Genomic DNA, 71123 nt, shown 5'->3' on the forward strand with positions numbered 1-71123 from the left:
TGTGGAAGTGGGGAGACTTACCATCTGGATAGGATGGATAGATAGAGAAAGAGGAGGAGGAGGAGGAGAAAAGAGAAGGAGGAGGAGGAGGAGGAGGAGGAGAGAGAAATCATGCAACTGGCTATCATTTATTCCAAAGTCCAACAAAGAATTCCCCAACCTCATCCCCCACTGAATATATTTAGAAGCAATGGTAGGAGATTAAGTGAAATTGCCTCATGATTCCACCCAATGACTCATGCTTGCTCCACACACCAGCTCCATATGCTTTTCCCCAAAGTGTCTTTAAGAAATACCAGGCCCATAGCGTAATGGAGCTGGATTGCACAGATGGGTCAAGAGTAAGGTCTCGGGGCCGGGATGGCTGCAGGGGGCCTCCAGACTCGTCTCTGATCAAACAATGTCTCCAAAGGGGGATGGGTCAATGTCCGTGATTGTGCATTCCTCATCCGCAACAGCATGGGAGTGACTCTCTGCCATCCTCACCATCCTTTTTGGTTTTCTAAGTTCTATTCTCTGGGCCATGGCTGCATCTCTGCTTCCCAAACACACACCACCCCAGGCTCTGAGGGTGGAGCATTACCCATGTGTTCAAGATGTGTGCAAAGGGAAGGTCTCCCAGTTGCAGGAAAGACGGTGGAACATTTGGGGTGTTGATCAAGGTAGCTCTAGGGGGGCTATGTGCTACTCTGAAGATCAAGAACGCTTTGCTGGTAACATGGACCTTGCTCTCTATGTTCTGGATTATGGGAATTGGGCGAGGAGATGAAGGGCAGCTGATAGTACAGATTAACTGAGCTCATTTGGAGCAGAGAATGGGTCTGGTGCTCCCATTGTCTGACCATGAGGGTGAAGGACACCAGGGAGCTAAGCCTTGACTGGAAGTAGCCATACGTGCGCCATTTTGAATCTCTGAGATTAACATAAAGCATTCACTCTTAACCCAAATGTGCTTCTCTGTCTGAGCTTGCAGGTCAAAGGGCTCTGTCATGGTAGGATGGATGGTTGGTTTAGTGGCTGGCTTGTGTGCCTGTCTCTCTGCGCCCTCACGCAGGCAGTGAGTTTTGGGATGAGGATTCCAAAGTCGTGAACGATGGTGCTCATGTTCTAAAACATGGGTGGGCTGACCCCTCTGCTGGCCTTGGCTTTGCCTTTGGGACTCTCAGCAACTGCGGACCCCACAACTATGTAAATGAGCTTCCAGTCCCAACCTGTGGCTCTCCATGGCTCCTCTGCATTCCTACACTTTGCTGACGCTCCCTGATTCTTCGTTTTTCCCTTCTCACTTACCAGCTGGGTGACCTCTGGCTAGACGGGACCGTCCGGGTGGTTCTTTCCTGAGGGCCTGCCTTCAGTGGAGATGACTTTATAGGAAGTTGTTTAGACAATTCCATAAATGAGTCCCTTTGAAGAACAGCCAATGCTAATAACCCTGATATGAAACTCTGCCGTGCTGTAGGGAGGTGATCATTAAAAAGACCACTTGTGTTGGAACTGTAGGGGGGAGAGAGGAAATACCCCACAGAGACACAGCAAAGACCCTTTGGCCCATTTTTTATCTTGAAGGAGATATTTCATTTGCATAATGTGGCTCTTTCCCTGATCCAAGGCTAGCCGAGGGGTGGTCGCTGGCCACCAGAAGATGGACCACCATTACTTTGGGGACCATCTGTGCTTTGGGTTAATCCATCTGTGTGCATATACATATGTGAGTGTGTGTGTGTGTGCCTGTGTGTGTGTGTGCATTATTATTATTATTTTTTTTGCATGTAAAGAAAGGATAGTGGAAGATACAGACTGCAAGGTTTTTGGTAGAAAACCATTTTATTTTATTGAACAATGAGATGGTGAAGAGATAGCGTTGCAAAACATGACATTAGAGCTTTCTGAAGGTCTAGGATATTTTGTCATTCTGGGCCACACTCAGGTGACTGGGTTCCTTCTCCCCCCAGTTCAGGGCTTAATCATTTCTTTATGTAGGTTGTGTTTGCACAGGAACAAAATGGACAGATACGTCATTCCCTCCCCTAATCCCTGAGGGTTCAGGGTACCATATTGGAAGTCTTCCTTGTGAGGTGCAATCCCACAACTGGCACAGTTTTCACCCATAAAAATATCCATCAAATAGAGGCAAAAACTAAGTTAGATGCAAACACACGTGGGCAGGAGACAGAGTGAAGGCTTTGGGCTTGCATTGCTTTGCTTGGGGGGGGGTCACTGGGTCATTCCCAGCTGCCCTCTCTGCTTGGTGTGTGGTCAATACGTTCAACCGCCTTGTACAGCTATTGCCCCATGAGCTTCAGTCAAAGACCGAGGTACATGTGACGGGGCTTCTGTCATCCTGGTGGAAATTAGACCAATTTCAGCTTGGAGAGGAACATCTGGTTCCTGGGAGCCTGCTCTTTGTCATGCAAAGAGAGAGGTTCTATGTAATGAGCTTGAAAATCCTCAGGATCTTTGATCAGCCCTAGAGTGTGTGACGCCAGGTGCTTGGTACCATGTGGTGAGAGAGCATTTCTGAGTCCCTCGGCAGCCCTCATGCACACTCAAGCTTGATTTAGATGTGCTCGTCACACGAAATTAAAGTCAGAGATGTCATTTTAAAATTTTTTTCTTTTTCATAAAGGGGTAGGATCTCACCTTGGGTTGCTTTGAAGATGGCAGATGTACCAAAGGCTCTTGAGGACATTTACGAACGTCAATCTGATCAAAGGCAAAGCGGGGAGACAATTCAAATCTCAATTTTGAGAAATTAGATGAAAATGGACATACGTTTTTTTTTAAGACTGGTAAAAGAACTCAGTGACCATGAGGACAATAGTACCTAACCAAGAGAGATGTCACCCCTTAAGGAGACTAACGCCTGAAGGTGTTATTAGCTGTAACCACTGCGTGGGGCTGCTCCTAACACCTGGTGTGTGGGGCCCAGAGAGGCTGCTCCACCTCCTGCAGCGCACAGCACAGCCCACCCCAGAGCACCCCCAGCCCCAGAGGCCCCCAGGGCAGAGGAGACCTGCAGGACAGAGTCTCTGTCCATCATCCATCCACTCAGCTGGCACCTGTGCATCTCTATCACCTATCTGTCTACCATCTATTCATCCTCCATCTATCTTCCCTGTGTGTTTTTCTATCCATTTATCCATCAGTCTCTTTCCTCTATCTATTCATCCATCCGTGTCTACCAAGACCTAGTTCCTCTCTAGTTTCTTTGTCTACAATGAGATGAGCTAGACCCACTCTGCCCCTAAGGAAACCAGAGGGTTATCAACACAACAGGAATCCATAATACCCCAGCCCTAGGAGCAGAAGGCTGGACCAGGTCCCAGGCGGAGCTCCCTCCAGGGCTCCAGGGGGGGGCTCCTCCTGCCTCTCCAGCTCCTGGGCTCCAGGTGGCCCTAGGCGGGTGGCCCCTCACTGCAGTCTCTGCCTCCGTCCCCACGGGGCTCCTCCTCTGGTCTGTGTCCCCTCCTCTGTCTCTGGGGAGGACACGGCCATGGCCTGAGGGCCCCCTGACCCAGGAGGAGCCCATCTCAGGACCTTTCACTAATGACCTCTGCAGAGACCCTGTTTCCAAGTAGGGTCTCAGCCATGGTTTATATGTGTCCCCCCCAAATTCATGTGTTGGAAACTTATTTCCCACCAGTCTGGACTAATCATGTTTGTAGGTGGAGCACTTGGGGAGTAATTAGGGTTAGATGAGTTCATGAGGGTGGGTCTCACGGTGGCATTAGTAGCTGTATAAGAGTCCCCAGCTGCCGTGCCTGCACTGTCTTACCATATTGACACCCTGTGCCATGTTAGAATGGAGCCCAAGGCAAGCACCGGATGCCAGCACCATGCTCTTAGATGTCTAGTATTCAGATATATGAGAGAGATAAAAAAAAAAAAAAACCAAAACTCTACTGCTTTTTTTTTTTAACCAATCACCTGGTCTCAGACATTTTGTTATAGTAACAGGAAATGATCAGGACATATATACAGACAGGTACGTGCTGTTAAAATGGGGACCCATATTTATTTACTTATTTTGGGGGGAAACTCTTGAGCTCTCTGCAGTATGAATCCCCCTAACTGATGTGGACAGAGGGTGCTTCCCAGTGGATACCAGCCATCCTGGACTCTGAGAGGCTCTTGGCTTTAGGATATAAAATTTGAAGAACTGTGAGATATATATGAAATTCACTGAGATGATCTACATATTTAAAAGTCAAGAAGTCACAGAATTATTGACCAAAATCCCTCTTTTTTTTCTCTTCTTCTAGGACATGTCTAAATTGGGTTATTCCCATTTCCCTTTATGACATCACCCTGGGAAGCCGACTAATTCTCTGTTTATTCACCAAGGTGCATTTCCAGGGTTACCACATTTGATTACATCACCTATAACCCCAGCTTTGTTTCCTACAAATGTTCTTGTATGAAAACTGAACCAAAATGGCGCCCCCCAGTATCTTGAAAACGCCCACTAGGTACCAACATCATTCATTTATTGGCTACAAAAAGACTGGGGGAGTCAGTGGGCGGGTGGGAGTTTTGGATAAAGATTGTCACATTGGTTTGACCAGTGATGGGCTCTAGGTACTCTGTAGGTCAAATAGGAGTCCATGAATGTTAATTTCCAGGCTGGGTGCTTGCCCCACAGAACAGGCAAATGTCACATCATGTGTGCAGCCATCGATGACCCCTTCTCAATAACTATTCTGGTTTGGATACGGATCAAGCATCCCCCAAGGGTTCGTGTGTGGTGACCTAACTCAAATGTGGTGCTGAGAGATGGGGGATGGGGAGGTGATTAAGATTTGAAATGGACATCAGGGTGTGTTGAGGGCCACAGTCCAAGCAGCGCCAGCAAACTTCCAGCTGATTGGCTCACCAGAGCCCCAGCAAACTTCCAGGTGATTGGCTCACCAGAGCCCCAGCAAACTTCCAGGTGATTGGCTCACCACGGCCCCAGCAAACTTCCAGGTGATTGGCTCACCACGGCCCCAGCAAACTTCCAGCTGATTGGCTCCTCGGTGGTGATGTTCATTGGGCTGTTTCCCCTCCCTTTCAGACCACAGAGGTGCTCATTGGGGGACTCTTTGGCTCTGCCCATGTGACCCAGCCAATTGGCTTCAAGTGCGGGAGGAGTGGGGGTTGAGAGGCTCCCCGGAAGAGCCAGTGGTGGCAGTTGGGCTCTGAGGGAATTCCTGGAGAGCTAGAGTGGTTAGGGTTAGGGTTAAGGTTAGGGTTAGGCATGTTCTAAAAATAAAGTTCGTTCCTGCTTGACAAGTGGCGCCTGAATTGTGCCCAGCCAGACTGCAGCAAGGGTGGATCCCCCTTGATTGAATTCTGGTGGCTTTATAAGAAGAGAGACAGACAGACAGACAACAGGACACACATGCATGCTCCCAGTGTCTTTCCATGAGATGTCCTGTGCCAGTCATCACCTACTGCAGTAAGAAGGCCATCATCAGACGTGGTGCCTTGACATTGTACCTCAAGAACCCTGAGATCAAACAAACCTCTTTTCTTTATGAAAGTGCCCAGCCTCAGGTACTGTGTTGCAGTAATGGAAAATGAACGGATATAGGAGCAATTCTGCCCTCATCCTTTTCCAGGAGGACCTATAACAAACAAATGCACATTCCTCTGTGCAGCATGATGTCAAGTCTTGGTCACGGTGAGCATGGAGCTTGTACTTCCTACTTATCTGCGCCTGTGAATGAACTCATCTAACTTTGGAGGAGCATAGAAGTAAGACTTGGTAATCCTATAGGTGTTTTTACAGCATCTGTGCCACTGTCACCCAATTCTCGGGACCCGCTGGGAGAGGAGCACGGAGAAGCTCAGATCAATCCACTTTACGTCACTTTGGCAGGCTACGGTGTGAGGTCCTCTCTAGTCTGAAGTGCCACCTGAGCGTGACCCATTGTTCTCCTAAAATCCTGTGATCCTGTGCTGTGGGACTTGGTGAGTTAGGTGGTAGTCCTCCCTCTAAAACACACACTCATGCTGTTTAAGGCAGCCTTTGCCCTGCTGTGACCAAAAGACCTGACAAGAACAATTTTAGGGAAGGAAAAGTCTATTTGGGCTCATGACTTCAGAGGTCCATTCCATGGTTGGCCAATTCCATGGCTCTGGCCCAAGGGGAGCAGAACAAAATGGCAGCAGAGCCTGGAGGAGGAGAGCAGCTCAGGACAGGGCACCAGGGAGCAGAGAGAGCTCTGCTCTCCAGGGACAGGACAGAGACCCCAAAGGCACACCCCAGGGACCCCCTCCTCCAGCCTCACCCCACCTGCTGCAGTCACCACCCAGTGAGTCCATCCAAGTGGATTAATCCACTATTATTCTACACCCAGTGAGTCCATCCAAGTGGATTAATCCACTATTAGTCTACACCCAGTGAGTCCATCCAAGTGGATTAACCCACTGATGAGATTATACCTCTCATAATCTAACCATTTCACCTCTGAATAAATACAGCTTAACAACCATTCATATGATATTCACATTGCATTAAGTATTCTAAGCCATCTGCAGATGGTTTAAAGTATACAACAGACTGTGAATAGGGTCTCTGCAATCACTATGCCATTATGTCATAAGGGACTTGAGCCCCTGCAGATCTGGATATCCATGGGGCATCTTGGCACCCACAATGTTGTAGTCACTTTTCTTGTTGTTGCTGTGATCAAAAAACCTGACAAGAGCAATAATAGAGGAGGAAAAGTTTATTTGTGTTCAAGGTTTCCGAGGTTCAGTCCGTGGTTGGCCGACTCCATGGCTCTGGCCCAAGGGGAGGCAGAACAAAATGGCAGCAGGGCCTGGAGGAGGAGAGCAGCTCAGCTCATGGCAGTGGGGAAGCCGAGACAGAGAGATAGAAGAAGGGGTCAGGGGCCAGATCTATTCTGCAAGACCATGTCCACATTGACCTACTTCCTCATTGACCATGCTGCAATTGTGTACAGCCTCCACCATTTCCCAATAGTGCCTTCAGCTCTCAATGGATTAATCCACTGATAAGATCAGGGTCTTCGTGATGGAATCATTTTCCAAAAGCCTGACCACTGGACAGTGCCAAGCCTTCCACACAGGAAGATTAGGGGTATCCGTTCCTAACAATGACTCATCAATTTTATGGCTCCATGAATTTTCTTATGCTGGAAATTACATGGAACTGAACCCACACAACACCTCCTTTCTCTATCTGGCTCCTTCCTCTCAGCCTAATGTTCTCAAAATTCATCTTTGTTGTGACATGAATCATCACTGTATTTATCTTCCTGGCTCCATACTATTCCATTGCATGGATATACCATTGTTGTTTATTTATTCTCCCCAGTGGATGGACATTTGGGTTAGTTCCATCGTTCAGCTTTTTGAATAATGCTATGACAAACACAGATTTGTTTAAATACTTCCTTTTTCCATTTTTGATCCTGTCTTGTGGGTTCTACTTCCAGGAATCATCAAATCGTTCTTTCCTTTAAGGTATTTGGCTCCATCTTAGCTGAAATATCACCCCTTTACAGATATCCTGCCATTGGACCTGCTATCGTTTGGTTCTGGAGTGTCCCCCAAGGGTTCTGTGCTGAAGGCTTGGTCCCCAGTGCAGCAATGTGTAGAAGTGACTGGATCAGGAGGTCTCTGACCTCATCAATGGATTAATCCATTGGTGGATTCATAGCGGAATGGTCTATTGGGAGGGTGTGGAGACTACAGGAGGTCTCTGACTGGTAGGAGAGAGTGTGTACTTGGGGACCTTCCCTTGAGGACTATACCCTGTCCCTGGCCCCTTCGTCTTCCTCGGCTTCCTGATTATCATGCATGAATCCAGAAGCTTCCTTTCACCACATCCTTCCGCCATGACACTTTGCTCACCTCTGACCTAGGACAATGGAGCCCTTTGACCATGGACTGAATCTCTGAAACTATGAGCCAAAATAATCTTTTCCTCCTCTAAGATGTTCTTGTTGAGTATTTTGTCACAGTAACAAAAAACTGATTAACACAGGAATCCACCCATGCGGCACCTACATGGTACTTTCTGATTCCCACCTGATTTATTTTATATCTCCCACACATCTCTGCCTTTCTATACAGTTTTTTATTAACTCTCTGCCTCTGTGTGAGAGATGATTAGCTTCAACAAGTCAGGTTTATAGTCCTCATCTTCCAACCTTTGTACCTTGCCTGAACTTAATAGAGGCTCAATAAATATTTGAGAAATGAATAATTAACTCATAGTGACCTTGATGCCAACAATTCTGTCTGCGCTCTGGAATCTCTCCTCCAAACTCACGTTGGCAGATAGGGCAGACATCAATTAAGCTGATTTCTGGAGGAATAAAACACTCATCGATGAGCTCTTATGGCCCCTTGAGGTGTTGGAGAGACCCCGGCGGCAAATCCCAGCCTGGACTCTGACACGTGCAGTTGTTGCACAGATCGTTTGGGAGACCCAAAGCACAGATGGAGAGGAGCAAAGTGCCATACTCAGAGGTCCAGAAGAGAAAGGTGGAACAGCTCGTTTAACGACTTCACTATCCCGTCCAAATTGGACCGTTCCTCCGGGTGCTGTGCCTTTCCCTCTAAATTGGACTTGGCAGAGGGAAACGGGTTTCGAGCCTGGCAGGGCTGATGGTTGGATCAGAGTCTGTGGTTTCTGAGCTCATGTTCAGTCCCTGCAAGTCCAGGCAGACAGACCAGCTCGAGGGCTCTGTGTTGACGGCCCCAAAAGTAGAGAGATGGGATCATCCACTGAGGGGCCTCGTTTCCCACCCACGAATCCTACAGAGAGTCACAAAGCTGGACGTCGCCATCGCAAATACGTCTGTCGTTGCACCCTAATCATAAAGAAGGTCCACCAGAGCTGCCTCTTCCCACGTGGCTCTGCCCGGGGGGCCATGCCAACCGTGCAAGAGGCATTTGGCTTTCACCCTCCGGATCTTTGCTTCGCGCCAGAATGATTGACTTATGGTGGCCGTCGGGCACGATTGCATTTGGCATTGCACCATGTTCCAAAGTTGGGGGGGGGTTAGGTCTGCTGCTCAGAGCCTGCCGGAGTAACACAGTAAACCCTGAGATGAGTGACAGTCCTGACAGCCTGCGTCCTCGTCACGCTCTGGTCCTGAGGAATGCGGGTGGCTGGCCGTGCCAGCGCAGGGGGCCCGGAGATGTCCTCGCCTTGATCTATCTGCTTCTGCGTCCAGCTTTTTCGCCACGCTCTGGGCCCTGTCTTTAATTGATTGTCACTCTGGGCTTGGCAAAGGGAGCACCCATCTGCCAGTCTGCAGGATGATGCCTGGCCAAGGCTTGAAGCATTTCCAAGTGACTTCCCGGCAAGATCTTGGAGGGGCTGAGGAGAGAGGCACAAAAGACAGATTGCACTCACTTCAGCCAACCCCCTGCATCTGCCCACGGCCCTTCTCAATTCCAGGTCACTTGGCAGGGCTTTGTAGGGGCGATTGCTCCTCCAAGGTGGTCTTGCACCCTCCAGCCGTCTCCAGAGCAGCCGTGAGTCACTGCGTCTCCCTAAACAGGGTCGGGCTCTGAGCTGACTTGTCAGGGCCGTTGCAGGTCCCAGCCTGCAATCCTCACCACCCTCTGAAGGAGGCTGGTGTTTACATGTCAACTGGACGGACGACTTCATTCCTGGAGGCTGCAGATAAATCATGGGGGGCGGCCACACATGTGGGAACTAGCATCTCATCCTGCTACCCTCCGGGGGGACCAAGGTGACCCCGGGGAAGAGAGCAGAAGACGGAGTGTCCACAAGAAAAGTCTGTCTGGGGCTCTGGGGTGACCCGTCATGGAAGAAACCAAAGCGAAATGGCGTGTGGCTTCTCCCCTGTCCGCTTGTTCCAATGGAATACCTCCAAGGTGACTTGGCTTCCGCACCAGGTGAGGTTTTCTTTGGCCACACACACAGATGCTTTTGCATTTTGAGCTCGTGAGCCAAAATCAACTCCCCCAGTTCCACCTCCAAGAAGTCAAAGAACAAAGATCATTTAAGAATATTGGGTAAGGCTGGGGACCTTGGAGACCATGAAACGCCATCCAAGATGGCGGAACGCCTTGATTCCACAAAGCCCAGCGCTGCCCGAGGAAGAGTCCCCCCCTGTTAATACTGAAGGATTTGCTTTCCTGGGCACAGGACTCGATTCGGGACTCCCTTCCAGATACTGGAAAGATGGTAAAGATTTTCAGCACCCTGTTGGGGGATGCTAAGGGTGAGATCCCTCGGTGACAGGAGTGGCTGGCTACTGGACGGTGGTGACATGTGCTGGAGGAACATCCTAGGATCCAGGGACACTTGGAATCCCAAGCAGCTGGATGGGGCGGGTCCCTTGGTCCCTTGGGACTTCTAGGCTTGCTGGATGGGAACCAATGTTGGAGTGGGCGATTCTCTGCTCATCTGGAGTGCAGACAGCTCCCTCCCCTCCCTCTGTTGATATTAATTAAAGGCCAATTAAGCATCACGTGCGCCTCTTACAGAGAGGTTCCCAAAGAGCTCTCAAGCTTCTCTTCACGATTTCTACTCAAAGTTCAGTAGCCAAGTTGGGCACCTGTCAAATCCATCATGAAAAGAAAAGGAAAAGGACACTTGATAGGCAGGTACCCGGAGTCCGTTGACATGGACCCTTATCGTCCCCAATTTCATATATCGAAACACTAACGCTCAGTGGATGGTACCTTGGGATAAATGTTCATGGCGACCTCAAATCAGTATATGGGCACCCCATGCCTCACTGTAATGGTATTAGGAGTGGGGTCATTGGAAGTGATGAGGTCACAGGGTGCAGCCCATGAAGGGGAACAGGGTCCTCATAAAAGAGACCCTGAGAGCCCCCCTGCCCTTCCACCATGGAGGACCCAGGAGAAGGCACCCTCTGTGAACAGGAAGCAGCCTCAGCAGACCTGGCCTCGGCCCCACCTGGACCTCGGGCTGCAGCCTCCAGGGCTGTAGGGAAGGACTCGTTTTGGGGCCACCCAGTCTAATGACATCATTGCTATAGCCACCTGAGCTGACTAAGGCCACGGGATACTATCTGGGTCCTTACCATGAAGAAGTGTCCGAAAATTCAGTGGTTTAAGTGACACTTGGAAGTAAACAATGAAGTGTGTGACTGAGGATAGAAGAATGTGATTTTTCATGTGGTTTTGGGAAACAGCAAGCATTTCCCAGGGCTGCGAGTGTGGCCAGTTGGGTGAGAACAAGGGGTCCCCAGTTTCCACCGCCCATGTTCCAACCCAGTGGTTCTCAAAGCAGGGTTCCTCGGCCAGCCACATGGGCATCTCTAGGACATCTCTGCAGACAAGATGAATCCAAAACGTTGGTGGAGAAGGAAACCCAGGGGTTAGCAATTGGTGCTTTTTTATTTTTTATATTATTATAACAAACTTTCAAGAATTTCACAATAAGCCAGGTGCAATGGTGCACACCTGTGAGCCCAGTGGTTTGGGAGGCTGAGGCAGGAGGATGGGGAGGTCCAAGCCAGCTTCTACCAAAGTGAGGCTCTAAGCACCTCAGTGAGACCCTGTCTCTAAATAAAATGCAAAATAGGGCTGGGGACAAGGTGAACCTTTTCCCCATATCCTCACGAATGCTCAGTATTATTTGTGTTCTTGATAGTGGCCATTCTGACTGGAGTGAGACGGAATCTCAGCGTAGTTGTGACTTGCATTTCCCTGATTGCTAGAGACGGGGCACATTTTTTCACCTCTTGTTTGTTGATCGATTGTATTTCTTCTTCTTCTGTGAAGTGTTGGTTCAGTTCCTTAGCCCATGGATGGATTGGGTTATTTGTTTTTTTTTTTTTAGTGTTAAGTTTTTTTGAGGTGCAGGTGTGCACCTGTAATACACTCTGAACATCCCAGGAAGTCATTCAGTGGGGACTGAGAACCGCTGAAGTCGGTTAGTTTGGAAATCCCCCTCTACCACGAGGCCATATCTTCTGTGCGAGCTCTGCACACAGCACTTCTCTGCCTCTCTGCATCTGATTTCATTATATTTTTTTTTCTTTATGATTGACCATGTTCATGTGGGAGCACAAAAAAAGAGTCGGTGGTTCTCTTGGGGTGACCTGGGAAGCCCAACCTTGCCATTTATGAAAGCATCTATTATGTTCAAATATGATCCATTTCTTATAGTGCCAGTGTGAACCAAATAGAATATTTAAAATTATCTGCCCCTGGGTGCTTCTTACCAGTGGATTTTATTAAAGTTTTATAAAGGAAGTGCTCTGAAACCTTCCCCAGAAAATTCCACCCAGAGGATTCCCAGTTCCCTGCCCTGGGTCTTTCCATGGTCCGCCATTTTGTTTACAAGATCCTCGCTTTAGTGGGTGACAGAAACCACTTGGTTCTAATTTACAGGCACATGTTATTACTTGGGGTTTTGCTGAGTGGAGACAGACACAGTTGAGCAACAAGAACTTTGGGTAAGTTAAAAGAAAAGGGGAAACAGAGACGGGATTCATGGCCACCAGCGGTTTCTCATCAACCAGCCAAGCGACATTTTGTTCAACAATGAGACTGCAGCGACAGTAGGGGTCCTTTAGAGACTGCATTCCCTGCTGATCCTTTGGCCATTTTAATTTATCTAAGGATACTCTGAGGTTTGCAAAATCAAGAAGTTGCCTCACAATGCTCTTCCCAGAATCTACCCCTGCTATTGAGCAACACCGGACCACCACTGGATTTTGCCTTAGTCATAACCTGAGCCTGATCTTTCCATGTTGTTAGATTTTATTAAAGCCTGGTGCAAAGTTTTATCTTTGCACCTTGCTCATACCCGGGCTGTCCCTTTCTAGATTCTACCCATTCCACAGATGAAGCCCGGGAGCCTGGGTACACACAGAAGGAAAGACCAGGGGGGGTGCAGGAATGATTGACAGCCTTGCTTAGTGCTCGGATCACAGGGTGAATGGGATTTGGTGGGAGACCTTGCAATCCTGACCATGTTGCCTGAATATTGGATTCCCCTAAGAATCTGTCAAACGCAGGCGTCTGGGAACCACCTGTTTCTCATTCAGTGGGCCTGGGGAGGAAGTGTGCATTTCTAGCAAGTTCTCAGGAGACTGATCATGGTAGCCCAGAGTCCCCACTTTCTTTTCCTTGGGGGAGGGGTACCAGGGGTTGAACTCAGGGGCACTGGACCTCTGAGTCCCCTCCCCAGCCCTATTTTGTATTTTATTTAGAGACAGGGTCTCCCTGAGTTGCTTAGAGCCTCCCTTTGGCTGAGGCTGGCTTTAAACGTGATCCTCCTGCCTCAGCCTCCCAAGGCTCTGGGATGACAGGCATGGGACACCAAGCCATCCTGCCTGATTTTTTATAAGGAGGTTGAATGGTCCTTGGATTTGGCGTTCTCAGGGTCTGGCTCCTATCCCCTGGGGAACTACAGACCCCCCCTTAACTAGATAAAGGACTTCTCTGTGCTCTTTTCCAATCTCCACCCCTCTACACACTCGGGTTACCTTTCATCTTATCACTCTAGCCATTTTCCAATGAGCAATAGTACAAACTATTCCATTCACCATGCAACATAAAACGGGGTTCCTGCAGCACCCGTAGAATTGGCAAAATCATGTGTTACACCGTTATTACACATCATATAAATCTCCCTGTAAAACCCGGGAAGAATTCCGGGGGGCTTTCTAAAACTCATGCAAGTACTTCTTGTTCTGCTTGACCCCCAACTTTTCTTTTTTTTTTTTTTTGCTCCCATGGTTACGGTTGCTGGAATAATAAAATAGACTACGAGGGCTCTCCTCCAGGTCTTGTGTTCCCTGGGATCCCGCCTCCTGTGTGATTCATCGCTCAGGAATCTGCAGGGCCCTTTAGACAGAGCTCTTGGAGCTGCCCAGGCTTTTGTGAACTCCACCCTGAGCATGGAAACCATCCTCCTCCGAGCCCCAACAGGCCCCTGCTCGCTCCCTTGCTCATTTATTCTGGCCTTTTGCATGACAGACGCCAGTTGCTCCATGCACCATGAGGACACCCGTCCAACGTTCAGGATCACCACTGTCTCATGCACCGGGAACCCCCCTGGGCGTCCCTCTCCTTTGACCCGTTCTTGAGTTTTGCAAAATAAATATGGGATTTTTTTTTCCTCCCCAGTTCAGCGTTCCGCTCGCCGGTTTCCGTGGTTGACAGAATGTCTGAGTCATTCCCAGTTGCTCACAGTGAATTTCTCTTCATGCTTTTGCAAAAAAAAAAAAAAAAAAAAATTCTGGGTCTCGCCTTGGGCTGGACCCTGGGATTGCTGGGTCCATGCACGTGTAGAAGAAGTTGACCCGGGTCCTTAAGGGTCACCAACCGGGTTTGGTAGGTGTGTAGGGACTTTGCCCCTGGACAAGGGTTCTCTGAGCGGATTTTAGTGGGTTGCAGAGAAAGAGGCGGTTTTTCTCATTGAGCTTGATCGCCATATCTTGGACCGAGTCATGAAATTTTCATAGGAAACTCATTAAACCTTTCACCAGTGTGCAGTCAGAACAAGCTTGGGGTTAACCTAGGAGGCTTAAATCCAAACAAAAATTCTCAATTTTGCCTTATCTCTCTCTGTTCTCTGGGTGCCCAGCTGCAGTTTGAATTTTGCCCTAATAATCTAACCTTTTTTCTCTTTATCACGTTTGTTTCCCGCATCCTGGTTAATGCGTAACAGTCCATACAGCTAATGTTTGAAATAATGGGAGGGACGATTAAGTTTTTTTGATGGACTCATTCCCGAGCCGGATACTGAATGCACATCTGGAATGGTTATTTCTCACTATTGGCCTTGATAGCTGCTGTCCAACATCTAACAACGGGGCTCTGTCTCTTGGCCTCTCCATTTGGGTGTAATGAGACACCTTGCTAAGTCACTCAGGTTCAAACGTGACTTGACACTGCTATTTCCCCTCAGGCATCCAACAGTCACCCAAAATGCCACACTGCATTTTATCTTTCCACCTGGAACCCCAGGCAGCCATTTCGAGCTAAATTGACCTCTTCCTGGATTCCCCAAATCTCGTAAGATCTTCACCCTCTGCTTGCCTGAGCCAATTATCCACCCGCCATTTGCAAACAACAATGCTTGAGTGACCGTGCAAGCCAGTTGTCCGCCATATGCAAACCACATCAACAATTGTGTGACCTTCTCTCTGGACCCAGTTTCGAATCCAATCTTGTTCTCTCCTTACGGGTCTCCTAATTTCCTCTGCTAAGGAGCCCACTGTGTGCATCCCACCATGCCAAAAGTTCTCTGTCCCATGTCTTTCAGCAAAGGGCAAGTCATTTCCCCTGGTAGATATTCACCAACGATGAGAAGGTCCAAACGAATGAAACCGGAATATCAGTAATGGACATTGATTTATCTACTCTGTGCGCCATCTTGAATATAGTCACCCTGTGGCATCTGCAGGTTCAATGGAGGCTGGTGGAAGATTTTTGGAAGAAACCATTGCAACTGTACTCAATATTTGCAGCTTTTGTTTGTTATCATCCCCTGAGCAATTGCAAGAGCAAGACATTCTCATTGCAGTAGCTGTCGTTGATAATCTAGAGAGGATTTAAAGCATATGGAGAATGTGAGTCCGCCGGACACAAAGAGCGTGCCATCTGAGATAAGGGACTAGAACATCTGCCGATTTTGAGATCCTGGTGGGTTTCCTGGAACCCGTCCCAAGTGGACAGCAATGGCTGCCGCTTCGAATCCAAGTTCCCTAAAAATGCTGGCTTCACATTTCATCAGCTGCTGCGTGAATGGTGAACACCCCTGCCCAAAGCTTACGTCAACAACACTTGGTAAAGGAAGGCTGGTTCCTATCGGGTCCTCCTGCTGACCAGCCCAAAGCCCTAAATGCACACAGAAGAAACAAAATTCCAAGAAGCTTAGCACATGGGCCCGGGTGGGAAGTCAGAGGGTGAATTCTTCCAGCCTCGGCTTTTTCTTTCGTTTCTTTTCAAACCATGAGAAAACCATTCATTTTCTTTTTCCGTGGGAGTCCCTCAGCCACACAGAGAGAATCATGTATCTGGAAACCAAACGAGCAGTGCTGGGGACCGTTTTTGGGGGGAACTGGGGACGTCTTGAGAGAAGAGAGTCCTTTGGAAGATTCTCTGCAATCCTGGCACAAATTCCCAATTCCACGCCCAATGCTGCGTCCCAGTCTCTCCGTCACAAATCTCCCCCAAGGGACTGAGTCTGATGATCGGAGGTACCCAATGGAATGGGCTCCACCGATTCCGGTAAGTTGTTCAAAAATACATAAAACACAGCTTCTCGGAACTGGATACAGGCAAATCCAGGCAGGAAACAACCATTTTTGTGTGTGTGTATATATATATATATATATATATATATATATATATATATATATATATATATATATATATGGAAGATTGAATGTCCTGCAAAGTCACAGGATCCAAGGTGACATTTCATTCAGTTATTGTAATAATTAGGACCATTAAAAAAAAAAAAAGCAAATTGCACCTTTACCTCCCAGGGTGTGTTCCAGAGAGTTCCAAAGAGTCAACGTTTCAGTACGCCAAAAATGAAAAAAAAAATTATTAAAAACTGTCCAAGTTTTATGTTCATTAAAGACCTGCTAATACCGCGCTATATTTTTTTTTGGGGGGGGGTTGGTACCGGAGCTTGAACTCAGGGACACTGGACCCCTGAGCCCCATCCCCAGCCCTATTTTGCATTTTATTTAGAGACAGGGTCTCCCTGAGTTGCTTACAGCCTCACTTTGGCTGAGGCTGGCTTGGAACTCCCCATCCTCCTGCCTCAGCCTCCCAAAGATACTGTGGTGGGGTATCAAGGTGGGATTTGCTTCAGTGATCACAGTTTTGGGGGGGGGAGATGTTGTATCAACTTTCCTAAACCAGTATGCTACCTGTCAATCAAAAAGTATTATTATTATTATTATTATTATTATTATTATTATTATTATTTGCAGGGCTTTGGAAATGTGTTTGCACGAGCATTTGCTAGGGTCACGGGCTGCATTGCAATCATTGGACATCCCAAGATTTTCACAGATAAGATGAAGGGTTAAATTCTTCATCCCCCTCCACGCTGGACTGATAAACAAAATATGGAGAAGAAAATGAGCCCCAAGTCGGAGGGTTTGATGGATGAACCACGCTAAAACGACAGCGGTCCTCACACCCTGTGTCAAGCTGAGTACCTTGGGAACATTCGCGCTCAGCAAAGGGATTGCAAATCAGTTTCTAAACTCCCCCCCCCCCTCTATTTCTGTATCTTGATATTTATGGGCGTTGTAATAGGAAAGGAAGGCTTGTTACGGAACCCTGGTCGGGTTGCAATGTGAATGCATTGCAAATGGGCTCTTGCTTCCAAGAGGAGGCTTATCTGAGAGAGTCCGCTCCTCTCTGCCCCTCTGGCCACCTGGTCTCCTGATGGGTGGCCTTTGGGCCCCCCATCTGGATTCGTGCAGGAAACACTTCAAGAAAGATCATCCTATTTGGAAATATCCCCCATTGCAAAATCTTCTGTAGGAAAATAAATACCAGGGGTGATTTTTTTTTTCCCTCTTTCTATGAGTTTAACTCTGGACTTGAGTAAAGTCTTAGTTTCCAATATCAACAATAAAGAAACCCAACAGAGGATTTTTCCGGTGACCCTCGGAAAGACATTTCATTTCTCTTCCTTTAGCTGTTTAAAACAGCCCTGGACCTGCTATTGTTATGCAAAGAGAAATGCACAGAAAAGGATTCACACTAACCTCAGAGGCACATTTTTTGGGGAGAGCTACCAATTCCCACCGCCGAAAAATGAAATTATTGCATTATGTTCATGGGTTTCGGGAACGCTCCCATAACATCAAATAATAATAAAAATAATAATAAAGAACAGCTTGAGCTTTCGCGGCGGACAAGGAATCTCCTGGGGTTTTTAACCTTCTTGCATTTCATTATCATCTTAAAAAATTCACGTTTCTGGACGCGAATGAAAAATAACCTTGGGTTTCCCATCCAAGAGCCACAGGTCCACATTTATTTTATTTCCCATGACAGAAAGTTGAATTCAGTTTCCCATAACAATGCATCATTTTCTATTTTTTTCCAGACCTCTTAAAAAAATTTTAAATAGACTTTTAAAAAACAGTCTCTTAAATGACAAAGAGGACCTACACGTTTGCAGACGGTGAGGAGGGCTTGGTAGAAAATTTTAGTGCTTTATTATGATTAATTATCTAGCAAAAATATGTCAGGGACGGATGCCGGGACGGCAGACGGTGTTTCTCTGTGGCCACTGAAGGGGAGGGCTGGGGCTGGCCTCATAGTCCCCTGAGCCCTGGACCTCTCATTGAGAATAAGGATATTTTGCCAAAGATTCTGTCATACAGTTGGAAAAGGAGTTCAAGTGCTTTCCAAAGCCAAAGTGCAATGCATAAAATTGAATGACAGCATCATTGCATCAGGAAAGTAATAATAATTTTAGCAGCAATAAGAGCTGATGCACTCATCTGCCCTAATCCCCTGGGGAGACCCCCTTTGGCTGCCTAAAAACCCTGGACAGGACTGACCCTTAAATGTGGTGCCTTTTCCCACATACACATCCCTAAGATGAAGCTGAATTTATGAATTGGACACGGTGGGAGATTAATAATAATAACTGATGGTTAAAAAAAAATGGATCAAGGGCCACAGTAGGTGAATAAAAGTTATGAGGGGCTTCCCATTGGTAGATATTTACCACGTGGCCCAACTTGGTTGCAAGGGATCCTGGGAAATGTAGTCCCTTCAACATTCTGCAATATGGCGGAGGTGCAGGGTGTTGCTTGTGCGTCTCAATGCAAATAAGGTGTCGGACGAAAGAATAAGAAAAAACTATTGATACCGTTATTTTGTAGGGTTTTTTTTGCAATTATATTTCTTGTTCCAGAAAATTAAAATTAATATTTTTCTAAAATTCATATCTAGGATTTGTAATTTTTTCCCAAGTTTTATATATATCTCTATTATCTACCTATACGTGTGTGTGTGTGTGTGTATCACGTTTAAAAGTCTTTTATATTTTTTGGAGATTATGTAATAACAGAGAGAAGAGGTGGCATTCCAAGTGTAGGCATGGACAACCAGAAGGATGCTGTGGAAGAGAGAAAATATAACTTGGAGCCGGGTGCGGTGGTGCACGCCTGTAATCCCAGCGCTTTAGGAGGCTGAGGCAGGAGGATTGCGAGTTTGGAGGCCAGCCTCAGCAACAGCAAGGTGCTAAGTAGTTTTAAGTTAGGACTTCTTCAGATTTGGGAAGATTTGCACAACATAAAGAGATCTCCTGGGGATGGGTCCCAAGCCTGGACGTGAGGTTCATTTATGTCTCATGCATACCTCGTCCACATAGCTCTAAGGCATAGTATATGCTAATTTTTTTGTGCCTGTGTTTGGATAGTAACCCATCACATGAAGCCAGGTGAAGAGTTTTAAACTTGTTGACACCCTGTTGACTTTGAAAACGTTTTGGATTTTGGAGTTGTTTGAAATTTGGATTTTTAGATTAAGGAATGCTCAGACTGAATATACTAATATATGCATACATACTATATTTATATATGCTGTAAATGAGCATGCATATTGTATAATATCATACTATGTTATTTTATATTAATTTATATATAGTTATATATATGTCCATCATCTATGTATCATTTATCCATTATCTATGTACATCTATTTATCTAGCATCTGTTTCCTATCATTTCTCATTTATCTTGTCCAAGACTAATAATGACAAAACAGTTGTTCCAATACCATTTATATTCTGTGTTTTTTTTTCTTTTTTATGGAGGAATGATACTATTTATAACACTGTGCTACCGTGCCAAAGAATTCCATTGAACAAGAAAGCTATTCATTTTTTGCAGAGGAGGGGACCCAAAACATCAGCAATTCTTTGTGACTTTGCACAGGGCGGGTGAGTCCCAGGGTGTGGGCAGGAGAGAGGAGCCCAGATATTGGATTTATTTCCTTTTTTCAGGTAATTTCGGTGCCACGGGCAGCCAGTGGGAAGTACCAGAGGTTAGGAGATTTCCTGGAACATGGCACAGCTATTAAGATGAGATAAAAGAGTCCTGTTGGCCCCTTATCCCCATCCTGTGGGTGAGTGAGTTACCTTATCTTATTTGCTTCATCTCAACAAGCCTCAGATTCCCAATATCCCCAGCGGGTCTATGACCTTGCTCCAGGGTGCCTTTGAGAATCAAATGCAAAAATGTATCAATCGGGATTCAGACTCAGCACCTTGTCACCCGTTATTAACATTTTAAAAATTCAAATTAAATTTAATTTTCAATGAAGGAGCGCACATACATGTCGGAACTCATTATGATGGTTGCACTGAACTTTAATCCTTTATTTATTATTTTTTTCCCAAGGGATAGATGTCCAAAAACATAATATGGATTTCAGCAGTTCCTCTTCATGGTATATTTGTGGATCAAAGTGATCATAGGTCATCTGGGATAATTAAGGGTTAATTATTTCCAGCAGGGGTCAGCCATGGGGCAAGCAGGAGTGTGGAGGAGACATGGAACAAGGGACATGGGAGCCTCCTTGGATTTGACCTTGAGCTGCAGCATCTGAGCTCTGGCTGAGACACCAGCTCACTTCCTGAGTGCCCACATCCCTAGTAAGGAGCCTCATGTATTTTTTTCTCTTTGCATACCACCCCCTACAGAAATCCCCTTCCACTGAAGACAACTTTAGTGCTCATCCTTGGATGTCTTTGCTTTTACATAATCAAAAAAACATCATAGAGCCGGGCATGGTGGTACCTGCCTGTCACCCCAGTGGCTCGGGAGGCTGAGGCAAGAGGATCGCGAGTTCAAATCCAGCCTCTGCCAAAGTGAGGCCCCGAGCAACTCAGTGAGACCTTATCTCTAAATAAAATGCAAAATAGGGCTGGGGAGGGGGCTCAGGGGTCAAGGGTCCCTGAGTTCAAGCCCTAGTACCAAAAAAAAAAATAGAAATTAAAAGAAATACCAACCTCCGTGGTTGTGTGTGAGCCCCCGAGTGCAGGAACACATGCACACTCAGTACATCCCCCCGCACCCCTCGCTGTAGGCTGACGACTCCCTTCCATGCAACTGGCCATTGGCTGACCATCACCCTGGGGTATAACGGGACCTGCCACACTCCATCGGTTTCCCCAATCATCCTGTCAGGACGGTGGCACCAACCGCACTCGACAGATGGGAAACGGAGCCTGGGTGGCCCTCCTGTGTCTGCAGCTACTCAGTGGCTTGCAGTTCCACCTTGTCCTCCAAAGCCGGGCACATGGATGGTGCTGATCCTGGGGAAGTCTTTCATCTGCACGGAACATGTGCACATTTTCCTTTTGTGCCGTGATTCCCCAGACAGCCGAGTCCAGCGAGGGCTTGCGTAGCAATTATACTGCGTTAGGTAGCACAAGTCACCCACAAAGGGTTTAATTTAAATCAAGTCCACGGAGAGGGGGGTGGTTCCGTTCCTGGGCCATTTTGGAGGGGAGACTTGAGCACCTGTGGATGTTGATATTTGCAGGGTCCTGCAAGCAAAGAGACTGAGAGATGACCGCTTGGAGTGGGACCCAGGCATCCCGGGTGAGCACCACATTCTCTGTTGGCATGGTGACTCCCTGGCTTACCAATCCCATAGCAGAAGCGCCGAGATGCAATGAATGCATGCCCAAGCTTGCAATTTCTGCACGGGAAGGTGAGCACTGTCTCTAATATGGCGGAAGGTGGCCCTTGAGATTCCCCCAGGAAAGGACACCCACCATCTACTCATCTGTCACTCAGAAACATGGCTGGCGTAGCAGGTAGGATTGCATCCCCCCCCCAAATATGTCTGTGTCCCAACGCAACACCCTGAATCCACACCCTGTCAACTTATTTGGGTGACCTGCAATCACGGGATGGCTCTCCAGAAGAGGTTGTTCTGCACATCTAAGTGACAGATGTCCTCGGAATAGAAAAGATGTGTGGGAGGCCACTGGATGTGTACCAAACACCAGCGGTCAGGCCGGCCATTAATCACGGTGGCTGAGCGCCCGTTAATCCTGGGACGCTCTGCAAGCCAGTCAGCGATGAAGTGGAAACCAATTAAGTTGTCTCCCGAAGCCGTCACGTTCCATCATGGCCGGGAGCTCTCAGAAGGCGCTGTGGTTCTGGGACCCGCCCCAATATGCAACTGGCGTTTGGGACATTTTGCTTTCTTCTTGGTCTCGCTTTGGTTTGCTCCAATGAGCTACTGAACTGAATGGGATTTTCCTTTTAGCAAGAGACACAACAGGAGGCAGAGACTGCAGTGAGGGGCCACCAGCCCAGGGCCACCTGGAGCCCCAGGAGCTGGAGAGGCTGGAGGAGCCTCCCTGTAGCCCATGGAGGGAGCTGGACACCATGGTAAGAGGTGGGTCCTGTCCACATTTGCACCCCAGAACCTGTGAGTGGGACCTGGTGTGGGAACAGGGTCTCTGCAGAGGTTGTCAGTGGAGGGTCCTGAGATGGGCTCCTCCTGGGTCAGGGGGCCCTCATGCAATGGCTGTGTCCTCCCAAGACACAGAGGAGGGGACACAGACCCAGAGAAGGAGCCCCGTGGAGACTGGAGTGAGGGGCCACCAGTCCAGGGCCACCTGGAGCCCAGGAGCTGGAGAGGCAGGAGGAGCCCCCCTGGAGCCCATGGACAGCTGGATCTCATATTTGGGCCATTGGAGCCGAGAGATAATAAATTTCAATTAATTTGGAGGCTTTGAGTGTATGGTGACCTATTACCGCAGCCCCAGGAACACGGCACGATATGAGGGACCTTCCGTCTCTGCAGGTGACCAGCAGAAGGGGAACCCACAGGAAGCCCCGATGATCCATGTCCTAACAACATTCAGGGAGAGAAGTCCCTTTAAGAAAGGAGGCTAGAGCCAGCCCCTGGGGTGGCCGAAGTCCACCTGTGGGCTTTGCTCCACCTGGTGTGAGGTGCTACTTGCCAGTCCAGCAAGTCAGGACCCCAACCTGCCAGGGCCATGTTGAGCCGGTGATGAGATCACCACGCCCAGGAGACTTGAGCCTGCAGACAGGAGTGCAGGAAGTCTCTCGTGGCTGAGGGCCCTGCGCATTGCATTGGGTTGCGGGGTGGGGAGCTCCCTCCCCGGGTCCAGTGTCCACTCCGTCCACCCCACAACCCTGAACAATAGCTGCATCAGCCATTGCAAGCTGGGTTGCAGAGCCTGGTTGCAATTTGGCTTTCCAGTGAGGATCTGGGAGCCATAAATAGTGGCGATGGAGTGTGAGCTCAGGATTCTGCTTGTGCACACAGATTTTACAAGCTCCAACACCGGATGGTAGAAGTTAGCCCTTTAGAGGGAGGAAAGGACACATTTCTTTCAGTTAGGATTTTTTTTGGGGAAAAAATATATATGTATAAATATATATGGTGCATGCTTAAGTGATTGCATTGGGTGAGCAGCTCAGAGCTCCCGCGTCCTTATTCTGGGAAAACTGGTTCCGATGCTTTTTGATGTGGCTGAGTCACGAGCCGCCCAGTGCCTCTCATGTAACCAGCTCCACCGCGGATTGTTAAGTATCTGGGTTTGTTCGCTGTAGCTACGTGCACCCAGACTAGCTCAGAGAATGGGAGTTCATCACAGAGTAGGAACTCTATCCTCTATCTGTTCAGCAAGCCTCTGTCTGTCTGTCATCTGCAAATGTGTAGGTGACTGTTCCAGCCTGGGTAGGGCTGCTCCTGGCACCTGGTGGGTGGAGCCCAGAGAGGCTGCTCCACACCCTGCACCGCACAGCACAGCCCACCCCAGAGCACCCCCAGCCCCAGAGTCCTCTCTTGGGAGCACCAATCCTTCAGACAGGATCCGCTTCCTCCCCAGGTGCCTGTCCTGTTCCATGCCCCTCTTAACTCTTCAACCAAACCCACATATTAATGAATAAAGGAGAGATACCTCTGTGCTCCCCACAGACTCGTGAAGGAGAAGCAAGCATTCTTTCCATGCAGGGATGGGAACGGTTCAGCATTTGGCAGACGTGAGCTTGCCAAAATGCCGACGTCCCCCCCCCCCCCCCCCGTACCTTCTTCCCGAGGATTTATCTTAAGTTTGCTGTTTTTCTGCCTCCCAGAGAATTCCAAAGAATGAGAGTCTCTCCGGAGAAGCAAAGGAATGAGAGATTTTCCTACTTCAGGAATGCCGGGACATGTAGACGTGTCTTTGAGAGAAAGAAGAATAACTTTTTGCAAACAAAGCAAGAATTCCAGTCTCCTTCTCTGTCTCAAAACTTACAGAGAATAGCTGAAATGCAGTGCGTAAAAGTAGTTTTTTTTTTTTTTTCCCAAAAGCTCTGGTTGAGCCCCCGATTCATTGGCTCTTGCAAAACTCACAGCCCAGGTCTTTGGAAAATATCACTTTATTATCAAATGTACAGCATATGGACCTTAAAAATACAATAAAGCAGTCATGGGAATAGCAGCTCTCCTGACCTTCCTCAGTGCCTCCTGACCTTGTGGGGGGGCAGATGGTTGGACTTGATTGACAGGTAACGCACTGCAGAAAAGTCTGGTGGCTTTTTAAATTTTACTATTTATTTTTAGAAGACTCTGCATGCCCTTCTATGGGGGCCTGGATTCCTCTTTTCCTTTGGCTCCTGTTTACATCACCCAAGGACAGTTTTCAAGATGAATTTTATGTGCAACAAAATTTAATATCCCAGCCTCCCCCCATACACACCACCACCCCCACCCACCACCAATGTAGGGTTCCGGAAGGCGGCCGGGGAGAAATTTGTGTTGAATGGCATTTCCATGCCTGCTCTAATGTACCCGAGTCTTGTAAAGACCAATAATTTATTATTTTTTAATGAGCTAGAAAGTCTCTCTCTTTCTACTCTCATCGTCTGAAGGGGGAAGAAAACAATTTTTTTTTAATATTTATATTTATAACAGTATAGATATTTCCAGAGGAAAGTCTTTACATCTGACATGGTGTGCATATGAAACCGGAGATTTAAAAACAAAAGCACTGACCCCCTCTGACTCTGAGCCCTTTAAGGGAATTCTGAAGCAACAGAGGAAGTTGCCAGAAATTTCTAGAATGTTCCATCCTGTGGAAAAAAAAAAAAAAAAAAAAAAAAAACCACGGCTGAGAATTCACCAGGTGATCCTATTTCACAGGGATAGCAAGACAATCCGGGTCCTCCTTGCTGGGGGTATCAGCGCTTCTTTTGGCCAAGGATGCTAGGTCAAGGTCAGCCTGACCTTGAACCCCACGGGGGAGCAAAGTGCCCTAGTGCGACTCCTTTCCGAGCTCCCATCCTCAAGCCCTGAATTTCCCTACAAATGACCTCACTGGGTCTCACCTCCCAGTGAGCAGCGGCCACCCACGAGCGTCCTGCGGAGGTGGTCAGTAGACATGGACGTACGTGGTTTTGGAGTCCGTTCCCAGGATGTTCCTGGCGGTGCACTTGTAGAAGCCGGCGTCCCTCTGGGTGGCGTGCTGAATGGACAGCGATCCCTGGGGATGAAGGTACCTGTTCCCGTACAGACGGGCCTGGGCCCCGGCAGTCAGCTGCGACTTGTCCGGCAGCTCCCACGTGATCTCAGCCTTGGGAATCCCCATGGCCAAGCAGTTCATCTTCACGGTGTTCCCTGGGCGGGTGTAGACCACGGGCACGGGCTCGCTGGTGATGCGCGGCGGGTAGGCGATCACGATGACCGGGGTGCTGACCACCAACGAGCCATACGGGGTCTCCACCCTGCACACGTAGGTGCCCCTGTCGAACACCGAGGCCTCACGCACCGTGAGGCTGCCGTTTTCCGAGACGGAGACGCGTCCCAGGTCTTGGGGACCGTCCAGAGCCATTCCATTGGGGAGGGTCCACGAGAAGCGCCCCCGGCCGGCCCCAGGAGGGGCGCAGGGGAGCTGCAGGTTCTCTCCGTTGATGATGCTCACCAGGTTGTGGTACTGCTTGCTCGGTTCGGGTTTCAGCCCCACCTTGAGCGACACCAGCCTCTCCGAGTGGCCGGCGGCGTTGCGCGCCACGCAGCGGTAAGCCCCGGCGTCCACCGAGGACAGGCCGCTGATGTGCAGCATGCCGTCGCGCTTGTGGTAGAATCGCTGCAGCTGCTGGCCGCTCGGGAGCTCCGTGCCGTTGGGCAGGACCCACAGCAGCGTGGGCGGCGGGGTCCCCGAGGCCGAGCAGTTGAGGCTGATGGTGTGGCCGGCCATGGCCGTGATCTTCTCGCTGACCGGGTCGTGGAAGACGGGCTTCTCCAGGGGCTCCAGGACCATGAGCTGCACCATGAGCCTGGCTTCTCCGCCCTCGTTGCGCGCGATGCACACGAGCTGCACCGAGTCGGTCTTCCTCACGCTCCTGATGTCCAGGGAGCCATTGCGGTGCACGGTGACCCTGTTTCCATAGTAGGGCGCGGGCAGGATGACGCCCTCTGGGAAGGCCCACAGCACCCTGGGCGACGGGATGCCCTGGGCTTGGCAGTCCAGCAGTTTCCGGCTGCCCGCGGTGGCCACCTCCCGGACCGTGGTGAGGGTGCCGGGGTGACCGTTGATCCTGGGGGGCTGCACGTGAACCTGGACCCACACCGTTTTCCTGTCCTCGCCTGCGCTGTTCCGGACCAGACAGGTGTAGTTCCCGCTGTCGGAGCGCTGCGCCTTGTGGATGAGGAGTGTCCCGTCCTCGTAGACCTGGTACTTGTCCGACGACGACGACGCGGGGATGGGCCGGTGGGCTGGAGAGAACCAAGTGACCTTGGGCACGGGCTCCCCCTTGGCTTTGCAAGCCACGGTGGCCACCTCTCCGTAAGCCACCTGCACCACCGAGTGGGTCTTGTTCCGGATGGCCGCGGGCTCGGCCACCACCTGGACGCGCACTCGCATCTCGTCCTTGCCCACCTGGTTCTCGGCGACGCACGTGTAGTCCCCCTCCTCGTGCGGGCCCACCTCGTTGAAGTAGAGCGTGCCGTTGTGGAAGACCACGTAGCGCTTGGTGCGCGCCCCGCTGTCGTCCGACTGCATCAGGGAGTGGACCAGGCTACCATCCGGCAGGCTCCACGAGATCTCCGGGTTGGGCAGCCCCGTGGCCACGCAGTCCACCTTGAGGTCGCCCCCGTACAAGACGCGGTGGTCATTTTCTTCCTTGTGCTCGATCTTGGCGGGCTTCATCTCCACGTTCACCTGGAGCACCACGTAGTCGTCCCCCACCTTATTGCGGGCCACACACAGGTAATCGCCAGCGTCTTTGTCGGTCACCGACTTCACCACCAGGGTCCCGTTGGTGAACACCTTCACCCGGGAGTCAAAGCTGATGGAGAAGAGGAGAAACGAGTCAGGGGTCAGTCTGGCAAAATCACCCCCTGCCCCTGGCTTTAGGTGCCAAGAAGAACACAGAAATGGGTGGTTTCCAATAGGGCAAATTTGGCTCACCACCATTTATCATCTATGTCCAAAAAGGGAAGGTGTCGCATCATTCCAACACCAAGATATGGTGGGAGGTGTTGGAGATGCTGATCACCCCCAAATTGAGCACTGCACATCCTGAACAACTATCCCAGGATGGCTCATAGATATGCGCGATTGTTGTGAGTCAATTAAAAGCAAAGCCTGAATCTGGGTGGTGCAGGCCTGTAATACCAGTGGCTTGGGAGGCTGAGGCAGGAGGATTGAAAATAGGAGGCCAGCCTCAGCAACTTAGCAAGGCCCTAAGCAACTTAGCAAGACCCTGTCTCTAAACTTATCCAACTGTAACTGTAACACATGAGTCATCTTCTCCTCCTCGCCCCCTGCAAGTCTCTCCTTGCTTTAAAAAAAGAAAAAATACAAAGAATCAACAAAAGAAAGTTTCTTTTTCTTTTTCTTCAAAAGAGTGAAGGAAACCAACCTACACTTAGCTACACCAAGATAAAAAGTGAGGAAGTTTAAATAAATAAAGTCAAAGATAACAAAAGAGACCTTTGACCAGTTTCTGGGGAATCCAAAGGATCCCATTTGGAACAAGGCCACCCCGAGGACTTTGACAACCTGCAAGAAAAGTCCAGATTCCCAGAAAAGGTCAGTTCACGGAAGGATCGGCGCACGCAGCTGCCTGTACAGAAGCCCCATGGATTTCTGCAGCATCCAGGGGACGGCGTCCAGAGGTGGACGATTGACCACACAGAGGAATTTCCTGCATGTCTGACCTTGGGCTGTCCTGGTTGCAGATTCAAGGGTGTGGAATGCAATCTGAGTCCTGCTCTGTAGTGTGTGTGTGTGTGTGATCAAATGTCTGCATCAGGGTGCAGAGTTTTGTCTTCAGACTTGCCCCTTGGAAATCTCAATGCCTCCTGCTTTCTAGCGGCAACCTATAGAAGCTGCTTATGCCTGGATTCCAATCCCTTAGTAGTTCCTAAACACGGCTCCATTCTGCTGGCACATCTAGGATTGTGTCACAGAGTTTTAAACACACACATATGCACACACACACACATGCAAAAAAAGCTCAACATTATAAATACATGTATAGAGAGAGAGAGAAAGAGAGATGCAGGGGTCACCTGTATATATTCTGCTTGCAGAGTATGCATATATAAGTAGAATGCAAAATATATTTGTATATATACAGAACATACATATATAAAACATATAGTGTCTATATATGAAGATGGATGATTGATAGATACAGACTTATTTTTTTTTCTTGGTACCTGGGATTGAACTCAGGGACATTCGACCCCTGAGCCCCGTCCCCAGCCCTATTTTGCATTTTATCTAGAGACAGGGTCTCCCTGAGCTGCTTAGGGCCTCCCTTTGGCTGAGGGTGGCTTTGAACTTTCAATCCTCCTGCCTTAGCCTCCAGAGCTGCGGGATGACAGGCATGTGCCACTGCACCGGGCTTGATCATTGTGAACAAAAGCAAGCACTGACGTTGACCAGTTAAACTGTGTGATTTGGTCTGTGTGTGTCCATCAAGCCACAGACTTGGTAACTGGTCTGAGAATAACAGGGCGGGGGTGGGGGGTGGGGGGAGGGAGGAAACATTTTCATATGCATTGAAACAAGTTTGCATCCAAAATTTCCTAGGGCAGCCTGCGTTTCTGAGCCTAGGGAGCTTCTCTAGCAATGATTCCCCAGCCCCGGGTGCAATCCAGGCAGCAAACCTGAAGCACGCACACGGGCTGCCCATGCCCAGGAATTTGGCCTCTGCAGGGACATTCCGAGAATCTGTATTTTTAAACAATGCCAGGCCTCTCTGCATCTGTAGAGAACTGTGAGCTGCCGGGCCGGCCAAGGAGCCCGCTCTGTGATAGATGAATTCCTGTCACAAAGGGGCTTCCCTGCTCATGTCTCAGAGTGTCATTAGCAGGGATTAGTAAGAAGGAAGCCACAGAGACCGAGTGATTTATGGGATCCGGGTTCACGGGGACACCCTGAGAGAAGCACTCGCCAGCCAGCCAGCCGGCTGCCGGCAGGATCCGCATTCCTGAGCTGTCCATGTTTCAACGCTGCTGCCCGGGGCCAGGACAGAGCCCTCGGAGAGCCCATCTGCTGGGCTGGAAGGGGTTCCAGGGGAAACCGGATACGTGGAGGTTTGCAGGGATTGTGCAAGACGGGCCGGCACCGCCCGGCTGCCTGGGGTGGGAAGCGCAGGGGGGGAGAGGGGCTGAGCCTTGTCCTGCACTGGGAGGGTCCAGGAGGGCCTCAGGGTGCACAAGGGACCTGGAAACCCAGTGACCTGGCTTTTGCCTGTACAGATGCAAGACACACACACACACACACACACACACACACACACACACACCCTCCTCCGCAGCCGCAGCAGGATGAAGCTTCTCCCTCATTTCCTGTTCCTCCAACGTGTCTTCGGTTTCTTGAGAGTCGTATGAAACAGACCAGGGCCTGGGCTTTTGCAGACGAGCATCTACACATGGGTGCATCTCTGTGGTGGGGGGACACCCCGGCACCCAGCCTAGACAGCAGTGGCATCCCAGGTCCCCAGCCACCGGGAGCCAGGAGCACATTGACCCTCCAGGGAGACACCAGAAAGGTCTCTGGTGATAGACAGATCATCTGTCTGGTGATAGACAGATGAATAGATAGATAATAGGATGGATTATAGGATAAAAGATGGCTAGACAGACAGGGGGTAGATAATAGGTGGGTAGGTAGAAAAGAGTTTAGATGGTGGATGGATGATGGGCAGAGACTCTGTCCTGCAAGTCTCCTCCACACTGGGGCCCTCTGGGGCTGGGGGTGCTCTGGGGTGGGCTGTGCTGTGCGCTGCAGGAGGTGCAGCAGCCTCTCGGGGCCCCACACACCAGGAGCCAGGAGCAGCCCCACCCAGGGTGTGAGAACCACCTGGACAAGACAGAATGGGTAGATGGCAGATAGATAGATAGATAGAAAAACAGATAGATAAACAGAATTGGTAGATGACAGACAGATAGATACATGGATAGATAGATAGATGACAGATAGACAGGATGGATAGATGATTGATAGATAGGTAGACAGACAGGTGACAGCTGGGTGGATGGATGATAATCCTGCAGGTCTCCCCTGCACTGTGGGCCTTTGGGGCTGGGGGTGCTCTGGGTTGGGCTGTGCTGTGCGCTGCAGGAGGTGGAGCAACCTCTCTGGGCTCCACACACCAGGTGCCAGGAGCAGTTCCATCTCAAAGTGACAATCACCTAGATAGATTTGGTAGATGACAGACGATAGATAGACAGACAGGTGACAGCTAGACAGGAAGAGATTCTGTCCTGCAGGTCTGCTCTGGGGCTGGGGGCTCCCTGGGGTCGGCTGTGGTGGGCACCAGGAGGTGGAGAGCACACAGACCTCTCTGTGTGGACAAGGGCCCTCAGGGCCCAGTGCCCAAGCGTCCTCATGGTGGACACGGATTCTCGCCCCTTTGGGCCACCAAGTCCGTCCCCCAACACGCAGGACGAGCGCAGGGCCCAGGGATGAGCCGGGAGCCGGGGGGAGCCCCTACCTGAAGAGCGAGTCGATCGTGCGCTTGGACGGCAGCCTCCAGAGGATGCGCGGCCAGGGGTCCCCCGAGGCGCTGCAGTCCAGCCGCAGGGTTCCCCCGTACCGGACGTCGGTCCTCCGGGGCGAGGTGCCTGTGATGCGCGCGTTGGCGGCGGCGCGCTGCACGGTCAGCTGCACGGTCCTGCGCGCGGTGCCCACCAGGTTGGCGGCCACGCACTCGTAGCGTCCGCTGTCCTTGGGCGCCAGGTTGCGGATGTAGAGCGTCCCGTTGGGGAAGACGAAGAGGTTCCCGCGGACGAACTGCGACGGGCGCACCTGGGAGCCATCGGAGAGCAGCCAGCGCACGGTGGGCGGGGGCGCGGCCCGGGCCGAGCAGTGGATGTGGATGCTCAGCCCCGGGGGCAGCGAGATGTTCTCGGCCTTGTCCTGATGGATGACCGGGGGCAGCGCGGCCACGTGCAGGCGGATGGCCAGGCTGTCGGCGCCCGCCGCGTTGCTGGCCACGCACTTGTACACGCCCCTGTCGGAGAAGGAGGCGTCTTTGATGGACAGGGTCCGGTTCTCGTGCAGGGTGATTCGTCCCTCCACGGGGGACACGGCGTGCCACACCCTCCGGTCCGGGAAGATCCAGGAGATCTGGGGGAGCGGGGTGCCCTTGGCTAGGCACTCCATGGCGATGGTGTCTCCCAGGTACACGGTGACGTCCTGGTAGCGCGAAGCCAGGATCTGCGGCTGTTGCACGGTGACCGCCAGCGCCACCACCATCTTGTCCACTCCGTGCAGGTTGCTGGCCGTGCACAGGTACTGACCCCGGTCCTGCGTCTGAACCCTCCGGATGACCAAGGTGCCGTTGGCAAGGACCTCAAACCTTTGAATCCGGGTGTTGGGCGTCATGAGCGCTCCTGGCCAACAAGAAAGATCGCGGTTAGGTCTCGGCCCCAAATGCACCAATTTCCCTAAAAACCCAGCAAGCATCAGGGCTTGGTCAGGGTGTCCTCCTCTTTAAGCCCCAAACTTCAGGAGGAAATGTGGAAGGATGTCACTATCCATGAAAGGAATGCACATTGGATCACACAGAGGTGTCACAGTGGCACCTGATAGAACTGGTGTCACCAAGAATCAGGAAGGGATTCTGTGCCCATGGCTGGGGATTGGAATGTCCACCACAAACACCAAGGAAAACAGGTCAGAGGTTCCTTCAAGGTGTAAAAAAAATAATACTAGGGTCTTGGGCTCCAGTCAATACACCCCTGGGGGTATGTCCATAGACAAGGGAATCAGTGTAGGGAGAGACATCTGCACCTCCATGTTCATAGCAGCGTCATTCAGAGTCGCCAAGATATGGAAGCAACCTAAGTGTCCATCAGAGGGGGAATGGATATGAAAATGTGTCTTGTGGGAACCAGGGACTACCATTCCGGCTTTGCTAGGAAGGAGATCCTGCCCTTTCCAACAGCACAGATCAACCAGCAGGATGTGAAGGGAAATGAGCCCGGTATAGAGGGACAAAAATCACCTGGTCACACTCCCCTGGGGATCTAGCTACACAAGCTGAATACAGAGGCCAAGAGTAGAAAGGTGGTCACCAGGGCCAGAGGAAAGCGAGTGGGGTGTCCAGCCAGATTTTTTATCACTGTGATCACAACAATTTTAGAGGAAAAGTTGATCTGGGGCTCCTGGTGTCTGAGGTTCAATCCCTGGTGGCCGACTCCATGGCTCTGGCCCAAAGGGAGCAGAACAAAATGGCGGCAGGGCCTGGAGGAGGAGAGCAGCTCAGGACAGGGCGCCAGGGAGCAGAGAGAGCTCTGCTCACCAGGGACAGGAGAGAGACCCCCAAGGCACAGCCCAGGGACCCCCTCCTCCAGCCACACCCACCTGCCTACAGTCACCACCCAGTGAGTCTATTCAAGTGGATTAATCCACTTATTAGTCTACACCCAGTGAGTCCATCCAAGTGGATTAATCCACTTATTAGTCTACACCTGTGTGTACTGGGGACATGGACACCCTAGTCTTGAAGATCCCATCCACCTCCACCCACAGGGGTTTCCCTGAGTTCACAGGAGGAGAAACTGGCCGGTTGTTGTGGTTGAATTGAGCGTCTCTCGTGTTTCCGCGAGAGAATCACCCCCTGCAGGCGGTCAGGGGGGCAGTGAGCAGAGACCTGTGTCTCTGGATCTCTAAAGTTTCCATATTTCCCTGCCCCAAAGGCTCCTGAGCTGATGACACTTCTCAAGGCTCTTAATTCTAAGCCTCATTACTTCCTTCCCCCAGGGACCAAAAAAATGACCTTATTCCTGGACCCCTTCCCTACATTTCTTTCTTTCTTCTTTTGTGTGTGCAACACTGGAGATTAAATCCTGGGGCTCTTTGACACCGACAGGCAACCCCAGTCCTTGTTATTTATTTTTTGTTTTGAGACAAGGTCTCCCTAAGTGATTAGGGCCTCCCTAGGTTGCTGAGCCTGGCCTCCACATTGCGATCCTCCTGCATCTGCCTCCCAGTTTGCTGGGATTTCAGGCATACACCACCACACCCGGTGTGTATATATATTTATGTAGATGATTTGTTTGAGGTTTAGCTCTTCTTTCTGTTTCCAATCTGCCAAGAGTTTTTTTTTTTTTTTTTTTTTTTTTTAACGACTCTAAAACGGCTCATGCTGTCTTCCTTGGTATTTGGTTTTTGGTGACCTCCCAAGTGACCTTTTTATGCTTCTTATGATGATGCTTTACCTAAAAGAGGGGTTATTCCAGCCAGAACAGCTGGATTCCAAGTAGAGGTCATTATCATGGAGTGAAACTGGATTCCCTCAAATTGACCCACTGCAATTCTAACCCCTGAGAGCTAAAGAATTGATCAAGGGAAAATGAAGTCCCCAGGGTGACCTGACCCCAGGACCTTGGGATGTGCTGTGGGTGGAGATGGGTCTTTAGAGAGGTGATGGAGGTGCCATGAGGTTCTCAGGATGGCCCTGAGCCAGCAGGAGGGTCCCTTACAGAAGATCTCAGAGCCTAAGATATTTCCTATCGAAAGGACCAAAGGATGTGTTTCCATGCCGCCATTAATATGTCACCCACAGGCTAGTCCCTGGAGTCCGTTCTCCAGAAAGGAACCAAGTCTAAGTGCTCAGATGCTTCGTCTCGTCCCACCGACCCCTGAGCTTCCCAGAGTTCTGCTCCTGCCTGAGCCCACAGACTCCAGAAGCATCCCCTAGGGCCCCAATCCAGATGTATAAGCCGCTTACCTGTGGAAACCTTCGTCCAGGTGATGAAGGGCTTGGGCTTCCCTGTGGCCTCACACGGGAACGCGAAATCCGTCTCAGCCGTGACGGACACAGTCTGCGGAGACTTGGTGACAATTTGGGGCTTCTCCCCCAGCGCCCAGAATTTGGACGTTGGCGGTCCTCTGGCAAAGATCTTGGAGGTGCTGTGGTGGAAGGTGCCAGAGGCCTGGGCAGGAGGCGTCACCGAGGGGACAGAGCTGCGGGTGGAGTAGATCAGGGGGACGTTGTGTAGGCGGGTTGAAGGGGGTGCTGTGGTCCTGGGAGGACGCAGAGGAGGAGCGGGTGGGCCAAAGTCCACGTGGATGGTGCCCTGAGAATGGACCCTGTGGTAGGGACCGGGGTTCATTTTGTTGTCTCTTGTGACTGGGGCGGGAGAGGGGGACGTCTGAGGCTTGAGAGTGACCCCCAACTGTGGGAAAGAGGGAGTCCTGTTGATGAAGAAGGGGAATCGCCCAACGGAATATGGGGGGACCCTGGACTTTGGAAGCTCTCCAGCAGGATGTCTGGATTCAGGGATGCTGTTGCTTCCAAAGAGTTTGTTATCGCCGTTGAGTCGGTCCATTCTTTGGTCGGTCCGCTGCGCACCAGGAATGGCGGGTTTGGGCAGGTGCAGTGGAACGCGAGCTGTCGTCGTAGTCGCCGGTTTGGGAGCTGTGAAGAGTTTGTTCTCTGGGAAAAGCCTGGAAGGAAATGCAGTTACTTCTGGCTTCCTGGTCGGGTGACGAGATGGCTGGACAGTTGCCAAGTATCGTAAGGAGCTCTGAGTGGCCATCTCTGGTGACCTGGCTGTTCCCCTTGGTAGCGGAGGTCTGGCAGGTTCTCTGGCAGGCGGCTGAGAAATATGGAGTCTCCCATCCTGACCCTGAGTGTCTGGAGCGCGGAACAGGCTGTTTTTGTGGCTACCGTCAAATGCTTCCTTGTCCAATTCCTGCCTCGGAGATGCCTGCAATCCATCCTGGTGGGAAGACGGGGGAGATAACTCACTGGGCATCCCCTGAAGCTGAGTTCCCTCATTGCTTCCCAGGCGATCTTTGGTTTCTGGAGTCCCCGCAGAGTTCAAGAAAACGTGTCCCTTGTTCCCTGCTGGTGTTGGAGATGTTCTCAGGGTAAGAAGGACGGGTTTGGTGGTGGCTTGTCCCAACGATGTAGAGACGGTGGGTAGCGACGTAGAGGCCACCTCCTCCAACCGGGCAGGATTGGAGATGGGAGTCTGTGGTCCTGTTTCAGAAGAACCAGGGACCACAGTGGTCTCACCCTCATCCTGACCACTGGTGGTGGTCCCCGCCTGACTTGAAGACCACTCTAATTGGAGGTCTGAGACAGGGGTTGGGACACCAAGTCCCTCCAGCCGGAACGGTGTGGACACCGGAGCCCAAGGGGAAACTTCAAAAGTAGAATCCACCTCTCCCAACTCTTTCAAAAATGGCGGATCTGTAAGTTCTTCCCCCAAGTTGGTCACAGGTAGGTCTGTGTGCAGTGTCCTGGGCTGGGCTGTCCTTGGGGGACTCCAACTGGGGGCTCCCGGAATGCCTAAAGGAGGAGATTCTTCCTTGAAATCCCCCCCAGTGGAAGCCCAGGAAACAGAAGTTGGTGAGACACTCACGGAAGATGCACCGGGGACCGAAGTGTCCGTTTCATCGCGGTTGTTCACCTGGGTGACACGGTCATTGGCCATTTCTTTTCCATCAGACTCGGGTTTGTGGGTGACCACAGTGGTCCCTGGGATGGTCGCGTGAGAGGAAGGTATTTTTGTGGTGGTTGTGAAACCATGTGTCACTCCAGGGACCTGATATGGGTCCCCGGTTCTCAGAGGGACAATTCTAGGCAAAAGTGTGGTTTCCAGACTCGGAGGAACAGCATGGTTAGGTTCATCTTCTGGAGAGGGGCTGGGCTTGGACACGGACGCCGTGGGACTCACGGTGGACGTGGAGGACCGGTGTTTGTTTGGCCTCTTCCCGTTTTTCCTCCGGGGGGTTCCCTTGGATCCAAGCTCTGGAGGCTTCTCCAGGTCCAGCCGCTTGGTATCAACCCAAGAGGTGGGGACCAGGGAACTGTCCCCTTGGCTTGGGGTCTGCGTCTCAGGGACCTGAGTGGGTGGAGCAGAAGACGTCCCTGTCGGGGGCAAAGCTGTTGCTGGGGTCTGCTTGTGGCGATGGCGGAACTTGTTGGGGCGAGACCTCCTCCTCCCGCTGGGCCTCCTCTGAGAAGTGGGAGTGGCCGGTGCTGAAGGTGAAGTGGCCTTCGGACTGGACGTTGTCATGGCTACCACGGTGGTACCCTGGTGGGGTCGAGCTCCAGTTGTGGATTCCCCGGGCTGAGCCATCGGAGAAATGTGGCTCGTGGCGGTCAGCGTGGGTTTGATGTCTGGCCCTGCGGAAGGTCTGGACACGCTCGGGTCTCCCCCAGACGTCTCCGCCATGTCCTGATTAGTGAGTGGAGGACGTTGGGTGCTTAGGCTACTCTTCTCAAGGTGGGAATTGTCCGTTGGCCCTGGTAGAGGTGACAGGGCTGGGTCATCCGGTTCCCCTAAGGACCCCGATGGACTGGTGTCACCCACCCACGCCGTGGGGGTCAGAGGAAAGTGTGCAGATGTCCTCTCCTCCCCTGGTTCTGAATTCGTCTCCAGATCCTGATGGTAAGACTGCACCGTCTCAGACTCGGCCAAGGAGCTTGTCTCCAATGGAGTCTCCTCGTCCTCTGTTGTACCTTCTGGCATGGACGTGGCGTCCACGGCCGGAGACCAAGTCTCGGCCAACTCATCCTCAACCTCTTCCTCTAGACGTGCCCCTGTGACTTGGGGTCCTCCGAGAACCACGTCATCGTGGGTCGAGCCGGTGGACGACAGGGTGCTTGACTCCTGCTGTTCTTCACCAAACAGAGACACGTCTTCTGAGGACCCTTCGTCCATGGCGACCGTCTGCACTGGAGACACAGAGGGCGGAGACACAGCAGGGGACAGAGAGGTCACTTCTGGACTCGTGGATGGAGAAGTCGTGGTTTCCGGGACCTGGGGTCCTTGGGTGCCTCGGGGGAGATTTTTGCCTCGCACCCTGGCTAAGATATCTGCCCAGCGCTCGGGATGGATCTGCTTGTTCTCCATGTTGATCCTCCGCCTGGACTCAAACACTCTGCGGCCCTCCGCGACGTTGGCCTCGGGCTCTTTCTCCGGATGCTTCCAGAGCTTCATTTTCCTCCGCCCCTTCTTGATCTTCTTATCTCCAGGGGGAGCCTCGTCCCTCGACTTCATGACGACCTGTTGGTCCTTGGGGTGTGGAACTCTCCTGGAAGGGTCATCTTCCTGCCCTGTCCCCGATCCTCCTTCGTCCTCCACAACGTCTCCCCTCACTCTGGAAAAGGCCTTAGCACCTGGACGTCTGCCCCTCTTGGAGGACCGGCCGGGTCCATTCTTCTGCACCGCGATTCCCACCGTGTAATGGTCTGCCCCTTTCTGGTTGACGGCCACGCATCTGTAGTAGCCACCGTCACCGACCTGGAGCTTGGGGATGGACAGAGACCCATTGGGTAGCAGATAGGCATGGGATGTATTAGCCGCAGCGCTGACCAGTCTTCTGTTTGGAAGGATCCAAGTGACGTGGGCTTCGGGTATTGCCAACGTACTACAAGGTAATATGGCGGACTCCCCTGGGTCTTTGTCAATGGTCACTGTGTCTCTGTCCAGGGGCGGATTGGGGGCACTCATCACCAGCACCTTGTACACCACTTGGGCAACTTCGTCCCTCACCTGAGCCACACACTGGTACAACCCTGAGTCCGATGGTGCCATGGATCGGATCCTCAACTGCCCACCACTGAGGACGGAGAACCTGCTGACCTGGTCACTCATGGGCGCCTTCAGGATGGAGCCGTCTGGGAGGACCCAGGAGATGGATGGACTCTCGGATGCTTTGACATTGCAGCTCAACTGGCACTGACCGCCTTCCAAGACCGTGTGAGCGCTCTGCGCGGCCCCGTCGCGCTCGATCATGACCCAGCTCCTGCCCCGAGCGTTCCTGGTGTCTTTGGGGGACACCGTGTGGGAATACTGGGCCTGGTAGGAGAGCAGAACCTTCCTGGCCGTGCTCTGCCTTCGGTTCAACTGGATCTCGACGGACGGCTGCATGACCCACTCGGGCTCCGCGAGAATCTGGGCCCGGACGCCGGTGTAGTAGAGGGCATCCGCGTCGGCGTCCTGCCGGTACTGGTAGCTGACCCCAGGGTCCTTGCTGAGCCTGACTTCTCGGTGCAGCCTGACGGGGACCTCACTGTAATAGGCGATCAGCTTCCACAGCTTTTCGTAGTTGTCCCTGGTCATCGGACACTCCAAGTCCAGGGCCAGGGTGGCGTTGACGTCAATCTCCGGGGGGTCCGTCTGGTTCAGCTGAACGCTGGACAGATCCCGCGGCTTCTTGATGTCACACAGCAGCAGGACCATGTTCTGGTGCTCGTCGGTCATATTCAAAGAGATGTTCCATGGCGGGGATCCGAAGCCCTCCGGGGCCCGCGGGCTGTCCCCCGCCTCCTCTTGATCCTGCTCCTCCTCCTCCTCCTCCTCCACCTCCTCCTCCTCCAGGCGACTCCGGTTGTGTCTCAGAGGGGACTCTATGGACGGCTTCAGGCAGGCGATGTCGGTCACCTTGAGGATCTCCTGCTTCTGGAGCTTTCTGGGGCTGGAGCAGGTGGCACACAGCTGGCCCCCTTCGTAGGCTTTGTCCTTCTTGCACTTGAGGACCCCTACACCAGAGAAACAAGAAACACCCAGTGAGTTCAGGAGAACAGCCGAGCGCCGAGCCCGGCAAGGAAGCCGGACAGTAAAGACTGTGCTTCTGTGTCGGACACAGGTTCATATCCACGATGAACCAGCAGCAGCAATTGTCCAGATCCCAAGTCCCCAGTTCCAGGACACCATGCGCTAACTCACGGGGGTCCTAAAACGAGAGTCCTGCCACCCCGTCCTGAGGTTTGGACCCTGATTAGCAACACTCATGATGTTGGTCCCCTGACAAGTCTCCCTGCCTAGTGATGCGGTAACCATGGTAACAACCAACAGCAATGCCTTATTCATGTGCTGCTGCTTTCTTGCACACCAAATCAGCAGATGTGGAAAAGTACAGTGAGACCCACTGTGTGCCGCACGTACTAGTGCATCATGATAAAGATATCACTGGTTTATATAGGGTGTGGCTTAGATGTGGGGTGTCCCCAAGAGCTCATGGGCGGGACAATGCTAGAAGGTTCAGAGCAGAAACGACATGGCTTCAATTACCACCCTTAACTTAATAAGTGGATTAATCCACTTGGATGGACTCACTGGGTGTAGACTAATAAGTGGATTAATCCACTTGGATGGACTCACTGGGTGGAGACTCATAGTGGATTAATCCACTTGGATGGACTCACTGGGTGGTGACTGTAGACAGGTGAGGTGTGGCTGAAGGAGGGGGTCCCTGGGCTGTGCCTTTGGGGTCTCTGTCCTGTCCCTGGTGAGCAGAGCTCTCTCTGCTCCCTGGTGCCCTGTCCTGAGCTGCTCTCCTCCTCCAGGCCCTGCCGCCATTTTGTTCTGCCTCCCCTTGGGCCAGAGCCATGGAGTCGGCCCACCAGGGACTGGACCTCGGACACCAGGAGCCCAAATCAACTTTTCCTCCTGTAAATTTGTTCTTCTCAGCTCTTTTGTCAGTGATAAAAAAAAAAGCTGGTTAAAAAATTACACTCTATTTTTCCTGGTATTTTAGAGTGTGCACTTTCGTCTTAGGAACTGACTCTGCTTAATGAATCATGCACATAATTTTTTTTCCAGTATTTTTAAGTCTGAAAACATCATTCACATGCATTTATACAATTTGCCTTCTGTGAAGGTCCAGGGGAAGCCACAGAAGTAAGGGAGACACATAAGAATATTTCCAGGTGAAGGGCCAGCTTTGGTACGAAGCCCTTTCTCGTCTTACCTCCCATTTATCCATCGTTCCCCTTGCTATATTATCTGATTTTCATTTGTACAGTGCGCACCTTGAGTTCCTGTCTCTTGGAGCCCTGCCTCTGAGATCTCTCAGAATTTCCTTTCTGCCCAATGCTCCGTCTTTTTTCAATGATCCTCTTGCACTGATTAGGTTGCAACCCTCCTTCTCCTGGCTGAGCCTCATGGAGGAGGGGGCTCAAGCCCGTGCATGGCTTCAATTACCAGCCCTCAGCCAGAGATGGCTCCCATATGCCTGTCCCCTGTCCAAACAGTCTCCGGGTTCCACGCCCAATTGCATCCGTGACACGTCTATTTAGATATTGCAAACCCTCCATGAAGTGGCATCTAGGAACAGCACCACACTCCTCTGCAGCTTTATCCGGTGCCAGCCTTTACGGAAACCAGAAGAGAGGAGCACATTTAGGTGGCGCCCTCGGAGTCGGCTCCTCCCCTTCTGTTTCAGGACATTATCTGGGAACCTCCCTGTGTGACTTTCAAACATCGAGCACCTTGGAGTGAGCACGCTGGGATTCTTTTTGGAAGTCACCATCCTCATGCAGCGACACACATGCAAACATCCAGGGTCACGTGCGCACACCACGGGACAGATACACATGTGCACACACAAAGGCATATGTGTGCAAAGGCATGCACACGTGTAGACCCTCTAGATAAGGCCAGAGGTAACTCTGGTCCATCAGAGCTTTAAAGTTCTACTGCCTACGGTGCAGGCTGCTAGAACCTAGTGAGTGGATTAATCCACTTGGATGGACTCACTGGGTGGTGACTGCAGCAGGTGGGTGTGGCTGGAGGAGGGGGTCCCTGGGCTGTGCCTTTGGGGTCTCTGTCCTGTCCCTGGTGAGCAGAGCTCTCTCTGCTCCCTGGTGCCCTGTCCTGAGCTGCTCTCCTCCTCCAGGCCCTGCCGCCATTTTGTTCTGCTCCCCTTGGGCCAGAGCCATGGAGTCCGCCACCAGGGACTGAACCTCAGACACCAGGAGCCCAAAGTAAACTTGTCTTCTTCTAAAAGCTCATGTGTGAGACACTACAAGAACCTTCAGAGGGGAAACGAATGGGTTAGGAGAGGTGTAGACTAATAGTGGATTAATCCACTTGGATGGACTCACTGGGTGTAGACTCATAGTGGATTAATCCACTTGGATGGACTCACTGGGTGGAGATTCATAGTGGATTAATCCACTTGGATGGACTCACTGGGTGGTGACTGCAGCAGGTGGGGGGTGGCTGGAGGAGGGGGTCCCTGGGCTGTGCCTTTGGGGTCTCTGTCCTGTCCCTGGTGAGCAGAGCTCTCTCTGCTCCCTGGTGCCCTGTCCTGAGCTGCTCTCCTCCTCCAGGCCCTGTCGCCATCTTGTTCTGCCTCCCCTTGGGCCAGAGCCATGGAGTCGGCCACCAGGGACTGGACCTCGGACACTGTGAACCCCAAATAATATTTTTCTCCTTCAGGATGTTTCTCTGAATCAGTTTAGAACATCTGTGTCTTCTCCTTTCTCTCTCTCTCTCTCTCTCTCTCTCTCTCTCTCTCTCTCTCTCTCTTCCCCCCCTCTCCCCCTCTCTCTTCTTCTTCTTCTCTTTCTCTCTCTCTCTCTCCCACCCTCAGCCTTCTCTACTCCATGTATTCCCTGATGCATTTCACAGCTCAGGGACCCCCAGACCCTTCCCCATCCCGGTGGCTTCTTGGAGTCTAGCTACAGTCTGGAAATCACAAATCTCCCTGCTGAGACCCCCCAACCCATGGAACAGGTGAAGCAGTGACTTTCTGTGCGTTTTCCTCAAGGGCAAATAAATGCGTCTACACCATTGAAGAGAGGGGTCCTAACCGCCAAGTTGCAACCTTTGCCGTGGGCGCCGACGTCCCCCAGTGCAAGATGCCCCAACCGCACGAGAAGCTCTTTCCTGGAAAATGGAACAGTGCGCGCGCTGAGCGTCCAGCCAGGTCCGCCCTCCTGGCCTTACCTCGGGACCTCGCGCCCCATCCCAGGAGCCAGGCCATCCCGCAGCCGCAGGCCCAGGGGTTCCCGTGCAGGTAAAGGTTCTCGAGCAGCGGCATGTTCTGCAGCATGCCGTCCGGCAGGGCCCGCAGGGCGTTGTCGGCCAGGTACAGGTGCCGCACGGTGGACAGCCGGAAGTGGTCCAGCAAGGTGAAGGTGCAGAAGGTGTCCGGGTGCAGCTGGTGCAGCAGGTTGCCCTCCAGGTGCAGGAGCCGCAGGGACAGCAAGCCCTGGAAGGCCTGCGGGTGGACGAACTCGATCCTGTTGTGGTCCATGTGCAGCCGCATCAGGCTGGAGAGGCCCTGCAGCGTCTGCCGCGTTATCACGCGCACCTTATTGTAGCTGAATTTGAACACCTACAAGGAGGGGGGGTGGCAGAGACGGAGCGAGAACAAACCAGTGAATTTAAAAAAAAAAATCCGGTTTACAGCCAGGCGCACACCTGCGATCCCAGCTCTGGGGAGGCTGAGGCAGGAGGACTGCAAGTTGGAGGCCAGCCTCAGCAATTTAGCAGGGACTTAAGCAACTCCATGAGGCCCCATCTCTAAGTAAAATACAAAGCTGGGATGGGGCTGTGGCTCAGCGGTTAAACGTCCTTCGGTTCAAATCCCCATACTAGGAAAAAAAAAAATCTGGTTTACCATTGAAAAAGACTCAGCCACATGGAGGGTGTTGGCACACACTTGGGATCCCAGCAATTTTGGAGGCTGAAGCAGGAGGATGGCAAGTTGGAGGCCAGCCTCAGCAACTTAGCAAAGCCCTAAGCAATTTAGGAAGAGCCTGTCTCAAAGCAATAAAATGAAATGAAATAAAATAAAATAAAAAGGACTGGGGGTGTGGCTCAGTGGCTAAGTCCTCCTGGTCCAATTCTCAGTTAAAAAAAAAAAAAATCTCACAGCCATTACAAAGGGACAGGAACCTCAAGTCATTGGGGTTCCCATTTCATGTCAAAAAATACACATTTTATAGATCATCAGGGGAGAATTAGAGTTTCCCCTCTTTACAGATGGGCTCAGAGGGTGGGATTAGCCAGGCTCCTCAATGCTGGGGACTCACCTGCAGAGCGCTGAGGTCCCGCAAAGCGCCATCGGGGATGCTCGGGATGTTGTTACCGTGGATCATGAGCAGTTCCAGCTTGGTCAGTCCTGCGAAGGACGTCTCCGACAGAGCCTGGATACTATTAAACCTGCAGAATACGGGGGTCGCCGTTAGAATCAGCCACAGCAAGTGTTTCCCACATGAGACCCATTTCCCCAGGCCCCTCAGGAGCAAAGCGAGGTTCCGCCCCAGCCCTTAAATCTCTGTGTGGCCTCGCCCATCTCTGGGGTGTGCAAAGGAACTGATGCATTTTTTTACTCTCTCTCCACTAAAAAAAAAAAAAAAATATGCACCCGAAATGTCAGCCTCAACTTGCTTCTGGAGTCCAGAGACTCTTGTGGAGGGTGGTATGACTTAGAATTTTAAATGAGTCTGTTCCAATCGGGGAACTGCAGTTTGAAATTGTAATGATCATGATTGACACAAAGCTAGCCAGAATGAGCCAGGTGGGGTGGCTGACATCCCAGCAGCTCCGGAGGCTGAGGCTGGAGGATGGCAAGTTGGAGGCCAGCCTCAGCCACTTATTGAGGCCCTAAGCAACTTAGCAAGACCCTTTCTCCAAAAATAAAAATTGAAACAGCTGGGGATGTGGCTCCGTGGTTAAGCACCCCTGGGTTCAATCCTTCGTACCAAATAATCTCTGGCTGGAATGGAATCGGCCACCTGGCCAAGAAATAACAGGGAGACCAGAGGAGAAACTAGGAACATAGAATGAGCATCAGTAATAAAAATAGCAACTATGTTGTTCAGGTCAGAGGAAAGCAGGAGTTAGATATCACAGCGGCCAGTGCTTCGTCATAACACATGCAAGTGCTTAAAAATCATGAAAGTTGAGAAATATCATAATGCAAAAAAAAAAAAATGAGTTAATATTGCTGTCCACTTGGAATCTTCTCAGAAGCATTCCAAGGGCCAAGTTCAGAACTTCTACATTGCAGCGGACGTCATGATAAATGGCCTTCCTAAGTAGCCCTTTGCTCTTTTAAGGAACCCCCCCCCCTCTGCATTTAAGTGCAAGCACATGATTTTGCACAAGAGATTCTTCAGCAATTGGCCAGACACAGTGGTGCACACCTGTACTCTCAAGAGCATGGGAGGCTGAGGCAGGAGGATCATGAGTTCAAAGCCAGCCTCTGCAAAGCTGAGGCCCTGAGCAACTCAGGGAGACCCTGTCTCTAAATAAAATGCAAAATTGGGCTGGGGACGGGGCTCAGGGTTTGAGGGCTTCTGAGATGCACACCTGTCCCAAACGACCCGAGTGTCCAATTGCATTCCAGAGAAGCCTGAGGCCGACGGGCAATCTCAGATCTCACCTGTGCATTTCTTCGCCCATTTTCTAAATCTGCTTTCGGCAAACAGGAAATGCACGGGTGGTTTTGAGGAGAGAGGAGAGAGAACCTGCCTTAATGGGTACCGGGTTCCTCGGGGGGTGATGAGAATATTTGGAGCTTAGCATGGATGACGACCTGTCACTCAATTGTACACCTTCAGGGTGCAGTTTGATGTTACTTGATTTTTACCTTTTCCAAAAGGGCCATTTACAGGATCTCTGTGGATATACTTGGTTCTCTACTCTGTGGGACAGCTCGCCCAGGAATCAGCAGATGTCCACCTTCTCTCTGTCCTGGGGACCTGTCTGAGGTATTCCATGTTTATGACACTTGGACTTGACTCGTCTAACTCAGAATTCTCTGAGCAGGGTGTGATAACTGGACAGGTCCCACCAGGGCACATCTGGTGGTGTCTGGAGATGCTGTTAGGTGTCACGTAGGGTGGACGTTGCTACGGGAATCCTGTGAGTGCAGCCCAGGAAGCTGCCTGATGTCCCACAGTGCACAGGGACCTCCACCACAGAGAGGGAGGGGGCCTCAACACCAATAGCAAGGAGGTCTTGGAAATATGGCCTTAGTATCAAAGTATCTATCTGTCCACTCATCCATCCACCCATCCATCCACCCACCATCCATCCATCCATCCATCCATCCATCCACCCATCCACCCCTCCAGCCACCCATCCATCCACCCACCCATCCATCCATCATCCATCCATCATCCATCCATCCACCCATCCATCCACCCACCATCCATCCACCCATCCATCCATCCACCCATCCACCCCTCCAGCCACCCATCCATCCACCCACCCATCCATCCATCATCCATCCATCATCCATCCATCCACCCATCCATCCACCCACCATCCATCCACCCATCCATCCATCCACCCATCCACCCCTCCAGCCACCCATCCATCCACCCACCCATCCATCCATCATCCATCCATCATCCATCCATCCACCCATCCATCCACCCACCATCCATCCACCCATCCATCCATCCACCCATCCACCCCTCCAGCCACCCATCCATCCACCCACCCATCCATCCATCATCCATCCATCATCCATCCATCCACCCATCCATCCACCCACCATCCATCCACCCATCCATCCATCATCCATCCATCATCCATCCATCCACCCATCCATCCACCCACCATCCATCCACCCATCCATCCATCATCCATCCATCCATCCATCCACCCATCCATCCACCCACCATCCATCCACCCACCCATCCATCATCCATCCATCATCCATCCATCCACCCATCCATCATCCATCCATCATCCATCCATCATCCATCCACCTATCCATCCATTCATCCAACCATTATCTATCCATCCATATATCTATCTTTATGTCAATTATCACTTAATAATCTATTTATCTAATAATAATAACAACCTATTTGTCCATCATCTAATCGACCATCTGTTCTGTATCTATTTATCCCCGACCTCCTTATCTACCTATCTCTCTACCATCTATCGATCTATGGCAGTGATTCTCAAATAGGACTTCTGTGACCCCCTGGGGGACACTTGGAATCCTCTGGAGACCTCCTTGTTGGCCCCAATTACGCCATTAACATCTAAATTAAGCATCACATGGGGGATGCTTCTGAAATCCTAGAGAGGACAGGACAGCTCTGTGAGCTAGAACCACCTTACCTCAAACAGCAAACAGGTCCTCGGGGTCAATTGTGCTGGGGTGGGCCAGCCCTGCTCTGTCCCCAGGTAGGGCCTCTGCGCTGCCTCGTTACCTAGGATTCCTCAGTCACCCTCTCTGGGGTGGAGAACTCACTAAGGAGAATGTATATGGGCATCGAGAGCCTTTTCCGTTTCTTGGATCCTTAGCTGGGTCTGAAAATGGTCACCAGAGGGAGGATGGCCTTCGATGGAGCAGGTGGGCTTGTGAGGTCAGTAAGAGCCCGGAGAGCCATGTTCATTCCAAGTCCAAGGGGCTAGTGAATGGCGGGGGGTGGTATAGGAAGGGTTGGCAAGAACCCAACTGGGCATTCAAACAACCCCGTTGGCCACCGAGGAGAAGTCATGGCGGGTGGACAAGAGAAGAAGTGGAAAACCAAGACAGATTGTCTATCTTAGCACCCACCAATGGAGGATGAGCATCAATCATCTCTGCATCACCTAAAATCCAGCTGGAGACCCATTCTGCAACATATAAGCACCTAGATGTACGTGCTAGAGTATATTTATCACCCATTGATGGGCACCGACTGCATACATAGCAAAGTCAGGGAAAAAAGCGGCTTATGTTAGACACTCTATGCAAGATGAAGTCTCACACAGCATCAAAAGCAAAATATTGTCATTTATTTATTTGAACCCAGGGGTGCTTAACCACGGAGCCACATCCCCAGACGTTTTTACCTTTTGTTTAGAAACAGGGTCTCTCTAAGTTGTTTAGGGCGTTGTTAAACAAGTTGGCCTCCAACTTTTGAGCCTCCTATCTCAGCCTCCCACCGCTGCACAGCGGCAGAATTATTTTTAAAAGAATGTGGGCAATGGAGAAATATCAACAAATTCGTCTTGTGATCCGAGGGGGGACGGTGTCTTTAAAAGTGTCTAGACTCCACGCTCGATGACGGATCGTGTGTGTGCCTCTCTTTGGAAAAAATATTTGGAAACTCCTTTTTCTGGAAAGCTCTGAGGCTTTCCAAGCAGGGAGCAACAATACCAACTGCGAACACTAAACACAGCTGTGTGGGAAGGAGACATTTCATTAGGACGCTGGCAAGGGGCCCTCCTTGCTGGAGACTCACGCTGCCTCTCCAAACCGCGGGGAGATAAATCAGATCCCCAGTTTTCTCAGCATCGGGCCTCACCCCCGTGTCTCGGGCTGCGTCTCTAATTTTGCAAAAACATGCAGGAAGCCGGCTTCACTGTCTACTGTGAAATCATGAGTGATTAAAAAAAAAATGGTCTATTAACCCACATGACAAATGAAGCCAGTTGGAATGGAAATACTTGTTGGTGCAATGAACTGACGCCTTATGGAATTTTAATTTCTTTCTTTCTTTCTTTCTTTCTTTTTTTTTGGTACTGAGGATTGAACCCAGGGGTGCTTAACTACTAAGCCACATTCCCCGCCTTTTTATTTTATTTTTTAATTTAGAGACAGGGTCTCACTAAGTTGCTTAGGGCCAGCTAATTTTCTGAGGCTGGTTTTCAGATTGCAATCCTCCTACCTCAGCCTCCACAGCCTCTGGGATTACAGATACCTCCCTGCCTCCTCCCCCCCCCTTTTTTGGTTATAAGTGACACTAATATATCTCAAGATGACACAGGCGCCAACAGGAAATAGCATTCTAATATCTTACTGCTTCGTGATTCCTGGCCTTTATCATAGGATGTTTAAGACAAAAACTGCAGAATCTGGGCTCTAATTTGGAGGCTGGTTACATTTCGTGCTTACAAAAGAATGCAGTTTAAAATGGGTTTGGTAGAAAAACATCCCAGACCAGCTATAGGATGGACGGGGATCATCATACAGATGAAGCAATTTGAAAGCAGTTGCACAATTATCAGCCTTCACCTTGGGGAGGATGCATGGGGATTTTTTTTTTTTTGTACTGGGAATTATACACAGGGGCTCACCCACTGAGCCACATCCCCGATCCCTTTTTGTATTTTATTAGAGCCAGGGTCTCACTAACTTGCTTAGGGCCTTGCTAAATTGTTGAGGCTGGCCTCCAACTTGTGATCCTCTGCCTCAGCCTCCCAAGCTGCTGACATTAGAGGCACGTACTACCACGCCTGGCAGTTTAGACAATTTTTACTCCCATCAGAGAAATAGTAGGAGCCAGGCACGGTGGTGCCCGTCTGTCATCCCAGCAGTTCGGGAGGCTGAGGCAGGAGGATCCAGAGTTCAAAGCCAGCCTCAGCCAAAGCGAGGCCCTAAGCAACTCAGTGAGACCCTGTCTCTAAATAAAATGCAAAATAGGGCTGGGGAGGGGGCTCAGGGGTCGAGGGCCCCTGAGTTCAATCCTTAGTACCAAAAAAAAAAAAAAAAAAAAAAAAAAAAAAAAAAAAAAGAAAGAAAGAAAGAAAAAAGAAAGAGAGAGGGAGAGAGAGAGATTTTGAAGAATCTCATTTAAAAAAATTACTTTATCATAGTAACTGATGACCTTGTTTCGTAAAACTTCATGAATATTCTCATTTTCAATCGGCAAATACAGAGGACCTTTTTTGCATCCTCCATGAGAGAATCCTATCAAGGGATGCCGAGGTTTTCTACCCATTTTACTTATTCCCAGGGTCCGAAGTCTCTCTGTTTAAATAGGCAGCGCGTGTTTCATTGTGGCCACAGACGTCCACATGGACCAACTATTGAGGCAGCTTCCAACGTGTGGGTGCAAAGCTATTAATCAACTTCATGCATGTTGCAGCCAATTGGTGGATAGAGCCAGATAATCGCTGGGGAGGATGCATTTGGAAGAAAAATAAAATAAAACACCTGTGATCTCTATTTCAAGCACAAAGATGAGCGACGCAGGACAGAGACCCCCCCCTCCCCCCCCCCAGGGAAGTTCAGCAGAGACGCACGCGTCTATGCAAAACCCGATCGAGTCGCGCTGCAAAGACATGGAAATTGCTTCCAAGGAAGGAGGTACCAACCCCAAATTGATCCTCTCCACGTGTTTGGAAATCCCAGCCGGAACCGCAGGCAAGGACCGGAACGTGCAGTGGACCTCGCTGGGCACGTAGCAGGCGCAAGGGTGAGGACAGGCCCGCGCGCCTGGAGGCTGGCCCCCGACCACAATCAGCACCACGGAGAGTGCCCCCCACTGCGCCTGCGTCAGCATCCTGGGCGGGTGCGGGGTCCCGGGACACCTGCGGGCGAGAACGCGAGAGGGTCTTACTTTCCGGCTGCGTAGTAGACCTGGTGTCGTGACCTGTGCACGTTCTCTTTAGTCAGGAGGGTAGAAAATGACCTTCAGTCTTGACATTGATGGTTGGATTGGGAAACACGGAGGGCGCAGCCGAGGGGAGATATGTTGACGTTTTTGCAAAATAATAAAGATAATAATAATAATAATAATCAATAACGAGTTTAATCTCTGCCTTCCAAAAGCATGAGCCAAAATCCACAATCCAAATTTAAATTTAAAAAGCAAAAAACAAAATTGCTTTTGAATAGGATCATAGTCTTCTTTCAATTTCATTATGTCTTCCTCGAGTGCCCAAAGACGCACCGAAAGGAACGAAAATCGTAGCATTATTTGTGAGGGGGGGGGGAAATCAGCTGATTTTTTGGGGGGGGAAACGCATGGGTTTTAATGGTGCGCTAGGGTGGTTTGCTGGGAGTTCAGCTTGGGGTGAACCTCTGTAAAAATCGAGGAAATACGTGCCGACCCAACAGAAATGTTCAAAATATATATATAATGAAATGCATCAAATGGGGAACGCTCATAAAAATGTTCGATGGCCCCGGCCACCTCGTTTGGATAGCGGTGATGCGGGTTTTCCGTCACGCCTTAGCGACCTAATGATTTTGGCCAATTCTTGAAGGTGGTTGACTTGGGAACAGAGATGTGCGTGGACAAGACACAGCGGTCTTCTGGTCTTCTCTCGCTCCTGCAAGGTCCTCTACCCCCCGCTTGCCCAGGCGTGGAGGACCCCAAAGTCGGTGCTCCCTGAAGCCCGTGTGCGCGGCTCGCGGTTCCTCTGCGCGCCAGGCTCGGGCTCCGCGGCTGAGCGCGGGCGCCACCGGCTCCCGGGGCTTGGTGAGGGGGACTTCCTCCCTGCGGGCTCCGGGGCTCTCCCCGCCCGACGGCCAGCGCGCCAGACCTGCCGCTGCTTCCTCCAGGCGCTCCGGGCCAGCGCCCTGCGCCCTGCACCAGCGCCCTCGGGCAGACGCGGACCCAGCGATGCAAACGGACCCGGTGGTCTTTGCTCTCCAAGCGACCTCCTCCGCCCAGTCCTCCTGCTCCCCCGGGGGGGGGGCTCGCCCCAGGGAACCCTGCTCCTAGGGCGCCCCGAGCTGCCCTGGTGGGCAGGCCAGCAGTGGGCGGTTTGCTCCTGGTCGAGCGCCGACTACCTGGAGCGGCCGGGCGGGAGGCTCTGCGCCCCTGGCCGGCTTCCAGGGCCCGCTGGGTCTCGCCCCGCCGGCGGCGCGGAGAATTAGGAGCTTTCCTGCCCCGCGGCTCGGGGGTGTCCCCGCGGGTCCCTCCCAGTCGCCTGCGGCTCGGACCTCCGGCCCCATCTGTCCCCAGCGCTGATTCGCGGGGGTTTCCGCACAGCTCGGTTCCCATCTGGACACTGGGCGGTCCCCCTTTCCCACCAGAGGTCTGGGGGAAAGTGAGGGAGAGGGGAGGAGGAGGGGGATGAGGAGGAGGAGGAGGAGGAGGAAGGAAAAGGAGGAGGAGGAGGGGAGTGGGTCGGCGAGGAAGAGGAGAAGGAGGAGGAGGAGGACCGCGAGGAAGGAGATGAGGGGACCGACCGGAGGGCTAGAGGGAGGAGGGGAGGCGGGGGAGGGGGAGGGGGAGGGCAGGAGGGGAAGGAAGGGGACGTGAGCCAGAGGAACTTGGATAGGAGCCCGGGGTATTTCCCCCAGGATCCCAGGAGCAGACTCGACCTCACTTCGAAAAGCGTTTGGCTGCCCGGTGGAAAGCGGCTTGGAAAGCTGCTGGGGGGAGGGGGAGGCGGGTGTCGCGTTGGCGAGAGAGAGAGAGAGAGAGAGAGAGAGAGAGAGAGAGGGGGGGGGGGGAACAGCAGCCCCGGTTGCAAATGCATCCGTTCCAAGCCCCCACTTTAAATTGCGCCACGGACCCTGGGATGCGCCTCCTGACCCTCGCGCCCAGGTCCTTCCGTTGGGCTTCCTCCCACTCCGTTCCCCCGTCTGCAGGCAGAGCCACCGTCCCCCGCGCGCCTTGGCCACGCCGGGTCCTCACCTGCCCTTGGGAAGCCGAGGTCCGCGGGAGCCGTGCGTCGGGAGCGTCGACGGGTCTGGGGCGCGCGAGTCACCGCCGCGAGTCGGTCGGCGAGGCCATGCCCTCGCCGGGGCCCGGGGCGAGGCTGCTCCGCTTCCCAGCGCGGCGCCACCAGCCAGCGCCCTTTTATCCCCGACGCCGCCGGGAGGCTTCCCCGAGTCCACGCCTCGGCCCACCCCCACCCTGCCCCACCCCGGGGAGACGGCAAGCGGGCCTGAGCCCAGGGACCCTGGCCGCGCCGCTGCGCGCTCAGCCCTCGTCTCGCCTCCTCATCGCGCCAGCCGGGGGCCGGGCAGGCCGCGCCCAGAGCCCAGCGCGCACGGCGGCGAGGGGAAGGAGGAAGCCTCGTCCGGGAGCGACCCGGTCCGGGCGAGGACTCCGACTCGAGAGCGCGGTGGGAGCGGCCGCCGAGAAGTTGCAGGCCCGAGAGGCCGGAGGGTGGAGACGGTCTCTCCCCTTTCAAGGGAAAAATATATATTTAAAAAAAAAGAAGAAGAAGAAGGCGCGGAGCGTGCGCTCCTCTAGGCGGGACGGTGACTCCTCTGGCCGCGCCTCCGGCCCCGTGTGCAGCCAGGAGCCCGCAGCCCCCGCGGGCAGCCCGCGAGCCAGCGCCAGGCCCCGCTGCAACGTGAGCCCCGCCACGCCCTCCCCCGCCGCCCTCCCCCAGGCCCGAGTCCTGCTGCCAAAACCCGGGAATGGCTGCTCCTGCGGGGGGAGCCAGGGCCCGGAACGGTGGGAGCCTGCTGGTAGGTGCCCGAGCGAGTGGGCGACCCACGGGCCCGGCCAGGCCAGGCTAGGGACGGGGAGGGGGCTCTCCTCTGGAGCAGGAGACTGGGGCCTCTGGGGGCGCACAGAGGTCAGGCTGGACCAGGGAAAGCCAGGCAGGGGGCTAGCAGCAGCCCACCTCGGGGAAAGGAAGGGGCCCAGCCCGAGGGAGAGCGGTTCCAGCACAGGGGAAGGTGGTGTCCATGGGCTGTCCCCCTGGAGGACTCCTGCCCTGCACCCACAGTCTGCCAGGGGTCTTTGGGAGCAAGCAAGAAAGGAGTCCCTTTGGGGAGAGAGGGGAGTTTCCAAGCACGGATCGCCTTCGCGGCTCCTAAGAAACACGGTGGGCAGCAATCCCACCCTCAGGGCTGATTTGCACAGACAGGTTCCTATATATCCGCTTATTCTGCAGCTTTTCCATAGGTGTAGACAAGTGTGCAGATGCCTATCAATGCCTTTGAGAACCCTGTGTTTCTGCATGTCCCCAAGCCACAGATGGCATTCAAATCCAAGGTCGTTCAATGTCTTATTGGCAGGCCACCACCTCTTGCCAATCTAGTAGACTCTGAGTCCTAAGACTCTGTGAGGGGACAACTTCTCTTGGGTCCTTTTTCTTATTGCAGAAATATAGTCAGGCTCCTGTCCCTGAGCATCCTGCCGGCCGGCTGCATCTTGCACCAATCCCTTCTTCTCTCAGCAGCCCAGACCCTCCCTAAGACCTGGAGGGTGGCTCCAAATCAGAGCCCCAAGTATGTGCGTAGCTGGATGGCACTTGTCATGCCAAGTGCCACCGAGCCAGTCCCCAAGGGATCTGCTCAGATACCTGACTTGTGACGGAAGCCAAGAGATGGACGGTCACTCACCTCCTTGGATGCCTTTTATTATTAATTAATTAAATTTTTTGCAGCACCCAGGATGGGACCCAAAAGCCTTCTACCGCTGAGCCGCATCCCCAGCCCTTTGAGACAGGGTCTTGCAAGTTTGCTTAGGGCCTCGCTGAATCGCTGAGGCTGGCCTCCAACTTGCCAACCTCCAGACTCAGCCTCCAGACTCAGTAAGATGACAGGCGTGCACCACCGTGCCCAGCCATTTGTTTGAATGCTGTAGTAGCGTCCGACAGTGTAAAACCCTCGTGAAACTGTCCACACACCAGGTATTGAACTCACTGACTCAAGTAAGTGAACGAAGGTATGTGAGAACAGGTGGGTGAATGAGATTCAGTTCTGTTGAGAAATTTGTACTTTAGGGGAAAAAAAAGTCACCGTGCATAATTAAAGCATTATTTATTAATTTATTATTAATTCATTAATTGCAGGATCCCTTGATGTACCAACAAAGTCCTGCGGATATGGAGGTTCGAGGTCCATGTTGGTTAAACTGAATTCGCCTGTCTGCTGACAGGAAGAGTCTGGTGGTGTGGAGGGTGCACTTTAAAATAAGCAAAAATTGTTTTCTGCAAAAAAAAAAAATAATAATAATCTTATTTTTACCTAAAATAAATCTACATTTGTATAACTTTTGTACAAAAAAAAGCACAAGAGTGTGTTTAGAGTCCTGTTATTTATGTTTTTAAAAATGTGTGCATGGGATTACAGAATTCTTAGGAATTCTTCTGCCTAAGATGTCTCTTGGGGGGGGGGGACTCACAGGAAACTGAAACCATCAGAAGGTTCCGGAGCACGCTGATCTTTAGGACAGGGATCTCCATGGTCATGGTGTTTGACTCTTTTGGATTTTGGTACAATGTGGAAAAGATGTCAGTCTTTTTATTTTATTAAAAAGGAGAGAAAAGAGAAAAGCATCCTTTTCTAAATGCAACCCTCTGAATTTGGGAGTTCAGAAGGAAAACGAGGTGCTTAGTGACCCCGTCCCCCAACTTCACGTCATGGTGCAGGCATCGTATCGTCTCACGCCATCACAGGAGGGACGAGTCCCACCTGGTTAGGTGTTTTTGAGAGAGGGAGAGAGAAAGAGAGACCACGTTCACGTGAGTTTTATTAGAGGGTATTTTTTGCAATAGTTCAATCTCCTTAGTGACTACAGTTATTAATCTCTGTCATGACTTGGATGTGAGAGTCCCCCAAAAGCTCATGTGTGGGACCATGAAAGAAGATTTGGAGGAGAAATGATTGGGTTGCGAGAGGTGTAGACTAGTAGTGGATTAATCCACTTGGATGGACTCACTGGGTGTAGACTCATAGTGGATTAATCCACTTGGATGGACTCACTGGGTGGTGACTGCAGCAGGTGGCTGTGACTGGAGGAGGGGGTCCCTGGGCTGTGCCTTTGGGGTCTCTGTCCTGTCCCTGGTGAGCAGAGCTCTCTCTGCTCCCTGGTGCCCTGTCCTGAGCGGCTCTCCTCCTCCAGGCCCTGCCGCCATCTTGTTCTGCTCCCCTTGGGCCAGAGCCATGGAGTCTGCCACCAGGGAATGAACCTCAGACACCAGGAGCCCAAAGTAAACTTCTCTTCTTCTTAAAGCTCATGTGTGAGACACTACAAGAACCTTTAGAGGGGAAACGAATGGGTTAGGAGAGGTGTAGACTAATAGTGGATTAATCCACTTGGATGGACTCACTGGGTGGTGACTGCAGCAGGTGGGTGTGGCTGGAGGAGGGGGTAAGAACAGTGGGTTTTAACAAGTGAAAACTACTCCGTGGATTAATCCACTTGGATGGACTCACTGGGTGTAGACTCATAGTGGATTAATCCACTTGGATGGACTCACTGGGTGGTGGCTGCAGCAGGTGGGGTGTGGCTGGAGGAGGGGGTCCCTGGGCTGTGCCTTGGGGGTCTCTGTCCTGTCCCTGGTGAGCAGAGCTCTCTCTGCTCCCTGGTGCCCTGTCCTGAGCTGCTCTCCTCCTCCAGGCCCTGCCGCCATCTTGTTCTGCTCCCCTTGGGCCAGAGCCATGGAGTCGGCCACCAGGGACTGGACCTCGGACACCAGGAGCCCCAGATCAACTTCTCCTCCTCTAAGTTGTTCTGCTTGCGTTCTTTTTTTTTTTTTCAAACAAGACTCTGAGGGTCCCCGTGTCTTGGGCTTATCGGGGATTGTCCGAGTCACTTCCAGGTTGCACATTCAGGGGTCCTCCCGGCTCACGTGATCTATCTCATCCTGAGTTTTGCTAGAATGACAGGAAGAGACAGAGAGAGACAGAAAAAAAAAAAAAGACTTTTTTAAAATTCCTGCACAGGAAGTCTGTGCTCGGTTCATGACCTCCCAGCGTTTGGGCATCTCCTGAGGAAAACAGTTTGTGAAGCTGCGTCTTTCTCTGAGCAGAAACAGGCTTCCAGGAATTTTCCCTGGGAAACTTCTTCCAGGTCTGTTCGGGGTGAAACTTCAATCAGCCAAGGACCCGAGGAGGGTTTTATGTTGCTTTTTTTTTTTTGGAGATAGCCGCCCCCCTCCACCACCACCACCACCATAGAAGCCTCGTGTTCTGCTGCATTTACACAAAAGGATTCCAGATTTCTTTTTGCGTGTGTGTGGCCTTTGATAAAAATCGTTCAGGGAAGGGTCAAGAAATGCATCGGAAGTTCCTGTCCGAGACACGTCTGAGCCCTCTCCTAAGCAAAGGGAAGTTGTCTTTCTTGCAAGGCAGTTTGGAGAAAACCGTGCTCCCGTTGCTCGGGAACTCTCGGTGGACGTTGGCTGATGATGCAGGAGTGGGTGCCCGTGGAAAGGAAAGGGGTACAGTCACCCCTTGGTGTCTGCAGTGCAGGGCTCCCAGGAATCCCTGCGAACACCAGAATCTGCAGCTGTTTACATCCTTTCTATAAAATGGTGCAGAGCCGGGCACGGGGGTGCACGCCTGTCATCCCAGCAGCTGGGGAGGCTGAGGCAGGAGGATCACAAGTTGGAGGCCAGCCTCAGCAACTTCGCGAGGTCCGAAGCAACTCTGTGAGACCCTGTCTCAAAATAAAAAGAAATAGATAAAAGTAAAAAAGGACTCAGATGTGGGTCTTGAATTGGGGAAATGCAATTTAAGCACCCGTAGATTCAATTCCTAGTACCCCACCCCAAATCCTGCATGCATTAACTCCGCCCTAGATGGCTTATAATAATTCATACAAGGTAAACGACAGCACACTGTGGTTTTGAGGAAATAACAACCTAAAAACAAAAAAAAAAAAAAGAGAGAGAGAGAGAGAGAGAAATGTTGCATATTTTCAATCTGTGGTTGGTTGAATCTACACATACGGACGGCCAAATGCATATGAAATTTTGTGCACCTTTGTTCAGTTTGGCTGTGAGCTTAAGACTGTGCAAAAAATTAAGTTTTCAGCCAGGCCCAGTGGCACATGCCTGTCACTCCAGTGGGTTAGGAGGCTGAGGCAGGAGGATGGCGAGTTCAAAGCCAGCCTCAGCCAAAGGGAGGCCGTAAGCCACTCAGGGAGACCCTGTCTCTAAATAAAATGCAAAATAGGGCTGGGGAGGGGGCTCAGGGGTGGAGTGCCCTGAATTCAATCCTTGGTATCCAAATAAATAAATAATTTTTAAAAATCAAGTTTTCACAAGTATGTGATCAAAACATCCAAAGTTTGTTCTTTCTTTCTTTTCTTTTCTTCCCATTCATTCTTTTGTTTTTTTTTTTTTTCTATCTTTCTTTCTTTCTTTCAATGCATTTGGGCCGATTCTCCTTCCTGCAGCTGAGCTGGTCCCTGGCAGAGAGCCATCCAGCAGGTTCTACACAGAAGGGCTAGAGGTACATGTATGCTCAGAAGGCTGCTGGAGATCCTGCCCTTTCATGGGACCTGAGGCTCGATTCTTCCTACCTCAGGATACATTCAGGAGACACCCAGGGAGGTGACGTCATCCTCCTCGGTAAGATGTCTCTGTCAAGTATTGGAAGCAGCAGCCTCGGTGAGCAGATTGATGTGACCTGTGACTCAAGTCGGCGTCCCCCATCCCCGAAGCAAAGAAGCACAAATCAAGTCCTGAGGTCAGAGCGGTTTGAGAGTCCCTTCCTGTCCCCGAGGGTGACTCATCCGAGGTCTTCCCGGTTGTAAATACAGGTGTGTGTTTGTAAGCAGAGGCGCTTGGACATTTAGCAGGACCCCAACAAAACTCAAGAGCATTGCCCTTCAGAGAACTATCTAGACTCTTTGGAAAACCATCTTCAAGATGTAAATAAAATCCTGTTATAAACAAATGGGAGATGTTTGGAGAACTGGATGGGAAAAAGAAGGACCTGGGCATGATTTCTTTGCATAGGTCACAAGACACGAACCGTAAAAAAAAAAATCCAAAAAATTAACTTAGAAATGATGCATCGTGATTTCTAATTAGGTGTGAAATGTCGACAAAGATGGTATCTGTTTGCTGGCTCTGCCATCACAAATCACCACAAAATTGGTGGCTTAAACACAAGAGGCTTGGATTGTCTTCAACATGGGAGTTTCCCAAAAGGAGACCCCACACACGCATTCAGCAATCTTTTTTATCATTCCCTGATTGGCCCAACCTCTTGCAACCAATCTACTTTTCCTGGTACAGGGGAGCTTCCTTGCAACCCATCTGTCTCAGGTTGAAATTCATTAAAAAAAAAAAAAAAAAACCTGGGCTGGGGATGTGGCTCAAGCGGTAGCGCGCTCGCCTGGCATGCGTGAGGCCCGGGTTCGATCCTCAGCACCACATACCAACAAAGATGTTGTGTCCGCCGGGAACTAAAAAATAAATATTAAAAAAACCCTCTCTGGAATCCATGCATAACCTCCTTCCAAGAACTATAATGAAAATCATTTTTGAAAATCAACTTGTTACCCATTAGGTAAGGTCGACCCTGATTAGCGGATTCTAACTCCAGGTCCTGGACTCGGAGTCCCCTGGCTAAGTGCAGTGGTTTTCTCCACTTAGAATTTGTATCTGTGAAGTTATATTTAAGGGAAGGTTGTTTTGTAGGTTCAGAATGAAAAAAACTGGCTGTGATGGGGCTCCTGGATGACTCTCCGTGTTCTTAGCCTCCTGCTCATCTCAAGGTCACTCCATGCACCAAACATGTAGGAAGTCACCGTCGTCCCCACTGTTAAGCTCAGGATCCTTAAGGTTGTTTCTCTTCTTTGTGAAACAGATCCTGGCAAGTTACAAAGTGTCAAAGTGCTTACTGCAACATGCTCTTTGTAAATTAGACTACAGAGCTGACCGGAGAAGAAGGAGGAGAAGATGGAGGAAGAGGAGGAGGAAGAGGAGGAGGAGGAGGAGATGGAGGAGGAGGAGGAGGAGGAGGAGGAGATGGAGGAGGAGGAGATGGAGGAGATGGAGGAGGAGGAGGAGGAGAAGGAGGAGGGGGAGGAGGAGATGGAGGAGGAGATGGAGGAGGAGGAGGAGAAGGAGATGGAGGAGGAGGAGATGGAGGAGGAGGAGGAGGAGGAGGAAGAGGGGAGGAGGAGAAGGAGGAGAAGGAGGAGGAGGACGAAGAGGGGAGGAGGACGAAGAGGGGAGGAGGAGAAGGAGGAGGAGGAAGAGTGGGAGGAGGAGGAAGAGGGGGAGGAGGAGAAGGAGGAGGAGGAGGAGATGGAGGAGGAGGAGGAGATGGAGGAGAAGGAGGAGGAGGAGATGGAGGAGATGGAGAAGGAGGAGGAGAAGGAGATGGAGGAGGAGGAGATGGAGGAGGAGATGGAGGAGGAGATGGAGGAGGAGATGGAGGAGGAGGAGGAGGAGGAGATGGAGGAGGAGGAGATGGAGGAGGAGAAGGAGGAAGAGATGGAGGAGGAGGAGGAGGAGGAGGAGGAGGAGGAAGAGATGGAGGAGGAGGAGGAGGAGGAGGAGGAGGAGGAAGAGATGGAGGAGGAGGAGGAGGAGGAGGAGGAGGAGGAGGAGGAGAGGGGGAGGAGGAGAAGGAGGAGGAGGACGAAGAGGGGGAGGAGGAGAAGGAGGAGGAGGAAGAGGGGGAGGAGGAGGAAGAGGGGGAGGAGGAGAAGGAGGAGGAGGAGGAGATGGAGGAGGAGGAGGAGATGGAGGAGATGGAGAAGGAGGAGAAGGAGGAGGAGGGGGAGGAAGAGATGGAGGAGGAGGAGGAGGAGGAGAAGGAGGAAGAGGGGGAGGAGGAGAAGGAGGAGGAGGAGGAGAAGGAGGAGGAGGGGGAGGAGGAGAAGGAGGAGGAGGAGGAGGAGATGGAGGAAGATGAGGAGGAAGAAGTCATGAATTTAAAGTACTGGAAGAGAAATGCAAACCTTGGGGCCTCCATACTCTGGCCAGTCGGGAGGGTGGGCAGGTAGGAAAGGGCCGGATGCACTTGAGACCTGCTCTGAGACCGTGGGACCCTGGGTTCCAAGAGAGCCACCCCCGTGCTATGTCCAGGTGGTTAGCATGGCTGTCCCTGTCTCCCAGCTGCGCCCTGTCCCTCTGCCTGCTGGTGTGGTTGGAACCATTTCCAGGAGACTAAACATTCTGTGATGCATTCAGGGAGCCGATGGATAAATACATTTTCCCACCAATGCACACCCCTGGGCCAGGGCCCTGGGCAGCACCTGGAGACTCTCTGTTGGTCATTTTTCAGGGAGACAGATGCACTCTGTGAATTTCCCCCCAATGCAACCAAGGATCCGAGTGCACCATCTGGATGGAGGAGGAGCCAGCAGAATCCACAGGACGACCTGTCCTGCTTTGTCCACCATCTCTGTCCTGCTTTGTCCACCAGGAGGGGAGCTGGGGCTGGACGCCACGGCCAGCTCCTGACCCAGGCTAAAGGAACCAGCGTGCTCTCAGGTATCAACGCACTGCCCGGACCCTCGCCAAGGTCCTGCCCAGCCTCCCGTGATGGCCAAGGACAGCCCTGTTCTTTCCAGGTGGGCACACTGGGCACTCAGCCAGCTCCTTGAGGTAGATTTGCTTCCTGGAGAAGAAACATCCCTCCCTGAGCCCGTTTCAGGGGACACACACGTCACCAGACGTGTTGTGTCTGCATGGACGCCGTTCAAGATTTTCCAGACGCACCAAGAATTCCCGGGGCTCCCTGGATTTTTGTTTAACTTTGAATGAAGAGATGGTGATGTAGACGGTGCTGCGGTCAGCTGCCGCCTGAATGAGAGAGAGAGAGAGGATGCACAGACTGGACACACTCACAGATAGAGGAATTATACAGGAGAGATAATAGCTGGATGGACAGATGGATGGACAGAGAGAGATACGCAGACCCACAGAAGGACAGACACATGGACAAACCTATGCCTGATGAGTGTCTCCTGCAAAATTCCTGTGTTCACCCCTCACCCAGGGGTTGGTGTTGCACATGGGGCTCTGGGAGGGGCTGAGGTCACAGGGTGCAGCCCATGAAGGGGACGAGGGTCCTTATTAAAGAGACCCAGAGAGCCCCCTGCCCGTCCACCATGGAGGAGAAGGCACCCTCTGTGAGCGGAAGCAGCCCTGAAAGCACAGATGGACCCTCCTAGGATGTTTTGAAGAAGCAGGAGGGAGCCATGAGCCCCAGGGTGTGGCTGGTTTCTAGAAGCTGGAAGAACCTGAAGCAGGTTGTTCATGAGCTTCCAGAGAGGACCCAGCTGTGACCACCTCTTCACCCAGGACCACGGACACATTCATGTGCACGAGAATACTCAGGTGCCCGATAAGCCCCTAACGTGTATCCTCCGTTACAGAAGAAGGGAAAGCTGACATGCCCACCCTCCTGATGTCCAGTACCAATGAGGCTCATCCATGTCCAGCCCAGTGCACCTCCTGTTTGGAAACCTTTTTCCAAATGCTGGAAGATGGACTCAGACCCCGACTCCTCAGAGGGCCTTTCCTGGAAGCCTCGGTTTTCCAAATCACCTTCACCCATCTCTTGACACCAACTGCAAACGGTCACTTACACTGGGCTGTAGGTTTTAGGGTACCTCGCCTGAGTGCCTCGCTGGAGCAAGTCCTCTTACGTTCTATGGAGACTATGGTACCCAGTGAATGAGATGGAATCCTCCATCTCCTGTGCAGACTGTAAGATTTGGGATGCACCAGATGGACATCTTCCTTGGCTCTGGCCCAAGGGGAGAAAACAAAATGGCGGCAGGGCCTGGAGGAGGAGAGCAGCTCAGGACAGGGCACCAGGGAGCAGAGAGAGCTCTGCTCACCAGGGACAGGACAGAGACCCCAAAGGCACAGCCCAGGGACCCCCTCCTCCAGCCACACCCCACCTGCTGCAGTCACTGCCCAGTGAGTCCATTTAAGTGGATTAATCCACTGAGTAGGTTACACCTCTCCTAACCCAAGCATTTCACTTCTGAAGGTTCTTGTAGTGTCTCACACATGAGCTTTTAGAAGAAGAGAAGTTTACTTGGGGCTCATGGTTTCTGAGGTTCAGACCCTGGTGGCCGACTCCATGGCTCTGGCCCAAGGGGAGCAGAACAAAATGGCGGCAGGGCCTGGAGGAGGAGAGCAGTTCAGGACAGGGCACCAGGGAGCAGAGAGAGCTCTGCTCACCAGGGACAGGACAGAGACCCCAAAGGCACAGCCCAGGGACCCCCTCCTCCAGCCACACCCCACCTGCTGCAGTCACCACCCAGTAAGTCCATCCAAGTGGATTAATCCACTTTTAGTCTACACCTCTCCTACTTATTTACCTCTGAACATCTCTGAATTCTTTTTTTGTGAACTTCGGGGGTACTTCTCATGTCCAAAAACTAGATGTATTATAGGGGTGTAGATATTCGAGACACTGGGCTAAGTGCAGGCTGCTTCTTGAGGGCACAGCATATTTCTCATTAGAGGTGAGGATGGCACGAGCCATGAGGTTTTCCGAGGGACACACAAAAATCACATCCAGTCCCCATGGAAGTCAGAGAGGCAGGACATCCCTTGTCACGTGCAAGCTTCATAAATACTCATATCTGTGCTCCTCTCGTCAGAAATTACATTTCATTGGTCCTGGGTGTGGACAGGACCCTGGGGTCATAAGTGGTTTTGAAGTGAGTCCAACATTCAGAACATAAATATGATGACCCCACACCCCTGGAGGGAAGTCCAATGAGAGAGGACATCAGATTGACCCAGGATTCAGGAGCAGATCCCCGCGAAGCTGAAGCCCCCCAAGAAAGCAGGTCTTCACCGCAAATGAAATTCAAGTGAATCCCATTTACTTGAAAGGAATCCATCAAGTCCAATTTTAAATGTGAGGAAGACAACGCGGGTGTGTGTTGTGGCTGTTATCCCCGCGGGACTTGGCGGTCACTGAACCCTTACCGGATACTCAAGGAATCAGTATAGTTCACTGTAGCAAAAGCAAGTCTGTCGTTCGGATGCATTGGAAGTGCTCGGGATCCGGCTGTGTACACCGATGGGAGGAATCTATCGGGGTTGTTGAGAAATGTGAGTGGGTGGGTAGAACTTTCCCATTGACTCCCAAAGACAATGGAGAACGTGTCCCCAGCTACTGCTGAGCGATGGGACGGCTGCTGTTTCCTTCTCAGAAGGGACCACCGCCATCATGGAACCATGCAGGAGACCCCATTGGAACTAAAGCATGGACCCTCAATGGGTAGCCGGAGCCCCCACCCAATGCCATATGCAATTTCGTCATCGTGCAGACACCAGAAGGTTAGGAGAAGGGACATTTTACCTCCTGGGCAGAATCCTGGGGAGGAAACCATCTGGGATTCTGCAGGTAAGTGGTTTCCATGGCGCCATTTTGTTTGACAAGAAATAAGGAGAGAAGAGTCGTTGGAGTGGATCCCAGCCCTGGATGGTCCCTCTGAGATGCTCCAGGGCACACAGCTGCTGCCACACGCTGCGTGGATTTCCTAACAAGCTCTGTGGCCTGAACCCTGGGTCTATGCCCTTCTGGGGGTCACACATCCAGGATGGGTCTCCCCAGGTTGGAACCAGCATCTTGGCAGAACAAAGTTCCTCCTGGGGTCTCTGGGGGGTCTTTCGAGCTCCTAGGAGACACCCTATTCCTTGGACCACAGCCCTGTCCTGCATCTTCAAGGTCAGGTCTCTTCTCAACGGTGGGTCTCTTCTTCCCCATGCTCTGGTGGCCTGTCCTCCTGTTTGAGGGCACAAGCGGTGACATCGGAGTCTGGGACAGCAAGTTGCATATTGAACAATGCCATTGGCAGGGAATGTAATCAGTGCCTTTGGGGTCCCCAGGGATTTGTCCCTTCCACCACCATCCTCTAACTGCCCTGGCTGTCACCCATTGATCTAGGCCACCCACCGTAAGATGTCCCTGTGATTCTCTCTCTCTCTGTCTTTTTTTTTTTAAATGAACACCTAGTATCTGCCTATGTTCATGGCTCTGGCTTGGTGACCTGATCCCCGTGCACCAGGTCATGCCATCTGGTGACATGGTGGACATCCAGGTTTGCAACCGCCGATCAATTCCTCAATGGTGTGATTCCCAGAAGGGAGCCCGGACATTTGGGACCAGACATGATGATCTTGGTGGCAATTCATAATGCTGCCAGGTAGGACCGATGCCCGGGTCACCGCCAGACGGAGCCTCCCGCGGCACCACACTACATGCACACGTCATCTGGGTCTCTGTAGGTTGGGAGCCCAGAGCCAGCTGCACCCAGGGTCCCCCAGTGGGTGCAACCCAGGTGTATTGGGGGCTGCAAGCTCCTCGTGGCTTGTGGGGGTGGATTTGCTCCCAAGATCCAGCCGCAGCCTCCGGCTGACCTAATCCCGTCCATTGCCCTCCATTACGGCCGCCATATTGAATTTGTTGGAATCACGAGTGAAGCCTGCACTGAAGGGACACTTATTGCCCATGATCCCAAGCCCCCAGGGGGTGACGCTCTTTGGATCCCACGGTGCACACAACCCTTTTCCTGGCAGCAGACAGAGGATCTCTGTTTCAGGGTCAGTCGAGGCAGGTGACCGGCCGTGAGTGCTCTGGAACAACAGATGGGCGTGGGGTGGACATGAACCCCCGTCTGTCACCCTGTCTACAGAGGCAATGCTGCGTGCTCAGCGCTTTGCAGAAACGGGCCAGCTCCGGTGGCATCTGCTGGGGACATGTGCACACACGTCCCTCTTCTCAATGACCCTGGAAACCACGGAGCCTTGGAAACATGTGCACAGCATTTGCCTTCTGCTGGGTGCTCTGTTTCCAAAGCCCGGAGGCGCTGGGTCCTCTCCAGGCTCACAAGGAGTCACACACTGGTGCATACAGGGCTGGAGCACACGGGGACATTGGCAGGCGCTGGGTTCTGGGACCAGTGCCTGGTTGAGGCTGGAGGATGGCTTGACCTCCAGGAGCTGGAGAAGGCTGCAGGATGTGGGGCGTCCTTGGAGGAACTGGGTCATTGCAGGTGTCCCCTGGAAGGGTCTCTCTGCTCCCTGGTGCCCTGTCCTGAGCTGCTCTCCTCCTCCAGGCCCTGCCACCATTTTGTCCTGCCTCCCCTTGGGCCAGAGCCATGGAGTTGGCCAACTATGGAGCCCAGACACTGTCTTTTCTGCTTCAGGTTGATTTTCTCAGGTGTTCTGGGAGCTTTCAAAATAAGTTTTTTTTTTCTTTATCTTTTTTTTTTTTTTTTTTTTTTTTTTGCATTTGCAATGCATGACGGGGGCCAGTGCTGGGAATCCACAAATGGCCCCGGTTCAAAAAATTGCAAAGCCTCTTCCTCCTCCGTCTGGAATCATCAAAGGTATAGAAACCCCTCGGATGCCTCCTCCCACCGTCTCCGAGAGGAAATTTAAGTTGCATTTTTTAGACGTTTTTTGTTCAAAGCATCCTTAAGGGATTAGAGCCCAGGAAATAAAAATAAATAAATAAATAAAAATAAAGAATCTGTGTTTTTAGGATCATGGGAAACACTCTAGATGCAAACTGAACCTACTTTCAGCGACTGTGCAGATGGTGTGTGGTCCTACTAAGGAAAAAGAGATGGCACCGCAATCTGTGGCTTTCAAAGCAGATGCTTTAGCAATGTCTCAAGAAGCCACAGCAAAATGGCATCGATGTCCATGATCTTGGCTGCGACTGGGAAAACTGTCACCGTCTGCAACAAATGCAGACCTATCAAGCGTGGCGAAGCAGGTGGGCGGTCAGAAGATAAACCACGTCATTTTTGCAAAGCAAAATGCAAAAGAAAAATATCTCTATGCAAAATAAAAAGGAGCGAGTATTCCATTTGCAAAGAAAACTTCTGTCCCCCGTCCCCTAGAACGGCCCTCCTGGGAATCGGCGGGTTGCACACGGCCAACGTGTAATTTCTTTCTGAGACACCCCCACGGTGGCCTGGGAGGGGAGTGGGCCTTCTTTTGAGGTCGGACTTGGGTTCAGAAACCGAACATTAAAAATTAAAAAAAAAAAAAAAATAGAGGCCAAGAAGTGTTTCTCCGTAACGTTTTCTTGGAAGGAGGTTGGAGATTTCTTTGGGGCTCGTCACGGATCCAGCGTGGAATGACAGGGTGATCGGAACAAGCATCTATGAAGGAAAAAAAAATTAGAGATTTAAAAAATTTTTAAATTATTTTGAAAACCCTGCTGCACAGAGCTGAGAAATCACCCCGAGCCAGGGTTTCAGACTCTTGCATGTGGACAGGGATCTCTTTAAAAGGCAGATGACGGCTGAGCAGGTCTGGGGTGGGGGGTCCCTAAGTCGGCTTTTCAAATGTCCCCTCAAAGATCGCTGATGGCTGGGGATGCATGGGCCACACTTAAAAGAGCAGCCCCCCCATCCTGGAATAATGGACTCAAAATGCAGTATTACATTTTTTTATTATTATTTTTTTTTTGGAGTTGGGGGGGTACTAGGATTTGAGTCCAGAAATGCTTAACCACAGAGTAATTTTTAATTTTTTTTTTATTATTTAGAGACAGGGTTTCTCGCTAAGTTGCAGAAGACGTTGCTACGTTGCTGAGGCTGGCCTCCAACTTCTCATCCTCCTGCCTCAGCCTCCCCAGCTGCTGGGATTGGATTCATTTTTAAACCCTTTGGTTGATACTGATGTGCAGCCAAGGGTGACCTCAGCCAGCAGTCTGCGGGGTGGATACTGCGTGGGAGAGAGTCCAATGCACTGGAATCAGAAGCCCAGTTTAGGTGACAGAATCCATTTCTCCTGTGATAGGACAGTGTGGCTCCTTGGATCTACGGTCCAAGTCTTTGGGTGTCCACACCAGCCCTGTCCATCTTCCTGACCAGGACAGACCCCCTGCCCGTCCAAACATACTGTCTAGACGTGAAAATAATCTGCAGATTACCCCCTAACCGGGGCCTTTGAGGACATGCCCAAGGCAAGCCCCAGACACCAGCCTACGCCCGCCATATTGAATCTCCATGATGAGCTCCCTGGGATGCAGGACGTATCACTGCCTTCCGGGAATATGTCATTGGAGATGGGAAATGGGACTCCTCCAAACACTCTGTGGGGTGTGTCTGGGTGTGTGTGGGGGTGATCTTATTGTTTGTGGGTCCATTACTACTTTGCCATAGAGTAGTTGGGTGGATTGTTTGGCCAAGTGGACCCAATCATGGCGCCTGGCCCCTCCATCCTGTAAGGAATATGCATTTTTATGGTTGATGGGCACGGGGTGGTTATGTCCATTTTGGGGGTACAATGGGGCATTTTGGTACGTGCACGCAACGTGGAATATTCCATTAGATCGGGATGATTGGAATCTCCATTTTCTCAAGCAATTTCTCGGTGCTGGAAATATTCCAATAATCCTCTTGACCAGATATATTTTTTTTTTTTCTGAAATGGACCATGAGTTGTTCCCAGCCACCGTGAGCCTGCTCGGCTGTCGAACATGCAGAATTTATTTCTTCTACCCAACTGCCATCTCTCCTCCCATACCCTCTTCCTTGCCCCCGTTTCTGGTGACCACCATTCTGGCTCCTTCTATGAGGTGGACTTTCATAGTTTGCACATATGGGGTGAGATCACCTGATATTTATCTTTTTGTGACTGCTGTATTTACACTTCATCTCACGCCCTCCCATTCCATATCTGGCTGCCAATGACAAGATTCCTTTCCTTTTCATGGCTGAATAATATTCCATTGTGTGTGCATATGTACCTGAGAGAGACCCATTTGCTTTATTCCTCCACCAGGTACGATCTTGACAACTTCCATCCACCAAATATTTCTTATCACCCAGAATCATTTCACTACATATTTCTCATGGGCTGCCAATTCTCTCTTCTACAAGAGCCATATATGACCTGGGAGGCAGAGAGAAACCCAATTTTGTCTCCGAGTACAGTAGCCAGTCCCTTGGGCTCCTGACCCCCAGTCTTTCCTGCTGTATATTCCTCTCCAGAATGGCTCCCTCCAGCTTCAGCCAAATGATCCAAGCCTGAAACATTTTCTGTGGTTTCCACCCAAACCAGAGGCCACTCCGTAACCTTTGGGTCCTTTTAGGAAAGAAGAATCCGTTCCCCTTCCCCTTCCTGCCCTGGGACCCCTTAGCTAAGGACGTCCACCGATTCCTCACTGGTCCTTGAACCCGAGCCAGCGGCCTGTCTCCGTGGGCCCCAGGAGGTTGATCAGGCTGCACACTGACCCCCAGCACAAGGGTCCCAAGCAGCTGGAGCCAGACGGCCTCTTCCCGACGCAGGGTAGAGGTGGCCTCCGTGGCTCAGCTGCCTCTCAGGGAGTGGATCTGCTTCCCACCTGCAGGAGGAACAGCTGAGCCCGTGTGTCCGGGGGTCGGGCGCCCTTCTGGGGTCTCCTGGGACAGATGGGGCTTTGGAGGCCGTGGACACGGGTGTTGGAGACGGGTTTGCTCCTTTCTGTGGAGTCACTGAGTTTGGGGACGTTTTTAAAACACAGAAGTGACCCGTCTCTGTGTGTTTATGTCTGTGGCACGTTTCCAGAGAGAGAGAGAGAGATGGAGAGAGAAAGAGAGAGAGAGAGAGAGAGAGAGAGAGAGAGAGAGAGAGAGACGATCCCCAGCTTCTGCCTGAATGGAAATCCTGGTCACATGTGCCCTGTAGGTGGCTCCAGTCCCCATATTTTTAGGTACCTGGGGTCCGTTTTGCTCCGAAAATATTTTACTGAACCTCCCGGATCTGATAGAGCAAATGCGTGATTTGTCTTTCCGTGCCTGGTTTATAACGTCCCTGGGGATCGCCTGCGTTGTCCCTAAGGCCAAGATCTCCTTCTTTTTCAGGGGTGAATAGTATTCCCTTGCATCTCAAGGTCCCTTGTCCTTTATTGTCCTCTCTGGTTAGTCCATTGGGCTGCTCCACGTTGCCACGGCGATGCAGGAAATACACCGACGTGTCTGCCGGGGTCTGTTGACAGCCATCTGCATCCAGGGCACTGTGAGAGCCCCGAGCGAGCCCAGTCCTGGTAGCCATCTCTGGTTGCTTATGACCCCAGTCTGCTGGGATCTGCTTCTGAGCGGCCCAGCCAGGACGGGGCAGGTGGACGGCATGGCGAGAGGCCTTCTCGGTCCCGAGGCAAGAAGGAACTTGGTTGGTCTGTGGCGGCCGATTCTCCCTCTGAATCAGGGGATCCTCGCGTTCTCTGTTCGCAAGCAACAACAGTGACCTGGGCAAAGATCTGTGGGAGGAACAGGACAAGAGAAAGAGCTGAGCGTGCTAGCGTGTGAGCCTGTGCGTGTGCAAAGCCATCAGAATTAGAATAAGCCGGGGGTTGTGTCACACGCCTGTCATCCCAGCAGCTGGGGAGGCTGAGGCAGGAGGATCGTGAGTTCAAAGCCAGCCTCCGCCAAAGAGAGGCCCTCAGCAACTCAGGGAGACCCCGTCTCTAAATAAAATGCAAAATAGGGCTGGGGAGGGGGCTCAGGGTTCAAGGGCCCTTGAGATCAATCCCTGTCCCCTCCCAAAAAAATCAGAATAAATGTGTGTTTCTTTATTTGCACTGGAAACAGCCTCAAGCTGTGACAAAGCTGTCATTGGATAAAGCAATGCACCTTCTGAAACCCTGGGACACGTGGCTACAAGGATGATATATGGACGTTCCTTGGCCCGATTTCTGGGCAGACACCGTCTTGCTCCGTCTTGTCCAAACTCCACGAAGCTCCATAGTTGTTAACAACAACAACAAAAAAAATCGCTCCAAGTGTGGAATTCAGTCCGAGGCCAAGTCCTGGGGTTGCCAGCAGCAGTTAATGAGGCCGGGTGCAGCTTCCAAGGAGCTGTCTGATCCCAGGGGACGCTAGTAAGTTCTGTACCTGGAAGTCTTGTAGCAGTGACCCTGTTGGGGACAGAAGTGCGACCTTTTTGCCTCTCGTCCCAGTAGCCTGGGAGGCTGAGGCAGGAGGATCTTGAGGTCAAAGCCAGCCTCTGCCAAAGCGAGGCCCGAAGCAACTCAGGGAGACCCTGTCTCTCAATAAAATGCAAAATGGGGCTGGGGACGGGGCTCAGGGGTCCAGTGTCAGCCTGGCATGCACAAAACCCCGGATTTTGACCCACAGTTTTGCAAATGATAATAAATGACCACAAAAATAAGGAAATGTGCAAATACGGGGATTTTAATCAGCCACCTTGACTCTCCATCACCTACTGTCACTTTAGCAGCCATAAAAATCATTGCACTCATTTCCACGTCCCGGGGGAGAGACGGGGATCTGCGCTCTCGGTTCCTTCCCCGTCTGGAGGGGACTCACTCTATGACGGGGCTCAGGGCCAGCTGGACGCGGCACCCGAAGGGGACGTATCATTCTTTGTGACAATGGGTCCCTTTCAACGGGCGGCAGCAGACACCTCGGGTCATAAAAATACCGGAGGAAAAGAGAACGTGTTCAGTCAGTTTCCATTTGTCGTTTTTGGATGTTCTTACGGGACCAGAAAAAAGAAAAAAGATTTTAAAAAAAGATAAAAATGAAGCCAAAGAAGAAGGAGCCCGGAGAGATGAGCCGCTGGATTCCACGTGGCCACGGATGCATGCACAGGGATCAATCGGGATCACTTCCAGGTTTTAGGGACCGGCCACGTCTCTCGGGACAGGCAGGGAGGCGAGGCCCTGGGTTGGGATTAATTCCTGTCCCATGTCACAGGAACAGCAGGGACTTGGGGACCTGTGTCTCTGGAGGAGGTGAGGATAGAATTAACATCTCCCCCACATCATGGTAGCGGCGTCTCGGCAGGACCCCAGAGTCCCCTGGTGCAAGGTCACATGTCTCCCCAGCAGGCCGTGGGCTCAGATGGTCAGCTGTGGTCAGCGCAGCTCATGGGCTGTGATTGACAGGACACACTGTCCCCAGGGGAGAACCTCAGCTGCGTCCCCTCCAACCACAACCCCCCCCCACTCATGGGCACACGGAAGCCAGCCTGGAAGCCAGCCGGTCCCCAAGTCTGACGAGGCAACTGTACACGTCGGATCTTATGGGGGAAAACGAGGAGCTTGTGGGTCCACTAGGAACGTCAGATCATCTCTCCTTGCAAAACAGTGGCCTCCTGCAGAATTCCTCCTGGATGGTGAGTGACCCACCGGACACAGGCTCACTATTGTGAGGATTGTGGTGATGAATGTCCTGGAGGCTGAGGTCCGAGGTCCAGGCATGGGCAGGGCAGGCTCCTCCTGACCCTCTCCCCTGGGCTTGCAGCCGCCGTCTTCTCCCTGTGTCCTTCGGGACCGTCCCTCTGTGTGCCTCTGTGTCCTCATCTCCTCCTCTATAAGGACCCCAGTCCTGCTGGACAGGGCCACCCTGGGGACCCATTGCCCCCCACAGCACATGCCAAGGTCCTGGGGTCAGGGCCCCCCTGGGACCTCACTGCACCTCCATCCCCCCTGCCAAGACCTGTGTCCACCCAGAGGCCCAGTGGACAATGTATTTTGGGTGTGTTTCGCTCACCTTCTGCGTCTTGGTCAGTGGCTCTGTCCTGTGGCCATTACTCGAGATGTCCCACGTGGGCCAACCTGGCCA

The 71123-nt window shown here is 51.7% G+C and overlaps 1 protein-coding gene across 1 annotated transcript; it reads right to left on the reverse strand.

Annotated features, from left to right (window-relative positions):
* Positions 1-25000: 25000 nt before the first annotated feature.
* MXRA5 (matrix remodeling associated 5) lies at positions 25001-51853 on the reverse strand. The gene is made up of 7 exons (XM_081276639.1): positions 51546-51853; positions 49270-49485; positions 43248-43377; positions 42157-42547; positions 34194-38963; positions 30951-31851; positions 25001-27287 (listed from the first exon to the last, which is right to left on the reverse strand). Exons 2-7 carry the CDS (start codon positions 49455-49457, stop codon positions 25373-25375), a joined length of 8295 nt encoding a protein of 2764 aa, XP_081132765.1. The 5' UTR covers positions 49458-49485; positions 51546-51853; the 3' UTR covers positions 25001-25372.
* Positions 51854-71123: the final 19270 nt, after the last annotated feature.

The sequence above is a fragment of the Spermophilus citellus genome, assembly GCF_964194105.1.
Source record: "Spermophilus citellus genome assembly, chromosome: X".
Taxonomy (NCBI): Eukaryota; Metazoa; Chordata; class Mammalia; order Rodentia; family Sciuridae; genus Spermophilus; species Spermophilus citellus.

Coding starts and splice junctions, on each gene's coding strand:
- MXRA5 (XM_081276639.1), bottom strand. CDS start 49,457: ATGCTGACGCAGGCGCAGTGGGGGGCACTCTCCGTGGTGCTGATTGTG. Junction 42,548..43,247: donor GGGACCTCAGCGCTCTGCAG/GTGAGTCCCCAG, acceptor CCCTCCTTGTAG/GTGTTCAAATTCAGCTACAA. Junction 27,288..30,950: donor ACGATCGACTCGCTCTTCAG/GTAGGGGCTCCC, acceptor CTTCTCCATCAG/CTTTGACTCCCGGGTGAAGG.